The sequence below is a fragment of the Sciurus carolinensis genome, chromosome 1 (genome assembly GCF_902686445.1).
Source record: "Sciurus carolinensis chromosome 1, mSciCar1.2, whole genome shotgun sequence".
NCBI classification, from domain to species: Eukaryota; Metazoa; Chordata; class Mammalia; order Rodentia; family Sciuridae; genus Sciurus; species Sciurus carolinensis.
The window spans coordinates 18,762,230-18,834,318 of NC_062213.1; the positions used below are offsets into that span (position 1 = coordinate 18,762,230).

At 36.3% G+C, this 72,089-nt stretch overlaps 1 protein-coding gene across 1 annotated transcript; it reads left to right on the plus strand.

Annotated features, from left to right (window-relative positions):
• The first annotated feature begins 26,294 nt into the window (after positions 1-26,294).
• On the plus strand, positions 26,295-49,846 carry LOC124978833 (solute carrier family 22 member 22-like). The gene is made up of 10 exons (XM_047542720.1): positions 26,295-26,696; positions 30,796-30,899; positions 33,917-34,071; positions 34,174-34,342; positions 35,202-35,325; positions 37,812-37,927; positions 40,757-40,971; positions 44,778-44,886; positions 47,577-47,780; positions 49,777-49,846. Exons 1-10 carry the CDS (start codon positions 26,295-26,297, stop codon positions 49,844-49,846), a joined length of 1,668 nt encoding a protein of 555 aa, XP_047398676.1.
• The last annotated feature ends 22,243 nt before the right edge of the window (positions 49,847-72,089 follow it).

Here is a 72,089-nt window from a genome sequence, read left to right on the forward strand (position 1 = left end):
ATGTCTTGGGGAGGGCTTTGGGCTTTGGCAGGAGGTCGGGATTGGGAGGCCAAATGCAACTCAATTGACATATGGTTTGCATTTATGGTTCTTTGATAAGTAGGAAATTGGGATAGAAACCCCAATTTCTCTCCCTCCAAATCTGCTGCAATTTTCACATCACTATTCTATAGCAAAACATTCTAAATAAGAGCTTTCTTTGTAGTGAGTTTAAATGATTGCTGAATCATACCAAAGTGAATATTTTCTGGTTAGAAAGCAACACAAGACGAAAGGCTATGATGGTTTTCATGCATCCATATAAGTAGACAAATGTGAGTTCAGTTCTGTCTGTTCCATAAAAACATATGCTTAAATCTTAATCCCCAGGACCTGTGAATGTGACCCATTTCCAAATATAATCAAGTTAAAATGAGGTCAGATTGGATTAGGATGGTCCCTCATCCAGCAGTATAGTAACTGAGGTCTCATAAGAAAAAGGTGGAGGTTTGGACACAGAGAGGGAGAGATGGACATAGAAACTCACAGAGGGAAGAAGGTCATGTTAAGACATAGACAGAAAATGAATTGATGCCACTGCAAGCTAAGAAGTTAAAAGATTTCCAGAGTCCATTCCTCATTTTGTGAGTGCAAAGAAAACTGCTTCTCTAGAACATCCAGAGAAAAGTTGACCCAACAACACTGGGGCTTCAGAGTTCTGTTTCCCAGAACCTGAAAGAAGAAATTTCTGCTGTTTTATGTTATCTCGTTTGTGACATTTTGTTACATGAGCACTGAGAATCCAATACAGTAAACAAAATAAAACAACAGAACTACAACCAAGTGGTATCTTTTCCACCACCAAAAAAAAGTGATTTATAGAAACTTAGAAAGATACCTATAATACAGAAGGATAAACCAGTTTAAAGTAGGTGGTAATGACACACAAGACAACAAAACAAAACCAGAGAACTATGGATCTATATAACAATAGGATATTATCATTTTTCCTTTTTTCTGAGAAACCCAAACTAGAAACTGCAGGAGAGTCTCTGACTACCACAGTAACAGAGAGTTATATGAATGTCCTGAAAAACTGAGACTCTACTTATTAGTTCATTTTCTGTGTCTATAAAAGAATACTGGAGACTGGGTACTTTATATGGAAAAGAAACTTATTTTGGCTGGCAGTTCTAGAGGCTGGTAAGTCCAAGAACCTGGTGCTGACATCTGCTCAGTTTTGGTGATTAGAATGTAAATATAGGCCTACTTGAAAATATCTTGCAGAATTTGTATGTCCATGGTTTGGGGATGTAGATTATGTCATTGACTTTTGGGCTGACTGTCAGCAGAAATTTGTGTTCTTCAGTGTCCATGTTCCCAGTGGGAGCACCATGAGGGAGGTACCATATTGGTTCAGCTTATCCTTGAATTTCCTAGGACTTAGAGTAGTTCCTGGTTTTATAAATATTTCACCATTAATTATTGAACTTATAATAGAAAGAAAGTAAATAACTAATAATAGAAAGAATGTAAATAATCTTTCAGTTAGTGACTGGCAAAGCAGGATAATTATATTGTGGTATTTTAATTCACCAGTATGATTGGTTTATGGTTTTGGTTATTTGGCTGGTAGTTAATAGGTTCAGGTTCTTTTATCAGAGAGATCCCTTTTCTAATTTCTGTGTTAACCTTAGTATAGTTTTAAGTTAATTTTCCTTTTATTGATGATGCATTTGTGTGATAGCTGCAGCTGTAAATCTGTAGTAAATAAATATTTTAATTGTGAAATAACTTTAGATTCCAACAAAATTACAAAGGTATTACATAGGTCCCATTTACCTTACACCCAGTTTCCTCTAAGGTTAACATCTTACACAACCGTGGCACATTTGTCTAAACTGGGGAATTAACTGACAATGATACACTATTAAGTAAACTATAGACTATTTGGGTTTTACTGGTTTCATTGATGCCTTTCTTCTGTTCCAAGACTCAATCCAGAATGTAGCATTGCATTAATTAATGTTTTTAAATTCACCATAGTATATAAAATGTAGATGACATTACATATCATATTCCATGAAGGTGCATATTGGGAGTTGAGCTGTGTACCTCTCTGGGATGCTGGGCTGCAGTTGGGCTCCACACTGGTGAAACTGCCAGACCAGATGACCATTCGGTCCCTTCAGATTTGAATACACTTGGTTCATTGCTTCTTCTTAGTTCACTCAGTGGTGTGATGCCCACACATGGTAGGTTTCTGATGACCTGTTTGAAAATTGGGCAGCCTAAGACAAGAATAGGGGATGGTCAATCAGGTTTTGTCTGTCTTAGCCTACAGGAATCTGGGAAACAAAATTGTTTCTCTAGGAAAAAAAAAAAGTTAAGGACAAATCAAGGCTGATAGTTTGGGCTGGAGCTGAGCAGCACCTTGTGCTTTAGAAGGACACACACTCTCCCTTGATCATCACTGGAAGCCCAACTCCCAAGGGTCTTATAATTCATTATACACTTGACCCTTGAACAATGTGGAAGTTAAGACTATTAACTACTAGTAGGCTGCTGTTCACTGGAAGCCTCATCAATAACCCAGTAACACAGAGGAGCTGTGTGTATAGGTGTGTGCATGCATGCATATGTACCTATACACACCCTTATACCTATGATATGTTTTATGTATTATATAAAGTGAAAAATGCATGAGAACCTTGGGAGGTCAGTTTTTACTTTAATAGGCATTATACTGAAGGATGAACTGCTCGGTCAATGCTGAGCATTACACAGCATTTTCAGTCAACACTGATCATACTTGAGCTCCTGCAAAAGCAACGGGAGGTGGCTAGGAAATTCTTATGGTAGTACAGTATATACTACAGTTGTTATGATGCTGCTATGTTGCAATACTGCATCTTTATGTTCACTTACCTTTCTCTTGTCTAGAAATGGTGCCATCGTAGTCTGTGTTTGCATGCAGAAATTTTGAATTTTAATTTTGTAATAGTTTTGTGTACACTTAATGGCACTAAATAATAAATTATGCTATTATCTACATATGTTTTATACATTTATGACCTATCTTTTTCATAATTTTCATATATTTCTAGGTGGTGCAATTCTTCAGTGAATGTTTTCAGAGGGTTGGAATCTCAAAAAAGAAATCTGCATATTTGGATCCACATAGTTCAAACCCCTGTTGTTCAAGGGTGAAGTGTGGTATTTAACTGATAGGCTTCTTATAGTTCACTTCACACTCTGACTCTAGGTCTGCATTAATACTCTGTGTTCTTCATAACAATCACAAGAACTTTTGCAGTTCATTTTACACAGAAAAGGCACAGTTGACAATTTTAATATAGAATCCAATCTCAAAGTGGAAAGATAAGACGATATAATTCTAAAGGTCACTTGAGTGTGGTTCATTGCCTCCCTGCAAAGACCGTTCTTAACTGATAGATGCTAAAGGTGTATTTGCTCATTTAAGCTCAGTGTTTGTAGAATCCCCACAGCCTCTTCACAGATATTTATATCCTTGTTTCCCACTTTATCTTTTACACTCTCATCATTTAAAATTCGTGATATCTGTGCAACTAATTAGTTAACAGGTTTCTTTTTGTGTGAGTGTGTGGAAGACCAATGATAAAGATATGATTTGCCTAGCTTTTTTTTTTTTTTTTAAAGCTGTAGCTTGGAGAATTTCAGAAGGTTGAATCAATTTCTTGGACAAATTACATGAAGAAGGGGTTCCAGAACACATGCTCCTGGAGAAGTTTTATTTCTTCCAGATCACCTGGAACTCAAACAAAGTGAAGCTAGCAATTTTATCCGGGTTTCAACAAAACCTGATTGCTATGTTTAGCTATAAACCAGAACAATGAAGTATACAAAACTCTTTTATGACCTATTTATTCACTGGTTCAAGCCATCTGTTTGATATTATGTGTATTTTGAGAATACAATAAAAGCCAAGCAAAACTGAGGAAATTAATTCACCTTAAGAAAATAATCTCGCCAAATGGTTCCAGAATAATATTCAGCTATGGGTAAATTATGTTTTGTGTCCATAGTGGGCATAGCTTCTCTGTGATTTACTGTCCTTTCAAGGACTCTTCAGCTGATATTACCTGAAGAAACCCTGATCTATGAGCATTTTAGGTATTAGCAGCTTCTTGGCTTTTCAAAACATACACACAGAGAGAAAGACAAAGAAAATGAGGGGGTGGAATTGGCTTGTTTCAGTGTAAGTAAGAGGATCATTGATTGGAGCCAACATGTGGAAAGCAAAGCTATTATGTTTTGATTTAATGAAGGTACTCATTATTCTCCAGGGACTTTCTCTGCTGTTGTTGGAAACAAGACGTTCGCTGCCATCATAACTAATTATCATATCCAGCACAGGCTAAATCCCAGCCCTAAACAGCTGTTCAGACCACCTGGAAGTCCAGGGGTGAATCCTTTCTCTGGTTTTACATGTAGAATGTGGCTAAGATCTAGTTCCGGGGCTCTGAATAAAATCAGAGTACAGAGAAGTTCACTTGGATCCTGGGTTCACAGACAGAAAGACGAATCCAGGATCTTGTGGGGCCACGTTGCTGGTGTGGAATGTTCACTGTGACGGATTTCCCTTCTAGCATGCTTCTCACTCTCGCCTGATGAGAGTCTGATTACTAATTCCAGGTTCATCATTGGATTTTGCACTATAATTCTTTCATCATATCATATGACTCTCTTGAAATTAATCTTGACTCTGCCTCACATTACTTTCTCTTTTGTTCTCCCACCTGAAATTAACATCGATTTAACTGTTGGCCGGGGCAAAAATTCTTAGTGTCAGCATCTGCTCTTCTGTGTTCGAGAAACTTCCTCATTCTGTTTGACTCCTGATTATAGTTTTTGACTCTTTCTTGTTTAATGCCTTGGAGGCCACGGATGTCCAAGGACTCAATATCAGGGTTCTGACCCTATTGTTCTGCACCATCCATTAGCTGCCCACATGGAGAATTCTTATTGAGAGAGTCACTGGTGTGGAACCATGGGATCCCAAACCAGGGTATCAGAAGTATAATTAGCAGTGTGCCCTCAGAGTAAAGTACTGTGAAATACGATCAGGTGACAGTGACTGAACTGGATATCAAACAAGTCTGTCAGAGGAACTCAGGCAATAGAACAAGGAAAGGGCAGTGGGTGAGGGGCTGTGAGAGAAGGTGGGAATGGTGCCATAGCTTAGCTTGACTTGAACTCGTTCATTCATCCTCCTCTAAATGTAATCCTCAATGTTCTTCCTCAATGGCAAGAATTATTTTTGCAACAATTCTTCGATTAAAAATGTGTTCATATTGCTCCTTCAGAATTCTTCTGATTTTCTCAAATATTTCTTCTCTCACAACGATCCTATCCTTTGTGTTGCCTTCTGATTACAATCATCTTCTCACCCTTCTTTCTCTTGTATGCACAGGTACACATAACCCTGCATTCTAATGAATTAATCGCTGTACTGGCACATCATTTCATTAGTAATGCTCCTAGTCACAAGGTAGAAAAATATCAGATCCTGGTAGAACCCATCTATGTTAAAAAGAATTCTCTATGGGTAAAGGAGGAGGAGAAGGAGGAAGAGGAGGAGAAAAACTTCATTATTAATCAAGAGAGTAGAGTCTAAAGGGTGTCTCAGAGAACAGATCAATGAAGAAAGTACAGAAACCTGGCTCAGGGGTGCATACCTATAATCCCAGCGACTTGGGAGGTCAAGGCAAGTTTGAGGCAAGTCTGGGTAACATGTTGAGACACTTCTCAAAATAAAATAAAAAGTCTGGGATGTAGCTCGGCAGTGGAATGCCTCTGGGTTTAATTCATTTCCTGTACAAAAAAAAAAAAAAAAAAATGGAAAGACAAAAGAAAATAAGTAATGAGGTTTAGCAAAATATGGAATGTTTCAGCCAAGGTAAAAAAGTAAAAACTGGATAGTACAAAAGTTAGAATATGAAAAATAAATAAAATCTAAACATAAAGCAGTCAGGTGTGGAGTTCTGCTATTTACTAACACTCCATGTTGGTTCTTACAGGTGCAAAGTCTCATTATTTCAATACCAGCTTGGTGGACTCCCATCTTGTTGGTGGTAGGACCATACAAGTCAGTCTTCCTTCAGATATGAACATGTGTTAATAGCTGATACAGACATGATTTAGGAATCTTTTGAATTCAGAAAAAGATTCTTAGAGATTGGAGGATGTGGCTTCTAATGTTTATCTTAAGCTTTTGGAAGGACAACAATAGCAAGATTTGATATTAACTGGAATTTTAGGAGATTCCACCATTACTTCCTATAGGATATCACTCATCCTGAATAACTGTAATGCCCATGTGTACCCAATACCATACAACCATTTGGATTGTTGTTAGTGTCCTCAACAGTGATCTGTTTCAATGAGGCCCCATTTCTATTCATGTGGTTTTATTAGGCAATCTCTTCCACCAGTCCAGCTTCAGTTACCACTTTAGACTACTCCCAGTTTTCAGATAGCCTACTCTATTTCTTGAATTATACTCTTTCTGCCAGACAACTTAACTTTTGCATTAATAGGAGTTTAAAATTTATGTTCCAAAAATATATCTTTTCACATACATATTTTCTTCCTTTGTCATTAATTATTAGTAATAATCTCTTTGATTGCTCAGACAAAAGTTTGCTCATTCATTTATTGATTCAAATGAGTTATTGTTTGATATTATGATCTAGATATAAGGTGTCCCTCAAAAGCTCGTGTGTGAGACAATGCAAGAAAGTTCAGAGGTAAAATAATTGGGTTACAAGAGCCTTAATCTAATCAGTACATTAATCTGCTGATAGAGAGTAACTGGGTGGTAGCTGTGGGTAAGTAAGATGTGGCTGGAGGAGGTGGGTCATTGGGGGTGTGCTTTTGGGGTATGTGTTTTGTACCTGGTGAGCACACACTCTCTCTCTGCTTCCTGGTTGCCACATCCTGAGCTGCTTTCCTCAGTCATGCCCTTCCACCATGTTCTGCCTCATGAAGACCCAGAGCAATGGAGTAGGCCATCTCTTGACTGAGACCTCTGAAACTGTGAGTGCCAAATAAACTTTTCTTTCTCTATGTTGTTCCTTTTAGGTCTTTTGGTCATGTAGGAGAAAAAAAAAAGCTGGCTAAGTACAATTGGTTACTATGAGTTTAAACAAGGTATAACAAAACAAAATGGATATTGTGCTTAGTCCACAATTCTTACCACCTAATAGAAGCTATACTGAGATCAATGGAAAATGATAACATAATATAGATGTGATCCAGGAGGAAAAGTGCAGTGTGCTATAGCATCGGGTAGAGGAATGGGAAAGAGGGTGCCAAGCAGAGGGAATATCATATGTGAAAGTTTGAGAATAAAAACAATCTCTACAGTTTTGAGAAACTAAAGATTATTCGTTATTTGAATTATATACTGTAAGGGCACTGGGAGAGGCAAAATATTAGTCTGGAGATGAGGGCAAAGGCTAGGTAATTTTTTCACAAGAGGAAAAGGGAATATTCTCAAAATGCTAAACTTGAGGCACTAATGTAATTCCCACTCTCAAATGAGAAGATTGTGGTATTAACAGTTGGATTCCCTTGGTTAAGGTTGTACAAGTAGTGATACTTCACAAGCATGCACTCTTATTCATGGCTTTGCTCTGCCGCCCACATGTCTACTGTCTGTTGCCCTTATTCATTCTTTTTTGATGGTATGATGAGGTAAATATTTGTTCACATACTATCAACCCTTTTATGTTGGTAGAAAAATTATAGAAACAGATGGATTATGATAGAGTATTTAAAAGACATGTGACTGGAAAAGTTCACTGAGGATTCAGTATGAATGGAAAAGACCAGGGATGAATCAGAACAACGTAAAAAGCCTGCAAAGGAACCATAATCATAGAGGAGGTAAATAAAGAGAATGTGGTGTCCTGGGAGCAACTGCCCAAGAAAGAGGCAATAATCAATGCATCAAGTGCTCCAGTTAGGTAAAGAATAATGGAGAGAATTAACACTTTGATTTAGAAACATGGGTATGTTAGTCAGCATTTTATTCCTATGATAAAAGTACCTAAGAATAACTTTGATGATGAAAAAGTTTATTTTGACTCAGAGGATCCGATCCATGGTCATTGACTCCATTGCTTTGAGCTAAGGTGGGTGTTTTGGTTTATATATGGGGTGTCCCCCAAAAGCCCATGTGTAAGACAATGCAAGAAAGTTTATAGGTGAAATAATGGGATATGAAAGCCTTAACCTAATCAATGTATGAATACCCTAATGGGGATCATCTGGGGAGGCTCTTTCTCTCTCTTTCTCCCCACACCTCTTTCTCTCTGATTCTTTGTGCAGTGTCCTGACATACTTTCCTCTACCATACTCTTCTCTTATGATGTTCTGCTTCATCTCAGTTCCACAGCAACGAAACCAGCCATCTATGGACTGAGACCTTTGAACCTGTGAGCTCCCAAATAAATTTTTTGTCTTCTAATATTGCTCTTGTTGCGCATGTGATAACAGCAACAAAAATACTTACTAAAACACTGAGGAACAATATTATAGTAGAAGGGTCTTGTGGAGGAAAACGTCTTAGCTCATGATAGCTGGAAAGTAGAGAGGAACCAGGGACAGGATATAATCCAAGGGTATGCCCCCAATGGCCTACTTTCTCAAATGAACTCCCACCTTACAGTAGTCTATTTAGTTATAAATGATTTAATCCATTTGATGGTATTAATCCAGTGGTGAGGTCACAATTCTTATGATTCAATCATTACCTAAAAGCCCTGCTGCTGAATCTTACTGCATTGGAGTCATGCTTTCAACACATCAGCTGCTTTGGGATAAAATTCCAGATCCAAACTACAGCATTCCTCTCATGACCCCTAAAGTTCACGCTTAATAATTATAATTCAAAATATATTCAATTTATTTTTAAGAGCCCTCAGAGTGTTAATAGTTCCAGCATTGCTCAAAAGTCCAATTTCAAAGTCTCCTCTGTGACTTGAGGCAAACTTTTAGCTGTAAGCTCCTGTAAAAGTTTTAAAAGGCAAGTTCAAAACATTCAATATACAATGGCACAGAGTAAATATTACCAGTTGAGTCTTTTAAGCGAGTTGACACTTTTATACTCTTGATCTGCACTGGTTGTGGTCTTGCTGATTCTTGAGATGCCTTCAAAACATTTTTCCTATTGTCTCTGTGCAAAATACTTGGTTTCTCTTTAATAGTGTTTATCTCTTCAGTAACCACCTTCCTTGGTCTCAATTTTACATGCTCTTTTCTGGTCAAACTACAGGCATTCAAATCTTTCCACTCTGATCTTTGCACCCAATTCTCACAGTAAACTTGTCTAAAAACTTCCAGAAATACCCCTGCCACTGCTGCCCTGCCTTGGATTAATTAGTCCATCACCTTTAAATTCAACTTCAGACAAATCCTAAGGACATGGACAAAATGTATAAGTGCTTTTCCAGATCTTGAGATCAATAACTTATTGTCTAATTCCCAATAAGTTCCTCATTCCCATTGAAACCTCATGAGTGCAGTCTTTACTTAAATGTCCACATTTCTATCAGCATTCTTGTCTTCTTAGATTACACCAGAATCATCCATTAAGCTCTGCTTACAACATTCTAAGCCTTCTCAAGCCTGCATCTACAAATTTTTCCAAACTCCTCTCACAAATCACTTCCAAAGGCTTCCGAATCACATGTTCAGGTATAACCACAGCAATCTCACTTCTTGCTATCAATTTTATGTTTCTTCTTGGTATCAAATTTTCTTGCTGTTACCGAGATTTTTTTTTTTTTTGGTGCTGGGGATTGAACCCAGGGTCTTGTGTTTGCAAGGAAGGCACTCTACCTAACCCTTACCAACATTCTTGAGAAGAACAGATTTGTTTTGGCTCATTTGTTTCAGAGGATTCAGTTCATGATCAGTTGGCTCCAACTGGGTCTAGTTTGTAATAGACTGGTAGAGGACAACCTCTCAGTTTATGGAAAGCAGGAATCAGAGAAAAAGAGAGAGAGTAAAGGTGCCGGGATAAGATGAAGCCTTTCAGGGCATGCCTCCATTGATCTACTTCCTCCACTTACCAAGGAATCAATCCATCGAATGGATTAACACACTGATGAGATCAAAGACCTTATTATCCAATTACCTAAACGCTCTACCTACCACTCTACCTCAAAACCTTGCTGAACTGGGTACCACATGAGCTTTTCATTGACATTCCATATCCAAATCATAACAAGGGAAACAATAACTTTTAAAATAAGTACTTGTAGTTGAATAATGAAGTTAAATTAGATTGGTTTTAAGGACTTTTAAATAATAGGGGAGGAATTGAAGCCATAGAATGTAATCCAGTCTTTATAGAAATCTTATTAAAATGGATAGTATTTCACAGTATTAAACAAAATAATATTAGATGTATTAAAATTAAGGGGAAAATGATAAGACTGTCTATTTTAATTGCTAAAAAGTAAAATTCAATCACTAAAATGTAAAATTCATCAGGAAAAAAAAATCTTTTATAAACTTCATACACCCAACAATAAGCATTAAACATATAAAGCAAAATTGAGATATAAAGGAGAAAGTCAAACGGCCATAACCAGTATAGGAAACAAATATTTCCTAAAAATTAAAATTGAAAAATTTGATTTTTACAGTAAGATTTTCTAAATATTTACAAAACTTTCTTCTTGAATTTCACAGAACATTACAAAAATCGAGTCATTAGATTCCTAAAAAGCACATATTTCTCCTGCCTGAGTGACACAAACTCACTGAAAAGTAATAATCTAAAAATCCATTGAAATTTTAATAATTAGATGATAAAAAATGACTATCATAATTGAATATGAGATGTTTATGAAGGAAGTGGAAAATGTGACATAATAGGAAAGAAATGAAAAATATAATAAAAGACTCAAATGGAAGGTTTGGGCGTGTAAGGTACAACAGCGTATGAAAGGCAGATTGATTGAACTGGATTTACAGCCCCTTACACACTGCTTTGGAATTGAGCTGGACTAAAGTTGCACATCAGTTCTGGCAACACCAGAGACAGCAAGGCCTTGCTGTTGCCATTATCTTTGGTAGTTCAGCAAACTTATCACTTGAGTAACAATTTTATGTATTAAATTTCCTCTGTTTGAAATATGTCAGTGTATTGTTTCTTGCCTCTACCCTGACCCAGTGATCCTCAGATACAGATAGAATATTCTGAGAAGGAGGTGGTGGGAAAACCAACAAGAACTCTTTTTAGACTAAAATGGTTTGCCCTGTGGGTTTTGCGTCTATGTAGGCACAGACAGACTTACAAGGAATCCTGTGTTAAAAATGAGCCATGAGAGCTGCAGTCTCAAGGTATGTAGATTTTGAGGCCAGGGCCCATTATTACATGTTTATAAATAAGTCACCTTTAAGACCTTGGTATTGTAAAATCTCTTAGAGCCCTGCCACATCTTAGAAAAAGTTAAAACAACACCGCAACTCGTATTTTTCCTTCCCCAAAGAAACAGGATATAGCTTGGAATCATATACTAAGTTAACTAATGAAAAATTAAGAAAGATATGTTTCTTTTATGCTTAGATTAGTATACCAAGATTTATAGTTCTAAAATATTTTTAAAAGAATATACAAGGGTGCGCATCATTTGAAGAATATTCTATAGAATATTCTTTACCAAAAGAGAAACAAAACACAAATCTACCTTTTAATTCTATTGTTAGCTATTTGACCTGGTGGTGTCCAGGAGATACATTCAAGTCATTTAATTGTGTTTAGTTCTGTGGGATATGTTTTTGGAAACCTGTGGGAAGAAGAGATTAAAAATAAATATTCATAAGAGCAAATCTGTCCAGGCCTCTATCCAGCCCTTCACTCAAAGGATGAAGTTCTTATTTATTTTCCATGGGAGTTTATATCAATGGCCAAGTACAGACTTAGCCTACTTTAATGAAAAGTAAGTCTCAGAAATTATTCCTCAAAATAACATTCACAAGAGATTGATACCATCGAGTGAGGTAGTTAAACACAAAAAACAATAATGTGAAACAAAGCAAAAGCCCTTTAAGCTAAAATCCACCAATAAAATTTACCTCTTAGAATTTTCATTTTTACACTGTTCCTTCTATCATCTTAATATTCTTTTTCATAATGGAGTGGATTTGTAAAACTAACACATGTATAAATACTGTGTGTCATTCTTGTTATCATTTTTTTCTTTTTTTCACATGTGTAGATTCCCCTCAAACTTAATCTGTCATTTTCTCCCTATAATCATTGCAATAGTGAATTAATCCATTCTAATGGTTTCAGAGTTCACTTCCTTAACTCCATGCTTCCTTCTGCATATGGTAATATTGCCTCTGCTTGCCTGCAAATATCAGACTGAGCAAAACAGATAAAATATTGGACTTCGCTTTTCCATCCTTTTCTCTCTGCCTCCTGCCCTCCAAAATGTTTTTATTTTTTTTTTTGTGAAACCTCATTTTTGTCACTGATGTTAGTTTTCTTCTACCTTTCCAATGCAAAAACATATGTGTCTCTCTTCTTTCCTCTTTTTGTGTAGCAAAAATTCATATAACTTCTTTCTTTGAGATGTCCTTAGGATTTTTCCTCTTATTTACAACATCTACATACATTTCTGTGTTACTTAGCTTTCTGTGGATTGACCAAAATACCTGATGTAAACAACTTGGAGGAGAAAAGCTTTACTTTTGTTTAGTTTCATGGGTTTTAGTCCATGGTCAGTTGACTCCATTGTTCTGGGCCTGAGATGAGGCAGAACATCTTGGCAGAAGGTCAAGACAGAGAAAAACTCAGCTCATGGCAGCCAGGAAACAGAAAGAACAGGGGGCCAGGAACGAGATATGGTCTCCAAGGCCATATCCACATTGATTTACTTCCTCCACCCATGCTCCACAAATAGCTCATTCGTGTTATTAACCCATTAAATGGATTAATTCATCAAAAGGATGAATTGTTTGCTCAGGTCAGAGCTCTTATAATCCAGTCATCTCACCTCTGAAGTCACTGCATTGCCTTCAACATGCAAGCTTTGGAGGCACCCCAGATCCACATCACTCTCCTATTCCTATCTTTACCTTGTCTTTAGTCCCTAAGCATTCTCATTCTACCAACTGTCCCTGATGTCACTCATGCTCAAGTCATGTTTCTGATGTTTGCTAACCCGGTTTTCAAAGTAGCATCTTTCTGTTTAAAAATTCAGGGATTAATTTCCTATTGGATTAAATATAAGTCATATAATTAAGTTTGATTTTCTGTGAGTTAGTTTCGCAAGGACTATCTAACCACACTTTATGCTATTCCCCAACACTATACCCAAATTTCTATTTATGCCAATTTCCTTATGCATTTCCACATATGCTATCATTCATGCTTCTGTAAAGTCATGTTTCCTAATGCAGACTTGAACTAAATTTTTCCAGATTTCTGGATTTCTGATTACTTTAAAACTTCATCTCCAGTCCTTCCTTCTATTTGATATCTTTTAGTATTTGAGTTTGCTAAAATCTTAAAAGAATGTGGAAATTTTCTTATGGTTTAAAACTTACCATGTTTGCTATAAGTTTTATGGGTCATTTGGTTTCCCCAAGTTTTATACACTGAAAGACATGAACCACGTCTCTAGCCCAAGTTTGACAGACAATAGGATTCTTGGAATCATGATCTAAGTTATTAGTAAAATTATTATGTTTAAAAATTTGAACTTTTATAGAAAAAGTCCATTATGTAAAATTAAAAAAATACTTTATAACTTTTTGTGCTTTTTTGCCATTTTTTGCTCCAGATACTCATACAATTTTTTTAGTAAAAAAATGTATATATATATATTATATATATTTATATATATTATATTTATATATAATATATATTATTTATATATATTATTTTATATATATATTTTATATATATATATACATAATATATATATGTATCCTTTCAATACCAGGCATATAGACTATCACATTCAGTTTTAAAGGAAGGAATTACTGAAGTAATTAAGTATCATTAGTGTACTTTAATTTTTCTTTTTTTAATCTTTGTAAACATAAGTTTATAGCAAGACTAATTGCTGATAAGGAGTCTTATTTTAAGCACATAGATTTATAAAACATTTTTAAAGTATCAGTTGTCTACATTTTCATCAATATCATATTTGTTGGATAAGACATTTTGTAGTCAAGAGTTATTCACTATGAGTACTTGAACTAGTAATCTCTGATCTCTAAAGAATCAATAGGGTGTTTAGGCTATTATCAAAAAGACAAAAATTGGCAAATACTGGCATAGATAAAGAGAAGGGGACAATTTTTATAGACTATTGGTAAAAAGAAAAAAAACAAATTTTAAAGTTTCTTTTTTTTTTTCCACAAGCTCACAGTGATCTTGGAAATTAGTGTACAAACAAGGTAGCCATATTTGGACTCTGGGGGTTGCTGAAGTTTGTTCAATGATTACCTACTTCCCAAATACTGTTGCCTGTAATGTCTGACTCTTCCCATGGAAGGAGGGAACAATAAAGGACATGACGTGATCATTTCAGGCTTTGGTTCTTTAAAATATTTAGTACAAGTGACCTGAATGTGCCCAGAACTTAAATTTCTTAGCCTATGAGAATGATAAAATTATGTTTTCATACTTTACTAGTTTAATAAGGTAACTGTTCTTTATTAGTTGTACAGTGATATGGTTATACCTATACAAAACTCACTTTGCTCATAGTTCCTAAGATCTCGTGGTGTTTCCTACAAATACCATGCCCAAACTGGAGCATCTAACCAAGAGGGAGGCATTTGCTAAGGAAGTTCAGTATTTAAGTACAGAATAGGGTGTATCAATATGGTTGCATGAACTCCATTCCAAACATGAGCTGATTCATAATACATTATTGCTGTATGTCTGAAGATTTTTTTTCATGAATCCAAGAAAATTAAGCTTCTTGCATTGCTATAGAAGACAGTGATTAGAGTTTGAACATCTATGCATTGGTTTGCACAAAGAACTTCACTGCTAATCTAATTCTTTCTCTAAGATTGCAAATGCATCCACTTAATAGAAAAAAAAAAGAGGTAAAATTAGAAGCTAGAACAGAGATTGATACAGTAGAGGAATAAGGTCGAAGGGGAGGGAGAGACAGGAAAAGGGAGGAACAGTGGAAACAAATTGACAAAACTATCCTATATACATATGTGTATATTCCACAGTGATTTTCACCTTTATGTATATCTATAAAGCACTAATTTAAGAAACTACAAATAAATAGAAGAAAACTGTCTTTAACACTATCTTGCTTACCACTGACCTTTTTGCCTGTTTTAACTGTACATATCTCTGCGTATAAAAGGAGCAAGTTCGGTCCTTTCACTTTTACTTTTTAGATGCCAGCGTCTTGGATTGGGAGATGTTTATGAGACACTTCCTCCCCTTCTATTTCTGGATAGAACTTTGGCTATTTTTGATAAGAAAGAAAGCCAGCAAAATAAGACACATTTATCCTCAATTAGCTGTTCCCCTTTAGAAAAAACAGCTTCTAGATGCTTTGGATAGCACTGGCTAAATATTGACGATGGTCCTTTGAGTAACAGACATCTGATGCCGTTTTCCTTTTGCAGGGAGTGACATTTGTGTGAGTTCTACGTGAAGGCCCTGTGGGTACCTTCCTCCTACACTGTTATCTGGTAAAGTGTACTCACAATGCCTTAGATTATTTTCCTCCGTATTGGCTTTAGCTAGAAAAGGTCTACCAACTCGTATTGGTCAACTTTTTGTTACTATAACAAAATACCCAAGAAAAGGTTCATTTTGGCAGATACTTTTGAGGTTCTAGACCATTGCTTTTGGACCTGTGATTCATATTACAGCAGGAGGGCATGACAGAACAAAACAACTCACCACTTTTCTTCATTGTTTGGGTCACTGTTAGGATAAAAAAGAGGAAAGGAAGAGACTAGGATTCCATAATACCCTTCAAGGGCATGCTGCAAATGACCTAAGGGCCTCTCACAAGGTTTTACATCCTAAAGGTTCTACTAACTCCCAACAACACCACTCTAGGGACCAAGACTTTAACATGAGATATTTGGGGACAATTATCTACACTACAACATTTGGCTCTGGTCCCCAAAGGTTTGTGTTCATCTCTCAATACAAAATGCACTCATTTCATCACCAAACGTTCTCAGAGTTTTAACTATTTCAACATTGCTCCAAAATCCAAGTCTAGAGTCTCATCTGAGGCTCAAGGCAAACTTTGCTGTCAGTCCTTACAAAAATAAAAAAGAAAGCTACATACTTCCAAGATAAAATGGTGTGATAGGCACTGGTATAAATCTCTATTCCAAAAGTGAGGACAGGAGAATAGAAAAGTGATCAGCCTGAGGCAGGCTTGGAATCCAGCAAAGCAAACTGTAAATCCTACTGCACCATGTTCAGCATCCAGGCCACACTGAGGTAGCATGTGGGCTCCCAAGGGCTTGGGCAGCACACCTCTATGGCCTTGCTACTGTCTTGGGCTGGCTCTGCTCACTTCTGGCAGTTTCCCTCTGACAGCATTCCACATTCCTGGCATCTCTAACTTCCTTGGCTCTCTACTGAAGCTTTGGCTTCACTCCCACAGATCCATGCTTTTCACTACTGGGGGCCGCTTGAAAGAACTCTGACCTCACAAAGCACTGCTTAACCTCACAGGCATTTCTTTGAAATCTTGGTGGAAGCCTCCATGATCCACAACTCTTGCATCCTGCATGAATAGAAAACCAGCATCACAAGGACAACACCAAGTCCTGCCACCAGTGTAACTTATATCTGGGCTTATCTGAACTGTGGCTGTGGTGTTCTCTGAGTTCCTTACAAGCAACACGGGGAAATGAATCCTATAGTGATTCCCAGGGTGAACTTGGGAATCTAATCATTCTGCCCTAGAGTCTTTGGAACAAGTATGCATTTCTACAACTCTCAGCTTGTGAGGATGGAGGCCTCACTCATTTGTGATATGCTCTCGAAGCTCCTTCTCAGTGAAATGATGTAGAGCACAAGACTTTCGATCAGCACTAGCAACCACCCCTTCCTTGACTTCCCCCTTTTTTATGCTGCTTTTTAGTCAAACAGCAAATTTTCAAGTTTGTCTGCTCTGCTGTCTTTTGCTTCTGATTTTCACTATAAATGTAACTAAAGGCATCTATTAATACCCATGCCACTGCCCAAATGGTTCCTATCTTGATATCCCCTTTGGAAAGTAAATAAGTCCATCACTTTTAAGTCAATTTTCCAATAAGGTATCCCACAGGGCATCAGAGCATGGACACAATGGATCCAAATTCTTTGTCACAGGTATGGTTTCTTACCCAATTTCCAAAGAGTCCTTATTTTCATTTGGAGCTTAGTGAGAATGGCATTTGTTGTGTATGTTTCTACTTACATTCTGGTCATTCTGAGCATCCACCAGAATCATCTGTTAAGCTCTGTATGTGTGCAGTTATGCACACTTGGCACAATTCTCTTGGATGCACAAGTCCCTTTGCTTGCTTAGGTCTAGCTACATGTTGCCATGCTTTTATGGCATGGGGGAAATTCCCTTGTTGCTATGGTTTAGATTTGAAATGCCATGTGCTGAGGGTGTGCTTACCAGGCTATGGCATGTTGGGATGGTGGTGCAACCTTTAAGAGTGGGGTCTGGTGAAAGGAAGTAAGGTCATGAGGGGCGGAACCTTGAAGGGGATATTGGAACACTGGCTTCTGCCCTCTCTACCACTTTTAACTTCCTGGACACTATGATCCGAGCAGCTCTGCTCCATTCATACACTCCATACTGTGGTCCATGGTCTTCATCCTTGCCTAAGGTTGAAAGCAATGGGGCCTACTGACCATGAACTGAAACCTATGAAACCATGAATTAACATAAACTTTTTCTCCTTTAAGCTTATTTATCTCAGGTATTTTGTCACAGTGGTACAACACTAACAAACTCCTTCCTTAAACATGCAATGGACTCTGTAAACCTCCTTGCTTCTGCATCTTCTGTCTGCCTTGACATCTTTCTTCCTCTCATTTTTCACAGGATTGAAATTCTAGACATAGATAAACAAGTGTGTTTCCTAAGTAGATGTCTAAATAGAAAAGAGATTACATTTCATATCTTTAAGAATGGTTCTGCTGGTGCCTTTTTGCCTTTTATTTCAGGAAAAAAATTGTTGTTGTCACTTATACTGGGAATGACAAGAAAATCATCCCTCAGCAAGAATATATGCCCAAAGAGTCAAGTTCAATCCAAACCCTACTAACTCCATTCTGCTCTGAACTTTCATTTTAGGTTTGTTGTTGTAGGGCAATATATATAGAGAGGGATCCTAGACAATGAGGAAGTTTTCTCAATTGCCTGTGAGTGGATTTAACACTTTGGGATAGTGCAGTAGTTTGGACATGGTTTGTCCCCAAAGGCTCATGTTTTGAAGACTTAATCCTCACTGTGACAATGTGAGAGGTGGTACTTTTGAGAGTGAGCCTAGAAGAAGGTCCTAAAGTCACTGAGCACATGCTGTCAGAATGGACTAAGGTAGTTATTATGGGAAACTGACTTTGTTCTTGTGAGATTGAGTCTTTTTAAGAGCAATTCTGACCCCTGATTTGCTTTCTGGCTTCTGTTCAGTGATGTGATGACTTCTTTCCATGTGTTCCCACCATTTTGACATATTATTTTTATTAGGCTCTAACCAATGTCTGAACTTTCAACCTCCAGAATTATGAGCGAAAAGCATCTCTTTTTCTTTATAAGGTTAACCTGCCTCAAGAACAACAGACTAGTAGAACAGACTCAGAAAAGCAGACTGACATAGAAAATTGGTACTAAAGAGTGGGTTTGTCACTCTAACTCAAAATATGGAAGTAGTTTTAGGACTGCGTAAAGGGCAGAAGTTGAAGAATTTTGGATTAGGCTAGAAAATGTCTAGAATGTTATAAGGTGAACATGATGGGTGATTCTGGTAAGGGCTAGAAGATAGGGAAACTAGGAAACTGTTCTTAGATGGAAATGAGGACTCCATTGGAAATTGGACTAACGGTCAGTCTCATTGCACAATTGCAAGGAACTCAAAAGCATTTTGGCCATGTCCTAAGAATTTTGGAAGGCCAAACTTAAAAATAACGGACTGATTTATCTGGTGGAGTATATTTCAAAAAACAGAGCATTCAGACACTGAATATTATTAGCTGCTTTTAGTCAAATTTGCAGTGAAACTTGGGAGCAATGAATCAAAATAAAAAAAATTTTTAAAAAAAGGAAACAATAGAATGATTTGGGAAATCTGAAGTCTGGTCAGGGAAAGACCAACAAAGAATGTTAAGGGTATGGCCAAGAAACCACTTGCTAAAGAGATTAGCATGAATAGAAGGGAGCCGGTTGTTTTGAAACAGAACAGTAAGAAAAAGGCGTAGAGGGCATTTCAGAAATCTTTGAGACTTCTCCTGCTATCACAAACCCGCAGGCCTAAAGTGTGAATTTGTTGCAGGGACTGAGCAGGGGTACTTTCCTCAAGCTCACTGCCAAGGGCTGCACTGAGATTCCATCTTTCCAAAACAGTGCTCTGAGGATACTACGATAACAGGAATTTAGTAGTTGCGTTTTCTAAATGCAGTGACTGTGGATGCTGAACGGGTCACTAAAAACAGAATAAAGCTTGACATCTCTGCCTTCATTTTTTATGTGTCTCCTTTATTACCTTAAACTTTGGATCAGGTCCCCACTCAGCTCTGCATGTAGGTATGTTAATCTTTTAAGGACTATTCATCTAAAAACTAGTAATACAAGATTTTTGCTCTAAATTTACCTACCCATATCCTCCCCTTGAAGACTGAGGCAAGATTTGCAGGATCCTGTTTCAGGCTTCTGGAGTGGCACCCACAAGTCTCCAGTCATTGTCCCTTCCAGGGTTACAGGTCTGATAGACAAGCATCCTGAGCAGCAATTGCCCTCTCAATTGATAAAGCCTTCTCTGGGTCTGCCTTGTGGAACCCAAACTGAGAGAATGAGCAGCCAGACAAAAATCTGGCCAAGACTGCTTACTCACGCATTCCTCTTGCCTGCTGTTCCAAAGCTCCTCTGTCTGAACCCAAAGCTCCCGTCCAGCACCCTGAAGACAGGTCTGAGGATCTGGATGTCACTGTACCTTTGGAATATAGCCATGTTGATTCAAATTTGTTTATCTGTTTTTCACTATTATCTTTTCGGTTTGTGTTTTGAGGGGCGAGTGGATGGACCTAGTTAATTGGACCCCTGAAATCAGACCTCTAGCCTAGCACATCAATAATACCAAAACTATGGCTCAGGCCAGGTCCTGAGTGGCTTGTGTCAGTGGCATGTTGGGGAACACCTGTAAGGAACTGGGTTTGCAGACATGTAGAACTCAAGAGTTATGGGTTATGACTGCTTCCACCAAGCCTTCAGAGAAAAGCCTGGGAGGCTAGACAGAAATTTGCCAGAGGGTTGAAACCCTTGTAGAGAGGCCCCAATAGTTTGATGCCTAGTGGAGTCTTAAGAGTATAGCGGCAGCAAGGAATTCCAAAAAGTACAGCTACCAACAATATGAAATTCACTCCCAGGAAAGCCACTGAGTTCTTGAGCAGCCCAAGAGAAGAGTTACATGTTGGTGACCAAAAAAGCCATAGGGCAGGGACTCCTAAGGCCCTGGGGACCCATGTGTTGCCATAGTGCACACAAGATGCTTGCCTCAGAACTTTAGATTTTAATATCTGCATTGCTGGGGTTTGGTCTTGCTCTGGGCAGACTATATCTTTTCATTTGCCTATTTCTCTCTCTTAGAATAGTAATGTTACCCCGTGCCTGTCCCACCAGTGTCAATTGGAAGTGTGTGCCCTGATTTTTTGTTTCAAAGGGACTCACAGCTGAAAGAGTTTGACTGGAGTCTCAGATGAGACTGGACTTTTGAGTGATGCTGGAATGGAATGAGTCAAGATTTCAGAACTGCATGGATAGAATAAAAGCATTTTACCTTGTGAGACAAACAGAAGTTTTAGGCTGTGGGCAGAATGCTATTGTTTGGATGTGGTTTGTCTCACAAGGGTTCATTTGTTGAAGGCTGGGTCCTCAGTGTAGCTATAACCAGGTCCTAAAGGCTGCTCTTACTAAAGTAGCCTCTTTACTTGTGTCTGCAGATGTCGGACTGTTAGGTACTGGTTAGATTTGAGCAATGGGTCATGGAGTTTAAGAAAATACATAGTACAGAGCAAATCAGTCAATCAACAGCCCTACCTCAGTGACACCACAATAGCTATTTCAGGTCCTTGCCTGATCTCAGTCCTATAAACTATCCCTCTTACAACAGGAGGGAGATAGATAAGTTTAGAGGCATATATAAGAAATGTTTGCTCAGAAGGGTCTAATTGCTAAGACCCTACACAACCAACAGAGATAGAGATTCCCAAACCTAAAAAAGCTGATTGATTAAAACCAGAGCCCACCAACCATAAATTCCACAAAACCAGTTCCTATTAGGACCTGTCAGCCAGGCGAAGAGGACCAGGAGTTGCTCTTAGGTTGCTAGCCAATGTAGTCTGTCAATCCAGAGCCGAGAGTGTTGCCCTACAGTGGGACCTTCTCATACTTCACCTCCTACCCCAATAAAAACTGGGGCGCACAGAAGTGAATCATCACTCCTCTCTCCACTCTTCTCTCAGAGATGAGCCCCCTCCCTCTGTAGAGTTCCTTTTAACCTTGACGTGTTACTACATTTCGTGTCTTGCTTGAAATCTTCTAGGTAAGAACAAAAGAGTTGAGAAACACAAGTCATCTTAACAGCTGTAACAGGATGGGAAGCTAACTAAAAGCAGGACAAAAAGCTTGACACCTCTGCCTTCATTTTGTGTCTGTCCCCCTTATTACTTTAGCCCTCGTGTCAGATTCCTGTTCAACTTTGCATGAAGTCACGTTAATCATTTAGCTAATTAAGTCCCAAGCTTTTTGTTTTGAAAAAAAACAATCAATACCCAACTATTACTTCAAGGTTACCATAATTGGCATATTTATCACTTAATTTAGGTTTTTGTAGATGTTCCACATCCAGACAGTGGGACAAAATGGGTTTAAGAAGCATTCATGGAAAGCTTGTAGTTCTCCTCTTTCAAGGCCAAAGATGCCAAGATAGGAGTAGCTAAGGTGTTTTCAAGATTTTCAGGGCTATAATTACAGATTTTCAACTTCCAGCTTTTGCAAGACCTTGTTCCAGAACCCTCAGAGTATCACCTGGAAGTTCCTAGTCATTGCACAAAATCTGCCAGGAACAAAGGATCCTTACAGGCAGATGACCCGTGATGAGGCTCCCCACCACATGTAGAATAGAATTGTCCCCACAATCATTTAGACGTCTCTGGAGACACCTTTCAGGACCAGAAATGAGTTTAAGATCAACCAGACCCCAGTTTGACCAAGAGTGTTTAATTGTGCATACTCCTTGGCCTCTGTCCAATTCTTTCCTTAAAACTCTATCAATGATCTGATTGTGATGTGTGTGTTGCCATTTGCTATGGGATCTTCATCAGAGCTGAGTCAATGCCAATACCATGCCCTTAAACCTCCAGAACTACCAGCTAAATAAACCTTTTTCCAAAAAATAATCTAATCAGGTATTTTATTATCGCAATATAAAGCTAACTACTAGAGCTAGTTGAAACAATTTAATCCACAGATTTGGGCTTCACTTATCACTTCTTTGGGAGAAGAGAAATCCCTCACAATAATTCATTAATATTTTAAATGACTAAATATATGGGGTTAATTCATTTAAGTGGAAGTGAACAAGTATAACCTAAGTTAAAGAGAGAAGAAAAGATACCAGAGTTCTATTTATATTTCATAAAATTGGTGTTAATTTAGATTACTTGAATGGTTAAATACATCACGTGTCTCTATATTTTTTGCTCTGTAACTCTGTCACTTGTCTTGATTTTGAGCTTCATCATGCTCCTTACACTGGCCCGCAGACATTAGTGATGTAGTACATACATAGCTGGGGCAATTCTTGTTCTCTTCTGGTCTTGCTCTTCCAACTTATCTTCATGGTCATGAGTTCATGTTTGAGTTACCTGACTGGAGCATGATATCCTACTTTCTCCCAATGTTCACTTTGGTGAAAATGTTAAATTTTTTTCTAACTTGAATATTGAAATAGCATCAATTAAACTGAACTTACTGTTTTCTAGTATAATTGTGTGATTATACAATTTTGGGTTGAGTAGTAACCAAATGTCAACTTTTCTAAAGTTTTTTTTTATGTTGTACAAAAGTTCTTATTAAAAGTTTTAGCTTTTCAGGTAGAGGTGATGAAGCCTAGGTGAGAGAAGCAGGGGTGAGAGTCAAGGTTACAACCTGAGCTCTGTGTATATAAAAAAACAGAGTATTTAAATGAGAGGGAGGAGGTGGGGTATGAAAGATGGTGGAATAAGACAGACATCATTACCATACGTACGTGTATGATTACACGAATGGTCTGAATCTACATTGTGCACAACCATAGAAACGAAATGATGTACCACATTTGTGTACAATGAATCAAAATGCAGTCTGTAAAGAATTAAAAGCTAAATTAAAAAAATAATTAAAAAAAAAAACAGTACTTGAGAAATCGCTTGACTTTGTTCTATTTCACATTCCAAAGTCTTAGCTTCAAGCAGATAATTAAAAACAGTTCAGTGAAGTGAAACTCAGTTTCAGCGACTTGAACTTTCAGTGGGTAGACTTGGGTGCCAGAGGTAAAGTATTAACTTCATGAAAATTGTTCTGGGCATTCACTCTTCGGCTGAGACACAGGATCTTTCTCTGTGTGTGCTTCTGTGTGTTCAACAGAGACCACATGCAGGTAAGCATCTGTCTTCTTTCCTGTCAGACCAGTATAAGGAGTTGATGGCCACCATAAGAAGAGTGAGTTGTGTCCTCAAAGCAAAAACAAGAGTTTGATATAGAGAAAGATAGGAGGAGGTTGGATGTGACCTTTGGGTCCTTGGTATTTATGGAGTAAAAAGCAGTTAATGGGAATATGAAAACACTGGTTTTAGCACCTTATACTGCTAGCTTTTGGGCTGTTTAGTCCCAAGTGTCAATTTCTGGTTGAATGTGAGTGTCTTTTTTCTGCATATCTGTATTTTTAAATTTTTTATTTTTTAAATTGTAACTTGATTATTATAATTGTATATATTTATGGGGAACAAACCGATGCTATAATTTATGAATACAATGTGGAATGATTAAATCAATGTGATTAACACACTGGTCATCTCAAATACTTACAAGTTTCAGCTACCTCAGTAGACTGCATAAATTCATATGGCACAGAAGAGAGAAAAAGTACATATTTTAAGGTCATCTAACTGTTTTATCCCTTGATGGCCTTTGGACTATCCCATTAGTCCAGAACACGATATTCATGGTTCTTCTCAGTCATGATCCTGGTAAAGGCAACCCTTGGCAGAGCTCAAACGCTATGACTTCTTTATGAGAGTCCTGTCCTTCTACCTCATCACCAGACAGCCCTCTGCAACTCTGCAGAGGGGACAGCTCCCATGAACTGGTGAACTAATGAGCCCCTCACTCTTCAGGAAGCACTTTTATTTCAGACATCAAATCAGAGCATGTATGTGTGTTTTTGTTTGCATGTATGTAATTTCTGTCATAGTTATATGCTTATCGTTTACGCACACATGTGTCAAGAAGGCCAGAACAAATATTTTGTTCATTGAAATTATTCCTGAGGATGGATGCTTAGTAATTTCCATATCTGGGCTATTGTGAATCATTCTGCAATGAACATGGGAGAACAGGTATCTCGTTGACATGCTATTTCATGTCCTTTGCATGTATTCTAAGAAGTGGGACAGCTGGATTGTATGGTGGTCTTAGATGTACCCTTTTGAGGAATCTCCATATTATTTTTCCTACTAACTGTAGTACTTTGAGCACCTGTCAACAGTGTTCCAGGGCTTCTCTTTCTCTACCTCTTCACCAGTACCTAATACTTGTCTTTTTATCAATAATCACCCTAGCAGGTGTGAAGCGATATATCATACAGTTCTCATTTTAATTTCTCTGATGATTGGCAATGTTGAACATTTAAAAATATGGCTGGTCATATAAATAAAGAATGTCACACACACAAATACAATACAAATTTAATAATTCAATATTCTATTGTATTGGCCAATTCAAATGAAACTAGAGGATATGATTCCATGTGAAATAAACCAGACATGGAAAGGTAAATACTGTAAGCTGTGACACATATTTGCAAACTGTTTTAGTAAGCTTTTTCACTGGTGTGACTAAGAGACCTTAGAGGAGGAAAAGTTTATTTTGGGACTCAAAGTTTCAGAGGTCTTAGTTCATAGACAGTTCTGTTCTTTGCGGCTTGAGGTGAGGCAGAACATCATGGTAGAAGAGTGTGGTAGAGAGATCCAGCTCACATGATGATAAGAAGCAGAGAGAGACTTCATCTTAAGGTACAAAATGTGTGCTCCAAAAGCACGCCCCCAGTGACCCACTTCCTCCAGCCATACCCTACGGGCCTTTAGTTATCACTCAATTAATCCCTATCAGGGGATTAATTCACTGCTTGGGTTAAGATTTTCATAACCCATAACACAAACTAAAAATGTTGAATTCATAGAACCAAAATGGAGTTTAATATTCACCAGGCACTGGGGTGTGGTTGGTAAGTGGGAAGATATTTGTTAAAGGATACAAATGCAGTTATAAGATGAAGGAGTTCTAAGGATTTGAGATTCAGCATTTTATGCTTATAGATGTGTTAATTTATTTGAACATGATAATCATTATACAATCATCACATTGTGTACCTTGAATTTGTACAATCTTTGTCAATTAATACTTAAAAAAAACTATGTCCTGAGGACTGAGCAGGATTCAATTCATTATATTGCATGTTAACTATAATTTCTAAAAATGGTATAAATTCAATGGAATTGCATGTTCAGGGACATATCTTATGGGAAATTTCTGTCATTATGAAATAGAACATGTTGCCTTCAGCGCAGTGAAAATAGTGCAACTTGTTTATGGAACTTTTTTAAGCAGATAGGGAAAGTAAACTCGTTTAAAAATTAATTCCTGAATGCTTCAATTTTCTGATTTAAAAAGATATTTTATTAATCAGTTAACTCAAGATTGTTTTAAATTATTGTTTCTATCCTGAAAAATCTTTTATTCTTCAACTGCTACTCCCAGGTTTAAACCATGGCCTTTGACGAACTTCTACAATATGTAGGCAGCGAAGGGAAGTTTCAGGTTTTGACAATTATCTTTTTCATGCTTTTAAATATCCTGACGCAACCGCACGATTCCATTGAGAACTTTACAGCAGCCATCCCAGCTCACCACTGTCATGTCCACCTTCTTGACAATCCCACATTCAAAACCAATATCACCATAAACCTGACAACTGAAGCTCTTCTGAGGGTCTCCATCCCAGTGGGCCCAAACCAGAAGCCTGAGCAATGTCGTCGCTTCCTCCAGACTCAGTGGCAACTCTTAGATCCCAACATTTCAGCCATCAATCATACTGATCCTGAGACAGAGCCATGCCTGGATGGGTGGATATATGACCAAAGTGTTTTCACCTCTACCATCATTACTAAGGTAATACGTTAATAATGGGGACAGGGGGTGAATTCCGTGTGGAGGAATGACAGTTTTCAATTGGCATCAATTATCCAAGAATAGGAAAGGGAAGGAGAAACTTACACAAAGGTGTGTGTGTGTGTGTGTGTGTGTGTGTGTCCATTTTCTCCAGACAGATGAGGTTTCAAAGTCAAGGTCTGTAGTGTTATACCTTTGACATATGCTTTATGGATATTCATTTTTATATTTCCAAAAGCAAGATGGATCACTATTTGTATACGTTTAAAAGAGTGAATTCTCAGAAATCAGATGGTCTAGGTGATCATCTGAGATCTGCCACTCACAGCTACTTTCTGTTTTATTTTACTAATGTTTAATACAAGATGATTTAACCTTTTGGTTTTTTAGGGCAATCTCAAGTTATTAGTGTTATCTTAGCATAATTATTAAAACACAGTTTCCTACACAATGTAATGACTATTTCAGACTAGTAAGGATGATAGGACCATATCTGAAATCTGGCATATAGACATCTTCAACAGAATTTAGCTAGGAGTGTTCTAAATTGTTGTCTTATATATATTTAAAATGGGCACTTGAAACATGATACGTACTGTATATTATACAAAGTATAACCAATTCCTTCTTCAATGAAAGCAGAAACAAGAGAAACTATGTTAAGAGAGGCTACTTTCCTTTGCTGTTATCACATGCCCAATCGATGATAGATAAGGAAAATACTCGTTTCCAGATCATTTCCAACCTTGGCTTATTGCAAGTACTTACAAAGTTCCTTCCGATGTGAACCCAATTATTATTAAATGTTAACTCAGAAAAATGGAACATTTCTAATGAATTGAGTAGAAATGTTTATTTAGGTATTTTGTGATCGAAGAAAATGCAATTAATTTATAACCCATTTTATCAGAAGAAGAAATTCCATAGCACTCTCTCCATCTGGGGAATTTACTGAAAATTAGGAACACAAATTTCAAAAATTTTAGCTTTTTTCATCTGGTTTTCATGGTCATCTACTATTCTAGTTTTGTCTTCTCTTTTTAGATACTGAGATGCTGAATTAAGGGTAAGTCTCAAGTCTTAGCTTAAATAATTCTGTATATTTTATACACTTTGAAACTAACAATTAATAGGATAGCCATATGTTTGATATATCCTATTAAAACATTTCCTCCCATTATGTTTTTAAGTACAATTTTGAAATAAAACCATTTTCTTCTTTATGCTAATAAGTTTGTAATAAAAGTTTTGCATTGATTTATAGAAATCTTAAAAATATGTGATCTTCTGAAAGACAGTTATTGTGGATAGAATAACTGCAGGTTTGGTTGTTCACTGTAAGCAAATTCTATGTTAGTTTTGTATTCTTATGTAATATTAAAATTAGCTTGGTGCTATTTGCCATAAATAGTTTATATTTAAGTAGAAAAATGTGTAAATAATACTTTGATATAACTCCTGTAAACTATTTATTCTATAAAGAGTAAAGAGATGAACTGTTGAGAAAGTTAGTTTTCTAAGGTCACAGAGTGAACCAGGAGACTGTGGTTCCAGTACTTTCTCTACTTCTGGTCTGTGCTTACATTCGTTTGCTTTTGATAAGGTATGAACTTGCATTTAATGAAGGCTTGAGATCCTAGTTTAACCAGGGGATATCAGCTATTAACTTAACAAACGTTAAGTATATACTCGGGTGTAATAGGACTTTTGCACCGTTCCAGGTAGCAACAGACCAATTACCCTTCTATCCAGTGGAGCATTCCTTGATACCTTGCTTCAAGATCTTTCATCATATGGCCTCGTGCTATATTCTAATTCATGTAATTTCCTCTCCTTACTACACTGCCTTTTGCTTACAGTTGACTTTATTGTCTACTACACAACTCCACCACCAATAGTGTGATCTTTCCTTTCACCTGTAAATCTACTTGGCACGTTTTCTCCTCTAAAACGCTCCCTCTCTCTAGCTCCATGTATGCCAACTCAGGTCTCTCTTTAAAGAGTTTTCCTTTGTACGAGCATTCATTGATCTCTGACATATCCTTTTTTGGGCTGCGTATTCTTTCGCCAGCAGTTACCACCTTTTGTGTCACAGTAGAACTTTCACAGTATGTTCAATTAAGTTGTAGTATCTGGAAATTACTATTATTTTACTCAGTTTGCCAAGCTTTTGGGTTTCCATTTTTAAGCAGAGGATACTTAACATTCTATGACACTATCACCTTTTTTTGCAATTCAGTTACTTTCATGGCATTTTTCTCCTTATTGGTATGTTCTCAGTGAATTAAATAAGTTCATCTTTTTGAGCTTTTCTCTTATTTCACTCATAAGACAAATTGGCTCAAGGAGTCCTGGACAACACCAAGATCTCAGAGATGGAGGGTGTGAGAGGCTGTACCACCATCCAGATTGTGGATGCTACTGACTCTTGCTATCCTTTGAGCAGGGTATATCGACCCACACGGTTTCGTCACTGTCTCTGGAAGCATCAACGCTGTCACTACAGTGTCCTAGTTTTGAAAACATATTTTATTTTTGTTCATTCCATTCCATTTTTTTTCTAACCTTGAAGACTTTTGATTCACTAGACTTCTCAGTCAATATGTCAGATGTACTTATATTATATAAAACTTTTATCAATTCTTCCTGCTGTTTCTGGATCTCATGGACAGTCACAAAGCCTTCTCTGACCTTTTCTGTTATCAGTTCCTGTACTTCCGCGACACAGTGCCTCAGCAGTGCGTCACCAGAATCACCTGTAAAGAGCTTCTTTAAGAAACCTTGTGTCTCTGTGAGATGTACTTCTCTGAAGTTGTTGACTTAGGTTTCCATTGCATCCTCCTCTGAGTGTGGAGAAGGTTGGATGGATGGATGGAAATATTGTAGAAGACTTGTTAGAAATGCAGTTTGTCTAAACTTTCTTCTTCTCTTGTGTTCTTTCCCATTTGTCTTTCTAATTCCTTTGCCCTTCGGCTTATTGGTTGGTTAGTTTGTTTCTAATTGTGCAGAGTACAAAAATCACTCTTGAATCACCTTCTCTTTATACCAGACTATGCATTATAATGACAAAGAAAACCCATTTTCCTCATGGTTGTACAAATAAAAATAATTTTATTTCAAATATGGTTTTTGCTTTGTAGTCACAGTACTAACTAAATCCAATAGCTAATAATTCAAAGGAGAAAACTCTTGCTACTCTCTAAATGGCGAGGGAAGGCCAACTTGTACTATGAATTAAAAGGATAATGAATTTAGCATTCGCTGAAAATTGTTATGTTGATATACTTCTCATGTACATATTGCATTCTGCTTTTGTCACTGAGATTTTAAACTTTATTGCAATACAAATATTGTCTACAGTATTGAGCAACAATAGGTCCACAGATTCTAGTCTAGAGGCTAGAATATAACTATTGTCAATATTAAAGAGTAATTTTTATAATTTTTCACACCAACCAATTTACTCACCAGTTGTGTTTATGACCTCCTCTTAACTGCCATTTTTTAAAATAATTTTTTATTTTTACAGACAGCATTTGGATTCACTGTATACAAATGGGGTACGCCATTTCATTTCTATGGTTGTACACGATGTAGATTCATACCATTCATGTAATCATGCATGTACATAGGGTATTGATGTCTGTTCATTCCACTATCTTTCATACCCCACCTCCTCCCCTCATTTCCCTCTACATAATCTAAAGTTGGTCCAATCTTCTCTCACCTCCACCCTCCCACCCCCATTATATATCATAATTCACTTATCAGGGAAAACATTTAACCTTTAGTTTTTTGGGATTGGCTTATTTCACTTAGCATGGTATTCTCCAATTCCATTCATTTCTCTGCAAATGCCATAATATTCTTCTTCTTTATGGCTGAATAGTATTCCATTGTGTATATATACCACAGTTTCTTTATCCATTCATCTGTTGAAGGGCATCTAGGTTGGTTCCACAAGCTGGCTATTGTGAATTGAGCTGCTCTAAATATGTGCTACTATGTGGCTGCATTACTTTAGTATGCTCATTTTAAGTCCTTTGACTACCATTTTTAATTCTTGACGTGACACCATTTTCTATTCAATGTTTTCCAGTGGGACTTGGTGTGCGATTATCAGTCATTCAAATACTTCACACAAGCCTTCGCCCAGTCAGGGCACTTGGTGGGCTGTGCTCTCAGTGGCATTGTTTCTGACAGGTGAGAGTTCTCTTCTGAATAAGGTCCGTTTTGTAAACCTTCACACACACTCGAAAAGACTCTGTGCACATGTTTACTGATAATTATATATTCAAAGAATATAAGTATTCAAAGGACAGAAACCAAATGATAAATGGATATGACTCAAGGATATAAAAAATGCTGGAAGACTGAAGTCACTAGTCCAAGCCAACAGGAGTGAAACTGGTCCATAGAGAACTGAAAGTTCCCAGGATGGAGGTAGCATTTAAAAAAAAAAAAAAACCCAAAAAACAAAAAACAGGGAGCAAAAATGTTCAAGAAATGTAGAATGAAAAACATGATCGGCAAATAAAGCTCACAAAAGGTAAACAAGTAGCCAGTAAGTGGGTTAAGGAACTGAGAAGATATTTCACAGAAGAAGATATTGATCAACAAATATATGAGAAAATATTCAACATCTCTAGTAATTAGAGAACTACAAATCAAAACTATTCTAGGATTTCATCTCACTTCAGTCAGAATGGCAATTGTCAAGGGTACAAGCAACAATAAGTGTTGGTGAGGATGTGGGGAAAGGGTACACTCAAACATTGCTGGTAAGACTGAAAATTGGTGCAACCACTCAGGAAAGCAGTGTGGAGATTCCTTAGAAAACTTGGAATGGAACCACCATTTGACCCAGCTATCCCACTCCTTGGTTTATACCTAAGGGACATAAAGTCGGCATACTACAGTAATGCAGTCACATCAATGTTTATAGCAGCTCAATTCACAGTTGCTAAACTGTGGAACCAACTTAGATGCCTTTCAGTAGATGAATGGATAAAGAAACTGTGGTATATATACACAATGGAATATTACTCAGCCTTAAAGGAGAATAAAATTGTGACATTTTCAGGTAAATGGATAGAGTTGGAGAATATCATGCTAAATGAAATAAGCCAATCCCCAAAAACCAAAGGCTATCTCCTCTGACATGTGAATATTGATCCATAATGGAGAAGGAGAAGGCAAGGGAAGAATGGAGGAACTTTGGATTGCATAGAGGGGAGGGAGAGAGGGGAAGGGAGAGTAAATGAGGGTGAGAAAGATGGTGGAATGAGATGGACATCATTACGCTAGGTACATGTATGATCACACAAATGGTATGACTACGTCAGGTACAACCAGAGAAATGAAAAGTTGTGCTCAATTCATGTACAATGAATCGAAATGCATTCTGCTGTCATGTATAACTAATTAGAACAAATTAAAAAATTGAAAAATAAAAGGAATGAGAAAAAATGGTAACATTGATAGATAAAGTTAAGTAGCGAAGTTTTTTGTGAGCACTGAATTCTCATTTTCTCCTTAAATTTGGAAGTGAGGACAACCAGAAACATTTGATAACTCAAAACACTGATTGCATGCATGCTATCTTTCAAAATGTATGTGGTATTCTTAAAGTAGTCATTGAGGAAGATTCATTTGTGGGCAGACTGTATAATTTTTATGAAAAGAGAGAAAAATTATAGTACTTTGGTGATTATACAGAAATCTATGGAGAAAAGTTCTAGATTAGAGAAAAGGCTAAGGGAAGGATCCAGGTTAATAATAAGGCAGATTTAAAACAAAAGATTAAGATCAGTAATCTTAATAAGGAAGAAAACAATCCAGTTAATTTGCATAAATATCTATCCAAGGGGAGAATTAGAATATAGAGGGCCATTAAAACTTTGAGGGTACTGACTTTGATGGAAACAGGACCAGAAATAGACAAATTATCTAATCTGAGTTCTAGTATATCTGAAATAAACAAATATGCAAATTAACAATAACCTTCACAGATATTAATATTATACAGAGAGTGGACAAGATATCAGATCTATAAACAATCACCTGAACAGTGGGATAAGTGTTGCAATATAAATGCGAAAGGACTAGGATTTACTGTAAAGCAAGTGAGAAGCCCACACTATCTTCATAGGCTTCTGACACTTGTCACTCTTGTCTGTAAAATGGAGATGATAAATTTCAAATATTTATAGTTTCCCTATCCTTTGCGTGAGTTACATGGGTAGTACTTGTAAAGAACTTACAGTGGAGATTACACTTACAATTCTAGGAAAAAAATCTATTACTATTGCTTTTATCAATGATGAAGAGAATAGGGTACGTTTACTTCAGGGGATTGAGAAGAGATCATAACCGGTGAGAAGATTGACTTGCCTGTGTGGCAACGTGTTATGCTGCTCTCAGGACAGATACAGTGGAAACTTATCTTACTGAAGGATGAAGTTTTGAAATATGCTCATGCATTCTAGCTTGTATTACAAGGTCGGGAATGGAGCTCAGTGGCCGAGGGCTGGCCTGGCATGTGTGAAGCCTTGGGTTTGATTTCCACCACCACATGAACAAAAAAAATCATAATGACTTTTTCTTTTGTGACATTTTTTGTGTGTAAAATTCTTCTGTGAGTCATATTTTTGAAACCCGCATGATATTTTTTAAAGACTACTAAACAGTCTTTTCTTTTCCCCCCCAAAGTTAGTTTGTTGATTTTTGAGTGAAGAACTAGAATTACTTGTATGCCTTGTTTTAAAGACATAAATATATAAAGCATACTTGAAAAGTAGAATCCACATAGCTTCCTAAGACACTCCTAGAATTAAGACTTTTTAGGCGTAGATCAATGGGGATTGATATTTTAAATCTAGGGCTCATTCCACAGCAGTGAGTGAAACAGAATATCACGTGGTACATCTGCACCTTTATACCTTTTCTGTCTTTAAAAAACAAATCCCTTTTAATTATTTTGGTAAACATTATGTAAATTCTGCTGTATTAGTGGCATGTGATTAGTGACTTGACTCTAATATTTAGGTTAAAAAAAAAAACAACTCAGTTTACTGGTCATTTCTAGAGTGACCATTATGAGGGTGACACTATGGTTATAGTTACTTAGAAAACTAGAAACTCAGTTCTGGTGTTCTCCTGGAATGTGCTGATGACATGTACCCATGGGCTGTATTCTTCCTTAACTACTGCTACCCTAGGTTTGGACGGAAGCCTTTGCTGGTCTTCTGTTGCCTGACCTACGGAATCCTGAGCACCTGCTGTGCCTTCGCGCCCGTCTTCATCATTTATGGTATTCTGAGGTTCCTAACATCTGTCTGCCTGAGTGCTATTCTAAATAACTCTTTAGTATTCAGTAAGTAAGTCTGCCTTGATCTGTGCACGTGTGTTATGACATTTTTGCAGTCCTCTTTCCCAAATGGTGTTTGAGACCTTACTTGTTTTTTCTTTCATTTAGTTTTAGAAGGGAGCTCACCAAAATGGAAACTAGTGGTTACCACACTCTTTTCATTATCTGGGACTGCTGGCCAGATATTACTTGCAGGCCTGGCTTACTTTTTCCGGGATTGGCAAATGCTCCAGTTGGCCATTGCCTTGCCCTGCCTCATTCTTTCTCTCTTTGTCTGGTACGTGAACTTTGGTATATACTAAGCCATTTGCTTAAATGATTAGGATACATAAAGCTTTATCTCTACTGAGAAATATAGTACCATTTATTGCTCTCAGGATCATTTTTAAGTGTAATACTCCCCCAAAATACTATTTAAAATTAAAAAGAGAAAACTCAACTATAAGAGAATGAACCCTTCAGTAAATTTATAAAACTAGGTGAATTGGCGGCTTAATATTTTTGCTTTCCCTATCATGTTTTGGCTTGGTTGCTGAGATCCTTCTCAGATCAGTCACAGATCATCCCTACACCAGAGAGACAGTGGTAGTGTGAGAAGACAGATCCTTTTTTGATTTCTGTTTAGGGGAGTGACAAAATTTCCCAAGCACTTATTTTGAGGTTCATAAATTGTAATCAATCTTCTCAGAGATAAAATACTAGAGATTTTATATTTACTAGAGATCATTTAATAGTGATCAAATAAAGTTTTGATAATATTCAAAACTTTCACGAACATCGGAAAGTTCACACTTAAAAATTGAGAAACTCAGAGTCACATATGGAGGTGGCAGTAATTTCTGAAATAAAAATATGAAACAGAGAAAGAAAAGAACATTTATATTTTGAATCAGGGAATCTTTACAGCTTACTCAGAATCCAAAAAACAAACAAACAAACAACAAACAAAAATGCAAACATTTTTCTTCCTGTTGCTGCAGTATAGTCATTGAAAATAGGGAGTTGACTAACTCCAGAGGTATCCTTTCTGAACAGTGTTCTGGGAAGATTAGCACTGTCCATGAATGGACAAGCATCTCTCTGGACTGGAATGTGACATCTCCTTGCAAAATCTCCACCTGTCTCCTTTCAAACAGTGGGATCTCAGAGTCAATCCGCTGGCTCATGGCAACCGGAAAAACAGAACAAGCATTGAAAGAGCTCCAGAGAATTGCCCGTATAAATGGAAAGAAAGAGGTGGCAAAAAGTTTGACTGCCGAGGTAAGGAAAACCTGGGGAACACTTCTTTTATCACACTTCTCTCCTCCACCAACTGAGGAAAAAAAAATATTGATATACATAGTCAAGAAATGTAAGAAGTCAGGACAGACCTCGAATTCGACTACTACTACCCTTTGTGTAGACCCAGTATTTGTGGATTTCCAAAATTACTTTAATATTATATTGGGAATTGAAAAAGAATTGACTAGGGGCAAGTGCACAAGTATTCATCACTGAGGTAAGGGAAGAGTTGCAGATGTGTCCCTATTCTTTCTTTCTGATTCTCTGCAGTCAGTATCCATCATTATCATTCTTCTGACAGGACATCTCTGATGATGGGTTGATCCAAAGCCTATTACAATTCAGCTTTGCTGACACTCCCAGAGGAAGTAATATTCGAATTATCCAGGTATCCCCTGAAGGGATTCAGGTCCCTTTAAAAGATATGGACTGAAATCTCAGCAAATTGATTCCAAAAACAGTATTTTAATTAGAGTTTATTGCCATGATCCATATTTTCCAGGTGGAAAATATGTTTTTGTGTGTTTTCTACTCTCATATCTGCACTAAGTTAGGCTTTTTTAATGCATACGGTGAGTTTGGGTTCTCATGATAAATTTATGTGAATGGTTGATCAATTGTAATCATTTCACTCAATTAGGAGAAAAGAAAAGACCAAGAGGATTAATAGGTTCCTGGGGATAATACAGAATATAAAATTTGAATTGGAAAGCCATCCATTATGATGTATTAGACATATAAGACTCAAATATGCTTGAGAGATGATGGCTGATACATGGAGAGTGAATAAAAAGCTGGATAAGTTCTAATTCCTAGGTCCTTGATTCATTTTGAGTTGAGTTTTGTACAGGATGAGAGACAGGGGTTTAATTTCATTTTGCTGCATGTGGATTTCCAGTTTTCCCAGCACCATTTGTTGAAGAGACTTTCTCCATTATATGTTTTTGGCTCCTTTGTCTAGTATGAGATAACAGTATTTATGTAGGTTTGTCTGTGTCTTTTATTCTGTACTATTGGTCTACCTGTCTATTTTGGTACCAATACCATGCTGGTTTTGTTACTATTGCTCTGTAGTATTGTTGAAGGACTGATATTGTGATACCTCCTGCTTCACTCTTCCTGCTAAGGATTGCTTTGGTTATTCAAGTTCTCTTATTGTTCCAAATGAATTTCATGATTGCTTTCTCTATTTCTATGATGTAAGTCATTGGAATTTTAATTGGAATTGCATTGAATCTGTATAGTGCTTTTGGTAGTATGGCCATTTTGACAATATTAATTATAAAGAAGAATAAAATTATGGCATTTGCAGGTAAATGAATGGAGTTGCAGAATATCATTCTAAGTGAGATAAGCCAATCCCCAAAACCAAAGGCTGAATGTTTTCTCTGATAAGTGAATGATGATACATAACGGGAGAAAAAGGGGGTAGAGAAGAATGGAGGAAGGATGGATTTTATAGAGGGAAATGGCTGAAGAGGGGTGGGGGGGAAGGAAAAATAATGGACTGAGACAGACATCATTACCCTATGTACATGTATGATTACACAAACCGTGTGACTCTACTTGGTGAACTATCGGAGAAATGAAAAGTTGTACTCCATTTGCATATAATGAATCAAAAAAATCTCCCTATATTGGATATTTTCATGAATTCAATATTTCTGATAAGTCTTAATAAAAAGCTATATATGAATATCCCTGTTCTTGATTATACTATAATGTTTTGAATCTTAAAAGAGGTACATATAACTACTTAGCTAAAAATGTTTACAAATACAATATAAAATTAGTATATTAATATAAATGGTATTTCTTTAATATGTGAAATCAAATTATAGTACATGTAAAATGAATTAAAATCTTGAATATATAAAAATCTCCAGTAGAATAATAGAAAAAGTTAGTTGAAACATTCCCCAGTAGTTCACCAGGGAGAAGATTCACCACCATGGACTACAAATTACTTTATGGAATTAATGTAAATGCAGGTTTCTTAAGGAGAATTTAATGGTGGTTTTATGATAATCAGGGTTTAGTTATGAGCATCATTTAGCTAATTAGGGCTCTGTCAAAAGGGTACACTAACGATACTTACAAGCAATAAATAATCTTACAATTATTAGATGCATCAGAAAAGGTTTTCCACAACATTTTCTATCACTTGGAAAGCAGTTTTATAAAATATATAGAGATTTGATTTTAAATGTTTATTTAAATACTGATCTTTTTTCAGTGATTTAAATCACTGTATCATTTGTGAGCTGCTTTAAATTTCAGGCATGTCAATATGGTTTTGTGAGATAATCATTCTTTCTTTGGTTCCACAGTACAGAGGTGGCAGCATCAGGGAGCAGAAGGAACAATTTTGGAAATAAAAGACCTTTTTCCTGACTCTAAATAGCCTGCTTTTTGCTCTCTCTTCTCTCTCTCTCTTTCTCTCTCTCTCTCTGTGCATGTGTAAGGTTTTGATATCTAATATGAAGGAAGAATTGAATACCACAAGAGAGCCTTCCGGAATAAAAGACGTTGTGTTTAATCCTGTAGTATTCAAGACAGTGTTTTTCATTGGCATTTTAGGGTAAGTGGTTTGCTTTTTCATCTTTGAACACACCTTCAACAGTTTGAGCATCATGCTGAGCAATTTGGGGAATGCCTACTTTAAGGGTGCACATAATCCCTCCTTTATTTAAAGCAACAGAAACAGAAATACAGAGAGAAATAGGACACGGTAAAGCAATCCAAATGGCATCCAGTTTGTGGAAACGAGCCTATGGGATAGTGGAGATTTATAGACACTGGAGAAATCAACAGATGAAAAGATGTTCAACATCTCTAGTAATAAGAGAAATGCAAATCAAAACTACCCTAAGGTTCCATCTCACCCCAATTAGAATGTCTATTATCAAGAGCACAAGTAACAATAGGTGTTGGCGAGGATGTGGGGAAAAAGGTACACTCATAGATTGTTGGTGGGGTTGCAAATTAGTGCAGCCACTCTGGAAAGCAGTGTGGAGATTCCTTAGAAAACTTGGAATGGAACCATCAGTTGACCCAGCCATTCCACTCCTTGACCTATATCCAAAGAACTTAAAATCAGCACACTACAGTGATGCAGCCACATCAATGTTTATAGCTGCTCAATTCACAATAGCTAGATTGTGGAACCAACCTAGATGCCCTTCAATTGATGAATGGATAAGAAACTGTGGTATATATAGACAATGGAATATTACTCAGCCATGAAGAAGAATAAAATTATGGCATTTGCAGGTAAATGGATACAGTTGGAGAATATCATGCTAAATGAGATAAGCCAATTCCCCAAAATCAAAGGCTGAATGATCTCTCTGATAAGCGGGTGATAATACATAACGGGGGGTGGGAGGGAGGCAAGAATGGAAGAAGGATGGATTACATAGAGGAAAAAGGGGGGTAGGGAGGGGGAGGGGGAAAGGAAAAATAACAGAATGATACAAGCATCCTTACCCTATATACATGTGTGATTACACAAATGGTCCGACTCTACTTCGTGTAGAACCATAGAAACAAGTTGTACCCCATTTGTGTACAATGAATCAAAATAAGTAAATTAAAAAAAAAAGGAAAAGGCAGATGGGATCTCAGCAAAGTTCTACTGAATGAGAGGAAGGAGAAAGCTGGTGTTCAGATGAATTGTGCCTTCTTATTTTACTGCAAGGTTCTATATTCCTAAGGTTAACAACACAGTATTTTGAATTATATAAATACAAATTCCATTTCAAGTATTGCCAAAGACTGATTTTGGACCCTATCCCTCTTGGGTGTGCAGTGGTTTTGAATGTGCATTCTTTTATTACACTGTGTAGTTACATGAGAAAATCTGTGTAAAGTGTTGTACTGGAAGTGGTTGATGCATTTTTCCTAAAGGAATAAAGGTTAAAATTGACAGCTTGAACATACGATATGTAGGACTAGCCCAAATGTGAAGATGAGCAAAATGAGAACAAGAGAAGTTACATGACTTTCACAAACACAGGATTGTTACTGTAAACACTTGTGCTGGATCTGGCAGCCCATGGATTGAGTCCATGATTTTATATATGGGTACCATCATTAGAAATGGCTATGTGTTCCCAACACTTATTATCTAATAAATATACACATAAGTATGAATAAACACCCCTCCTTGGCTATTTTAGATCTTCTAGTATCTAAATGAAGTAAATAGGTCAAAATGGCCTGGATCAACATGATATTATTCAAAAGTGTTAAAAATTGAAATGTGAAAGGAAAATTATTCTAAACTCTTAAAAAATTTTACCATCATTTTCTAGTGCTGTTTAAAAATAATTATGGTCTCCTAAAAATGATAGGCAATTAGAGATAGTTACATTCTATCTTTATAGTAGCCATTTTAAGAATTGGCAAAAAGTACATATTAGGTTAAAAATTACTACAGAGATTATTTTAAATTATCCTTTTATCCTCATGCTCTGGGAAATAACTCTTCTCTGGGTTGTTCTCTCAGTTGTTCACTTAGATGTATGGATGCATACTAGGCACAAGTCAATGTGATAAGACTCAAATCATAAAGAGAGAAATCTCTGTCTTATCTAGGAAAAATTTATAAAATAGATTTAGAAAGCTGAACTCCAAAATATTTTATAATCATAAAAATCATATTCTTATAGAATATAAATTTGATATAAAGCATAAAATTATATAGACATACATAATGTAGACATTACTTATGTATATTATTCTACTCTACTGATTTTAGTGAACTATAGTGTTTTGACTTTTTTTTTGCTTTTATTGGTACATTACACATAATAGTTGGGTTCATTTTGACATAAATCATACAAGCATGGAATTTAACTTACCACAATTTAGTAATTTCAAATAAATAGTCACTAATGTTTTCTTCAAAATTACAGAAAATTGATTTTTAGGTCTTGCTAAAATTTTTTTCAAATTCCAAAAACATAAGTCAACATTTTTTTAAAGACATGCAAAAATCTAGATAAATATGATGATCTTCTATGAAAAGATGAAATAAATCATTTTCTATTTCTCTTTGGGACTAAAATATTTTTAGTTTTCATTTTGGATCTTGAAATACTCATCTCCAGAACTTAGACCAATTATAGTAGTAGACCAAATGCATTTTGTTTTTGGTAAATTTAGTTATTTCATTCCTTGCTTGATTCATTGTGACTTTGCTTCATTACTCATTTTTTTCAAGTCTTTCTAAATAAATTCCATTACATTATAAATCCTTCCATTGCATTGCATACTTGAAATATTTTGGTTTTAATCATGTTTGAAGAAAATACAGATTCTGAACACACAAGTGCACACACACACACACATAATAAAGTGTATTTATTTCTGAGTATATTGAATGCTTCTGTGCTTTTTCTCCCAGGTGTTCAGCAACATTCAGTTACTATGGCCTCCTGCTGGATGTTGATAATTTGGGGAAAAACATATTTCTGACCCAGTTTCTACTAGGAATATCAGACATACCCAGCAAATTACTTTCTTATTTTATATTAAAGAATATTAATCGTCGTCCTTCAAGCAGTTTTTCACTCTTTATGTGTGGAGGTTTTATTCTGCTCACTATATTTGTGTCTAAAGGTGAGACTTTTTCAGTGTTTAGAATCTCTTTAGGGATGCATGTCTTTAAACAGGGAATTTCCAAATAAAAAACAATTCACCCTTGTCTAATGCCAAGAAGAGCATTGGAGTCTAATTTTAAAATCTAGGTGCTTTGAGTGTCATGTATTGCTTAATAAATAGAAGTCCACCTTTATGGCTTTCTTGAAATAGGAGTTATCATTATACCAGCTTTTACCAGGCATATATGTTTCTGATGAAGTCATGCCTGGGAACCCTGATAGTAGCAATATGTGCTTGGTCCCACAGCATCATGTAATTTGTGCTAATGACAAGTCGTTACTTCTAAGACCACTCTAGATGGCATTCAAATTTAGTCAGATAAGTAGGAGTACATAATGTACTTATCCTACAGATAAGTAGGAGTTTACTTGATGAAGAAATACAGGAAGGGAATACAGATGCAGGTAGTTGTGGAGAAATACAGAAAGCAGGAAGAGAAATATGTGTCAAAGGTATTTTGGAAACATTCAGTCATTGTGTTACTTGATTATAAATTTTGAGGAGGTAGGCGACAGATTCAAGAATATATCACTTATCTTTTGTTAATAATATGCCATTGAAGTTCTTCACCAATCAGAACTGTAGGTTTCTGTTTGGACAGAAACAGATCCTGCTGTATATTTATAGAGTTCAATGTATTTATATAAAGAAGGTAAAGCTAGAGTCACAGGCCGTGGTTAATCGTAAATGGGAGGAAATTAAGGACTGAAGAAGGGCAGTATCTTTAGGAACAACAACAACAACAACAACAAAAACAGGGTATAGAGTCAAGACATATTCTGGAGATAAATTCCCAAATCTTGGGAATTCACTGGAAATAAAGGATGAGAAAAAAAATCAGTCAGTCAAGATGATTTTCATGTTTCTGACAAAGGTACCTAGTGAAACTGCATTTTAAAAATGGAAGGAAGGACATAATTTGGCAAAAGTTAGAAGTTGGAGTTTATCTTTTTTTTTAATTCATTGTACACAAATGGAGTATAACTATCATTTCTTTGGTTGTACACGAAGTAGAGTCATACCATTTGCGGATTCATACATTCACAGAGGGTAATGATGTTTGTCTCATTCTATTATCTTTCCTTCCCCTGCCCTCTTCCCACCCTTCATTTCCCTCTACACAATCCATCCTTCCTTCCTCCATTCTTCCCTTATGACCCACCATGCCCGTTATGCATCATCATCCACTTATCAGAGAAAACATTTGGCCTTTGGTTTTGTGGGCTTGGCTTATTTCACTTAACATGATATTCCCCAACTCCATCCATTTACCTGCAAATGTCATAATTTTAATTCTTCTTTATGGCCAAATATCGTTTCAATGTGTATACATACCACAGTTTCTTACCCAAAGGATTTAAAATCAGCATACTACAGTGACACAGCCACATCAATGTTCACAGCAGCTCAATTCACAATAGCTAGATTGTGGAACCAACCTAGATGCCCTTCAGCAGATGAATGGATGGAGTTTATCATTGTTAACATGCTTTGTCTGTGCTAACAATTTCAGTTTAAGTGATTGTCATACAAAACGACGTAAACAGAGAAAGGAAATTGTTTTTTATGCTCAAGGCAGTGGGGGCTATAGATTTGTGTTCTAAGTACCCATAAGTAAATTCTGAGTATACTGTCTTATTTCTGTTATCATTGTTATTTCTATACCTCCACCTCCATTAACTATCATCCCTATAGAGCAAACTCTCACCCCACCACTCTCCAGCTCTGCTTATTTCCTAACTAGTCCCACCAGTGCTCTCTCTGTAGTGCAGGCTAGGTATCTGAAACGTCTAGAGATCCTGCTGTGCCCCCCTTGAACTTCTCTGTAGCCAGTCTCTTCTTTATGTGGACATTTTATAAACTATTCTCTTAATAGAGTCCCTGTGAGCTAGTGTTTTGCACTTTAGTTCACTCTTTAAAAAACTGTAGGTATGCGGGAGTAATTCTCTTTCTCAGAAAAGACCGTCCAGTTGCTTTTCTACCCTAGTTTACAAAGTCCCACTTACTCTCTGGTCTTGACTTTTCATGCCACTTCCTCCAGAAAGCCTTTCTCCCAGCCCAGTTTTGAGTTGAGCATCTTTCTTGTGCCCCACACATTTTGAAACTTCTCACCGTTGACCGTCCTGTACCATCACCTCTGTAGTTTTTCTTTTTTTCCCTCTACTTGAATATAAACTCCTTTGGGACTGGGTTTTATCCTATTAAATAACATTACCAGAATCTACTGTTTTTCTTGCATGCATTATGAATAAATGACCTAATTAAGGATGGGTGGGTGTATACATAGATGGTCTTAAGAAGTAGCTGGTTATTGAAGGTGTCATCTAAGTTGAGTTACTACAGATAAGTAGGGGTTTACTTGGTGAAGAAGGACAGAAAGTTTGCACCAGAAAGAGTGTAAGAACAGTTAACATGAAGTCCACTCTTTTGAGAAAGTTTTAAGTGCACACTATCTTATTGCAAGCTTTGGAAACACCTTGTTGGGCAGGTTGCTGGAACTTCCTCAGCTTTGTCACTGCAAACTGATGACCCTGGAGCAGCTCCCTGTACCCACCTGCCCATTCCCTAGCAGCCGTCATTCTGTTGTTGACTTCTATACTTGTAACAATTTTTGATTTCTAATATATGAGGAATCACACAGAACTTGTCTTTCTTCACTGATTCATTTCACTTAGCATGATGTCTTCCAAGTCCATCCACAATGTCCCAAAAGGGAGAATTTCCTTCTTTTATTTTAAGGCTGAATACCACTTCATTATATTCATATACTATATATACATATTTTTCGTTTGGTATCTGTATCTAGATATTTGGGTTGTTTCCATATTAGGGCTGTTGTAAATAATGCTGCAATGGACCTAGGAGGGCAGATAGCTCTTCAAGGTTTTCATTTTGATTCTTTTGAATATATCCTCAGATATGAGATTATTGGATCTTGTGATATTTCTTTTTTTTTAATAAAACCTATACATTATTTTCCATAGCTGCAGTACCATTTTTCATTCCTTCAACAGAGCACAGAGGTTTCTTTTTCCCAATATCCTCACCCAAAATTATCTTTTTCGTTTTAAGAATTGCCATCTTAATCGGTGGGAGGCAATGTCTCACTGGGGTTTGCAGTTCACTCATGACCGGTAATATTAATCATGTCTACATATACCTGTTGACCATTTGTACGTCTCCTTTGGAGAAATGTCTATTGAATTCCTTTGCCCACTTTTAAAACACGTTATTTGATTTCTTTTTTTTTTTTTTTTTTTTTGGTAATTCAGTTTTAGGAGTTTTTTACATATTTTGAAAATTAACTCCTCAGATATATGATTTGCAGTTATTATCTTCTGTCCTGTGGGTTACCTTTTCACTGCTGAATTTTCCTTTGCTGTGCAGCAGTTTTTCTTTTTAACGTGAGAGACTTTGCCTCATGTTTTCTTCCAGCACTTGTACAGTTTCAGGTTTAAGTCTTCAATTCAGTTTAGTAAGCTTTGTATATAATGTGAGAGAGTATGATCTCTGCAATTCCTCTTTCTTATGCTGTCTTACCATCTGTTTTCCAGCTGATTTGTTCAATGAAAGCCAAAGTCTTGAGCTTAGATGGCAGATGGTACAAGCAGACCAAAGTATTCTCCCCCAGTCCTTTAAAGCAAAGTTTGATTCCAGATAATTGCCTAGTGGTAAATATTTATGAAATATTTGTAAAAAAAATGAATGAAAAAGTAAATAAATGTTGACACAACCCAATATTTTCCCCCAAATATTGTTCACAGAGATGCACGTTCTGCGCCTCATTCTTTTCCTGTTGGGGAAATCATCTGTTTCAATCTATATGTCCATAATGATAATCTTTACCAATGAGCTCTCACCAACAGTACTGAGGTAAGAAAGGAAATTGCAAACATTCCATCTTGAGAATCTTTGTTGAATACTGCTGGAAGCTTCTAGAAAATTTAAATGAGTAAGTACAATTCATTTAAAAAGTTACTTCAGTGAATTTTTAGAAGAGAATAATTGACTGACTACCCTTGGCACATATTTTATTAGATCAAATGATTCTGCAACATTTTGCCAACTCTCTCCAAATTACCATATATACAAAACTAGTTATACAGAGTTTTCAAAGTAGAGTCATGATTGTCTTCCCAACCTAACCCCTGTAGGGTTAGAATAATAACCTACCTGAGCCTATTTCACAACTTCTTTGGTGGCTCCAAGAGCATCTTTGTGCAAATTAGAAAAAAGGTGCACCTTTCTAACGTCACTTTCATCTGCAAAAACAAAATACTGCATAGTAATAAATGGGCAAAAGTATAACACTGGACCTAGTATTGCACACATCCTTAACTATGGACCTGTGTCTGCCATGAGTAGAACTTCCTGTTCAAAACAGGCTTTTCCATACAGACTCCTAACCATTATGCTTATTTGCCAAGCCCAATACTTACCTTAATATTACTCACTAGTGTGTTCTCAATCCTTGAAGGAAAATACTTCCTAAATTATTTTTGGGGGTGGGCGGAATACTGGGGATTGAAATCAGGGGTACTTGATTACTGAGCTCCATCCCTAGCCCTATTTTATATTTTATTTAGAGACTGGGTCTCACTGAATTGCTTAGTGCCTGGCTTTTGCTAAGGCTGGCTTTGAACTGCCTCAGTCTCCTGAACAGCATGTGCCACCGCTTCCTAAATTATTTCTAACTTTAATATAGAACCTTGAATCCTTTTCATAATCTAATATATTTAAAATGAAATAGCAGAATTTCAGACAATATGGCAAAGAAAACATGGAAAATAGCTATTTCAGCTATTTCTTTGGAAAACATTTTAAAACATTGCTTGTTCAATTATTTATTTATTTTACTGCAGATCTTTGGTTTAATTTTTCTATTAATGCCACATATTTCATTTAACCAGGGAAGACTCTTCTTTTACAGTTACAGAGTACTACATGCTTTTTGAAAACTCTTTATTATAAATTACCATTTCATGCATTTCTATCCATCTGAAAAAAAATATCGTCTGCAAAAATGTGTTCTTACATATCTTAAGAAATTCTATTTCCTTAGACCAGAGAACATACCATGTTTCTCCTTTTTTGTAGAGGACTTACTGAAATTCTTAGCATGATATATACTATCAGTCATCAGACAAAATATGATGACAAGCATAAATCATTTGGTTTGCACAAAAATTAACTTTTGAAACAACATACTTTGGTATGATGTAACATACAGAAAGCTGTACATACTTAACATATTTGACTTTATGCGTTTGGGGATAATTATACTTCCATACATTGATGATCATCATAAAGACCACAAACATATCCATCACATTCCCAAATTTCCTCCTGCTTTTTGTTATCATTATTATTGCATCTGGCAATAACATGTAGCGTTAAGTATACAGTACAGTATTTTTGACTGTAGTCAGTGGGCTGTACAGTAGGTGTGTAGAACTGAATTATCTTGTGTGACTGAAACCTTGTACCTGTTAGCCATCATCTTGTCACCTACCTGGGCATGCTCCTGAGTGTCCTGATGGTCTTGTCCAATTTTCTTTATCTTTTCAAGAACTCAGTTTCATCCTTTATAAAATAAAGCCCATAAAATATGCACACTTATCGGAATAGAGATTTTTGTGGATATCCTAAGAAAATATATGTGAAATGGCTACTTTACCCAGTTTTCTGTAAAGAAATAAAATGTTAATATAAATTGAACTAGCAGTTGTTGAAATCATTGAGAAAATTCCTTTAATTTTTAAAAAGGTTATTTCCTGCAATGAATTATCCTTCAAAATTATCAATATCTATAAGAAAAATTTCCATCATTCAAATATTTTTATAAAATACCTAATGTTTCTTTCAATATTCATATAGAAATTTACAATGAACATTCATATATATTATGTAGGGTGGCTGGATTTAGTTGAGAAAGGAAAGAAAAAGAAAGAAGAGATAGAGAAAGAATGAAAGAAAGGGAAAGAAAAAGAATGAAAGAAAGAAGAAAGAAAGGAAGGAAGGAAAGAAAGAAAGACTACTGGACAACTAATTAAATTTAAATTTCAGATAGGTAACATATTCTTGAGCACAAATGAACACATCAGTAAGTAAATATTTCTCGATTCCTGCTTATAGCAAAACATTATTGTTATTTTTCTGAAATTTGGATGTAACTTATCTTGTTTTTTATCAGGTAACCCCATTTTGTACTTTATAACCTTTGAATTAGTGCATGTTTTCTTCATTTTACAGCTGAACCATCTCCAAATCACATATAAGATGTATTCTGTACAAAACATAGAAATGTAACTTTAAATTACTTAAAGGGTGACTGAAAAAAAAAAAAACCCAGTCATGTCAAAAATGGAAAAAAATGCTTTAGAAGGATCAGTTAGCAAGAATTGAGGACGTGCACACACGCATTGACTGCAGGGAAAACCCACTTTGGCTCTGGGTGGTTTAAGTAAGCTTCACTGAAAAATGATATACATGAGCTAGAATTTGAAAATGGGACTGCGTTCACAGATTCAAACTTTTTCAGACAATATTTTCTTTCTTTGAAGGTCGACAATGCAGGGCATTCTCTTTTTCCTTGCCAGAGCAGCAGCGACACTTTCTGCGTTAGTACTTTCAACTAGGATCTATTTTGTCCATCTTCCAGCGATTCTCTATGCAGTCTTTCCTATGGCAGTGTCAGTATTTGTCTACTTTCTGCCAGAGTCCTTTAATCTTCCACTTATTGACACCATCGAGGACATGGAGAAAAGGTAAGCTCCTCTGTAGTCCCTTGTGTGAAGCTAGACTGTATAATTATGACATGATTTGACAGAATATTGAAGACTACTATGCATTCCAGTGCATAAGACAAAAGAATAGAACATTTCATTTACTTTTGCTAATTTCCTGTGTGGGGATACATGGAGACATTTTATAAGCTATACACCTGTGATTTGCACTTACAATAATTTTATCTTCACTGTGCAAATATGTAATATTATTGTACAGAGATGAGATATTATCTAATATTCTTATATAATTTTACTATTTACAAAGTGCTTTCATAAGCATCAGGTCATATAATCTTTGATTTAAAATTTATTGTTCCTATACTACATGTGAGAAAATTGAAGATTTAAAGGATTAAATAAAACGTAATAGGCAAAGCTCATAGGTTAGTAGGAACACTTGACTGAGTTTATACGAACAACTCCATTTTAAAATAAATAATAAATTTGGGGGTGAAGATTGATACTGGTATTATCCCCTTAAATATTTTTCTATTACCACTTAAATAATTCATAACATTGAACTCACAAAAATACATATATTTCTTCTTAGTTCCCCAATGAAAAACCTCAAGTTTCTAGTCTCAAACTTTGATAATCCAGATCCAGATATATGGTGAGAAGCATGTATATGCAAAAAATGTAAACAGGACATGAATTCAGTAACAAACCTTGCAAAAATTCATATTTTATCCATCCATTGCCCATGCAAATATCTCAAGTTTTTCCTTCAGATAAACTATATAGCATCTAAAGACAGTCTATGGATGGAAAGTATGTTATCATCTCCAAATTATCAATATGTTTCCAGAAAAGTTTACTTCTTGTTCTGTTTAGGACACTGATAAAAGATTCATGTATTTCTTTCCTACCTTATGTTCTAACATTTGAAGTCCTGTGATGTGGGGATCTCTCAGCCATGTCCCCTGTGGGTGAGAAAAGGGTTAACTGCCAGAGCATGATGTTGGCTATAAATCAATCAATTACCCATAAATGTATCTAATCAATAAAAACATAATAGCCAATACTCCTTTTAAATGAGAGGGGGCGTGATGGGTCTGACCATACCAGTTCTGGTCTCTAACAACATGGAGTAGCCCAACTCTCCTTTATTTATAATCATACAGGTAAAGCGGGTCAAGACTGGGAGGAGCTCCTTCTGTGATGAACAGGATGGGGTGGAGTTAGGGGAGTCATTTTCTCAGGGGAACTCTCACAGAGCTAGACAGGGTACCGCTCCCACACAGTGCCACATACTTCCTGGCAATCTGGGACATTCCTCTGTGGTATCCAGTTCCTAAAAACCAGACCTCTGTGTCACATGGCTCAACCTAGTCTGAATCTACTAAATAAGGATGACTCCCCACACTATGGCTAACCTTAGAAGGCTCTTGTAACTTCGTCATTGGAAAGTAGTTTGGTTTTGTCTAAATTAAACTAGAAAGAACCCTAATTTACCAAAATGCTCTAAAGAAGCTGGTGTTCCAAGCAACCCGTTAGGGAAATGCTGAGATAATGGCTAAAGTTTGCTAAGGGGAGACTTGTCTTCAACCAGAGTCACTTCAGCAGTCCCAGGTTTTGATCAGTTTTCTCTTGAAGACGGAATCAGTGCTTCATGATCTGTCATATGTAATTTCATGGAACAGGTGATCTTCATTGAGTGGAAATAATACTTCCCTGATATGCTGAAGGTAAAATAGTATAGAATTAGAAATGAAAAGTTCTTGGATTTTAATTCCAAATCTGCTTTTAAGTGTGCAAACTGGGTAGATTACAAGAGGCCTCAGAGTCTCTTATTGGTCATCTCTAAAACAATCATGCTAATTTAGTGCTGCTTGCTCAAAGGATGGTAAGAAGTAATCATGAATATGTAAGAGAGGCACAAACTTTAATGAAATACAAACCAAAGTTTATTTTTTGTTTCTGCAAGATCCATTATGGCCACTCATCTGTTTTTATTTTGTTTCTTTGTTTACAGGTACAAGTTTAGAAACAAGGACACCCAAACCAAACAAAGAAAAGACCTCTTGGCAACCAGTGAGTGCTAAGGAGACCAAACACATCCAGAGTGGAAGAGATTCATATATTTTCAGATAATACCAAGCAACGTTTTGATTGTTTTGTTCCTTTCTGTAACTGTGACCTTTGATGGACATTCACTAATATAGTTATAAAATATTGAATCATAAAAATAATCCTTCAGCGAACAAAGCATAATGTAGATCTGAAACTTAAGGCATCACTAAATGTTGAAGATAAGGTTCCTCCCATTAAAAAATGGAAAATAAATTGGTGCAATAGAAAATTTGTCTTAGAATTAAATGGAAAAGGAACTGAAATTGGACATTAAAGACAAAGTGTCTAAAGAAAACTTTTGATTCAACATCCATGGTTTTCATGATATATATTATATATACATATATATATACATATATACATACACACAGATATGTACACATGCATATATATGTAAATATTGAGAGTTGAGAATAACTATAGAAAAATTATTGAATATGATGAATAACAATCATTTAGATGATTCAGGTGCTGCTGTGAGTAATTAAAGGGTAAGTGTCTTATTAAAGACACACATATAATAAGTCCAGCATTTCAGTTTTTAGACACAAAATGTAAATATAGTAGGACTACAGTTGAGCAATATCATAATAATCATAAATTGAGCTAATCTTCCCATTTTCATAGTGAACAACAGGTAACATGGGAGTCACATCAGTGAGACTGATGAAAAGCACAGGATGAATATGCCCCTTTCCCATCTAATATTTCTGAATAAAGACTGGATTTGAAAAGCTGTATCAAACCAGACATATAAGGTTTAGTATTTTTCCACATTTCAGAAATGCCTGGGCATGTTAACTCCTTCATGAGTTATCCTTGCCTGCCCAGGCTGACTATAGACCTGCCTCATAACTTGCCTGAATTAGCTCCCCCTGGCCTAACAGGAAACTAATGATGGACATGGACCTTAGAAGAGGAAGTGATGTGAAAGCAAATGTTTTCCTGAGTTCAGAAGGTATAAGAAAGGTTAGAGGCTGTTTTTGCCCTTCAAGACAGGAAATTGACATCTATAAACCATTTCCTGTTGTCCACAAGTTCTTAGCAATAAAGCTAGTGATACCCATTCCTTTAAACTAATGAAAGAATTGGGGGAAAGAGCATACTATTCATTTGTTAATATGTGGAGGTAACCCTTTTTACAAAATCCATTATCTAAGCATACTATTTTTGAGATTCACTCACATTATTGCTAAATAGTAACTTATTGTGTGAATATACACAATGATGTACATTTGAATTGTTTCCAGTGTTTGACTCTTAAGAATAAAGGTGATAGAAACATTATTATAAAATTAGTTTTGGGATTTACACATTAATCTTTCTTGGTATATACTTAGTATTTTTAAGTCATAATAAATTTATGTTTTGCTTTATTTAAACTATCAGTCTTTGCAAGTCAAGTGGTTTTAATAAATATACACATAATATCATAAGATGTTGCTGACAAATTTATTGTGCTTCAACCAAAGAACAGTACATTAAGATGGAAGAACTTATACAAGGAACAGTAGGAAGTGGAGTGTTTAGATGTCCTCAAGGTATAGTATAAACAGGAGGACTTATGTTAGAAGGTTTCCTTTTATGCTTTACTATGGTTTGAATGTTTTCAAAACATAGTAGACCAGTGTTGACCCATGAGTCATACTCTGTTGAAATTGAACTCAAGTGGAATTGAATTTTCATTTTAAATGAGATGGAACCTTCAAGAGATGGCACACACTCGAGGCATCCTAAGGGTGGGTTTGGTCTCCTTTTCTTTTTGACCTTTTCTTTTCTGCCATGTGATGATGCATCAAGAAAGCCCTCACTAGAGGCTGGCAACTTGATATTGAATTTCTCAGTCTCCAGAATTTTGAGCCAATAAATTTCTGTGTTTAAATAACCCTGTCTGTTGTATTCTATTATGACAGCACCAGCAGATTAAGACATGGTCTTGTTTCTGTGTTTACAAATTACCCCGGGAAAGATTTTGTACAAGGCGTTATTACATACAATATCTTGCTTCTTTTGGAGGTTAGGCTCCAAAAGAAAGGGTCAGTTGAATTGCTGTTTTCAAGAAATAAGCTTAACTCTACAGCAGCTCAAGCAAGGGACCATTGGATGGCTGATCAGATCTGCCCTATGATGGTCTGTCTGACACAGAAGCTTCCCGGGAGTTACTTTTGGTTATACTTACAGTAGAGCATTGCCACCTGGTTCTTTAACTTGCTAAATGATGATGAAATGGTTGATGACATGAAGGGATTGCATTTTTAGGGATCTGAAGGTAGTGGTATCACTTTCTGTTATTTCCTCAGTATATGGTAATTGCTTTCAGTTTAGTATTTTGACCATGGTGTATGTTATACACTGAATTGTGTCTTCTCTAAACTCATATGTCGAGGCCCTAGTGCTCAGTATCTAGAATGCTACTGTGTTTGGAGAAAGGCTTTGAGAAGTTAATTATATTAAAATGAGAGCCAGGATGTAACTTAGTGGTAGACTATGTGCTTAGCATATACAAAGTTCTGGATTTGAACCCCAGCACTATAAAAAAAAGTTAAAATAAAAGATAAATAATTTTTTTAAAAAACTGAATTAAAGTAAGAAAAAAACTGAAACTATCCCTATTTGCTGATGACATGATTCTATATTTAGAAGACTCTAAAACTTCACCACGAAGTTTCTGGAACTCATAAACAAATTCAGCAAAGTAGCAGGGTATAAAATTAACACCAATAAATTTGATTGCATTCCTATACATCAGTGATGAATCTGCTAAAGCAAAATTAGGAAACCTATCCCACTGACAATAGCACCCCCCTAAAAGGAAAACCTTGGGAATCCATTTAACGAAAGAGGTAAGAAAAACTTCTACAATGAAAACTACAGAACACTAAAGGAAGAAATTGAAGAAGATCTTAGAAGATGGAAAGAACACCCATGTTCTTGGATAGGCAAAATTAATAATGTCAAAGTGGCTGAAAGTGCTATGCAGATTTAATATGATTCCTATTGAAATTCCAATGACATTCTTAATAGAAATAGAAAAAATGTCATAAAATTCATTTGGAAAAATAAGAGACCCAGAATAGCCAACACAATCCTTAGCAAGAAAGGTGAAGCAGGAGGTATCACAGTACCAAATCTTAAATTATAGTACAGAGCTATAGTAACAAAAACAGTATGGTATTGGCACCAAAACAGACATGAAGACCAATGAACAAAATGGAAGGCAGAGACAAACCCACATAAATACAGTTATCGTATACTAGACAAAGGCACCATTTATACATTGGAGAAAAGAGAGCTACTTCAACAAATAGTGCTGGGAAAACTGTAAATCAGTATGTAATAGAATGAAATTTAACTTCTATCACTCACTCTGCACAAAACTCAACTCAAAGTAGATCAAGGACCTAGGCATTAGACAGAGACCCTGTCCCTACTGGAAGAGAATATAGGCTCAACTCTCCATTGTATCAGTTTAGGAACTGACTTCCTGAACAAGATTTCTAAAGTGCAAGAAGCAAAATCAAGAACCAATAAATGGGATGGTATCAAACTAAAAAACTTCTTCACAGCAAAGAGAAAAAAGATAAAAACAACTGTACCTACTACACAGTGACATGGATGAATGGAAATACATCAAGTGCAGGAAAATAAATCTAATGAAAGGAAGACATACTGAATGGCTTCATTTATATGAAGTTCAAGAACAACAAAAGTAAGCTTGAGGATTAAAATTACCTCAATGGTTGATGAGGGGGAAGAGAGTGTTGGATTTATAGCAGGTGCACAAGAAAACTTTCTAGGATGTTTGAGGCATTGATTACCTTTTTATATTTATTTCAGATTTTGGCTAGGATAATCACATTTTTCAGAACTTGTCAAACTTTTTACTTAAAATCTGTCCATTTTATTTCATTTTATTTTCCTCCACCAGCAAAGTTGGTTTAAACCCGTTAAAGCCTCAGTTCTGGAAATGAGAATTTGCACCGTTTACTTAGTTTCTTTCTACTTTAGTTACCTCTTCCAAAAAATTACATAATAATCACCTATCTCAAAGAGTTACTATGCAAATAAAACATGTCATATTATAAAAATAGTGCTGAGCACAATATAAAATCTATACATTTCTATTTTTTACCTTTATATTAGCATTACTTTTATTTACTGTAGTAAATGTAATGTTTAAAGCACTAATAATGGATTAACCTTAGTTTTAGTGTGTGTTCCTATAGAGGATATTTTGCTTGGAAAGGACCTAAATAATTATCTGTTCATAATCACTAATTTTATACACATTCAAAACATCCTAGTTTGAGTTCAGCTAGGGTCTTGATGATGTAAAGTAGGTGGGGGTTTACCACTAGTCAAACTGCCAGGTAAAGTTCTTCCTAACAACCTCAGAATTGGAAGCCTTCACAGAAAGCCAGTCCTTTAAGAGGTTTTGAATATTTGCATTTTGGGGATGAGGGTCAAGATTCAAATCTGTATTATTTTAATAAGCCTCATAAGGAAGTGTTTCCCAAATTCTTTCCCCATACCATGTAGCCACTGTTCTAGTCCTAACTTGCAAGAGTCATAGGAGAAATTTTCTACTAAAACAGGATTTTGCTAAGCCAGACCCAGGGAGGACCCTTGTGATGTTTCTCCCAAACTAAGGGATTTGAGTGAAATTTTACATCCTGAAGTTTGAGTCACCCCTTTGTCACATTCTGACTCTGCATTTATAATAAAATCCATATGGATCACACCTCCTAGGGAAGGGCAGACACACAATCAGTTGAACTATGTTACTGTGGGTCCTTTACCCAGCATAGCAATTCCATAGCACACAAAGGGTGTCTCTATGAGGTTAAACGAATTTATTAGAGCTCCTTCAACAATGAAGAAACATAAGTCATGAATAATGTGTCTTCTCAGGATTTTTTGTAATGAGCTCCTTGTCATGAGTATGTATAGTGCATCTACGATTTAAAAATTAGTAGGTGCCTAACACTTTGAATCAGTGTTCAAACATACACATTTCCTACAACCACAGAATTATTGTCATTCCCTTTCTGTGACACTGGCTAAGAAAAGTTCATTTCCCATTATAATATTTCTTAAAATTCTCTACTAAACTTCAGATAAGTTGCTGCTATGAATTGCTAAATGTTCATGTGCTTTGAAGATAATGGAAGTCCTTTATTTTCTAAGAAATAAAATTTCTCTCTGACTGTGGGTAGTTGTAACAGATACAAGAATTTCTGCAATGTATCTCAAGGCATCAAGAACCATTCTCTTAGAAATCTCAGTTTAGTGTTAATGCTTCTAAAATCACTATCAGATATACCCTTTAATTTCACTTGGATTTGCAAAGAAAATGAGATGAAAGAGAACACAATTCCTAACATAACATAGTCATGTTCTTAAATCATTCAGAGGATAGATACTTATATTAGATTTTTAAAAGTCCATTGCCTGGGTAATCCTGAAATATGGCAGAAATAGAGATGGTACTCCAATAAACTAATATATAATCTCTTTGAATCAATTCTTGTTTTATACCCAGTGCACTTAAATGTTTCCTCTTCATAGCCTGAGTCCCCAGTGCTCATATACCTCAGTCAAAATTCAAACACTTACCCTACCCTTTAAACTCTAAAGGGCATACCAGCTTCCCTTAACACAGATACATACATTCAAGTTTTTCTTTATTGGTAAAAATTGAGGAAACATCTTCCTTCATATCATCCTTAATCTTCAACATCAACCTCTTCATTTGTATTCTTGATTTTAACATTTCTTGAATTATTAAAGGCTTTCATATTGTTTACTGTTTCTTTGTCTCAGTCTGTAAATTCTTTATCACACACACACACACACACACACACACACACACACACATATCTTGAACTTGGATCCCTGGATACTGTTTTGAATTTTCTGATAATTTTCACTGATGGTTTTCTAACACCGAAAGGCACACCAAACATGCAGTCCAAACATGCACTTAAACACCTGTGGCACTGCTGCAAGCAACTGTTGCCCAGAGGCTCCTCAACACCTCACAGATCACTTTGATCAGGACAGTTCCAAGTTACATCAACTCAACTGACGTGATCAGTGATTGTATTTCAACCTTCACTCTCAAGTGCGCTTCACTCTAGATGATAAATTTAATGGCACCTAACCAAAAACATCTTGAATTCAATCTGTTCCAAAACTCAATTTTCCACTCATCCTCCAAGCCTGCTTCTTTCGTCTACCCAGCTCAATGAATGGTGTCTTCATCTACCACTTGCCATGTGGCTAAGAGGTCCTCTCTGACTTCCTCCTGGAGCTCTTTCTCATGGAGCTGATGACACAGTTTTGCTGATTTTGTCTTCCTTGTTTCATCTGAGATCTCTCTAATGTTCCACTGGTGGGAAACAAGACCACTACTTGTATTCTTAGAAAGAACCTAGGTTAAATCTTGTTTTAGCATCTAGCAATTACATTTAATATTGTTTTTCTGTACTTCTTATCTACAAAGTGAAATCCTCTATGGCAGAACCTGCATTTTATTCATCGATTTTTTTGGAGCACTGCCCTACCAAAAATTTGTGGCTTCATAAACAATGAATAAATGTTTCCTAAAGGGAAATAGATTTCTTTCTATGTTTCCATATCATGTATGTGTAACATAAACACATTAAATAAAAAAATCCTTCATTATTATATATGTTTTATATTGAATATGGAAAATAACAATAGACTATGTAAATTATTATATAATATAATCTGTTACATTCTATAATATAGTTAACAAATTTTAATATATAGAATTATTTAAATTAGATATATATGAAACTACTGTTTTATTGGCAATTGATACTAAAATGCTAAATCCTACTGCCAACCTACAGTGAATTTCATCTGTACATGAAACACTAAACAATTTTTCTATAACATTATAAGCCTCTACCTTTCTTTCCCAAAACTGCCATTTTTAAAGTGAGGGATAAAGATGGCAAATAATGTAGAGCATTAAAAGTACAAAGGGTATCGAAAGCTGTTGTCTGAGCAACCTCACTGCAGAAGAAAGATGGTTGGTTGGGAAGCCCACAGCTTCGGGTGGAGGCCAAGAAATAAATATGACACTCGCTAAATTTTGTAAGTCAAACATCAGACCCAAAGAGGAAGAAAATCATGTGTCTGTAGAGAGAGAATATTTTAAGAATACATTATTGTTGCCTTTAAAATATCTTGAGTATAATTTTTTTTCATTTATGAACCATACTTAGAATAAAATAGGTATCACAAAGAGCAAAAATGGAATGATATCATACTCCTCTTATACTCAATCCAAAAGAAATGAGAGAGACAGTATTTTGTTCTAAAGAAGATTTTTGTGGAGAACAGAAATTGCCTGTGGTATTTTCAGTTCCAAAATAAAAACTTCCTGTGCTTCACCTTTTCTTCAAACCCCTGGAAACACTGATTTATCATCTATTCCTATAGTTTTGCCATGATTCACTTTTAACTATGACGTTTACAACACCTTATCATTTTATATTAGTATTTATTTGCTTATTACTTTTTTCCCTTCTAGAAACTGTGTTTAATGACAGCAGGGGTTTATCTGTGTTGTACATGTCTGTTATCCAGTGTTTACAAGAAAAACAGATGAAGAGTTGCCAAATAAATACTTGTAGAAGGTTGCAAATTTGAACCATAAGCAATATTTTGAAAAAATATCACAATTTCACAATTAAAGAAATAAGCAGATTACCTAATATCACATAGTTAGTAAGTGCTGTAGCAAAGTTTAGCATGATCCCATGGTTAAAAACAGGATACAATTATCTATTATGAAATTTTGCTTTCTAATGTAAGTGGAGTTGGTCTTCTTTCCTGAAACGTGCTACCAACTACTTTTACTTAATTATAATCTTTCCATCCACCTTCTAGAAACTCTCAGATTTCTGCTAATTGGTTTCTCCACAAATCTCTATAAAACATATATTCTTTCAAAGACTGTATCTAGATTTTATTTTTATTTGTTAAATTACACATATTTTCCCTTTACCTGTACAGAAAATGTAAGTGCATTAAACTGGCATGCTCTATGTAGTTGGAGTGGTTCTGATAATGTTATCTGAAAGTCATGGAATAAAGAGAGAAGACAATCTGTAGGAAACACAGGGAAAAGATTATCCTGTGCACAATGGGATTGGCAACGATCTTTATTTTCTTGGAACTCCATTTGAGAGAGTGAGTTCTTTCATTATAGATTGCAAAACCTTCAAAGTGAAAATAATTTGAAACATATTTATTGAAAGACACTAATAGAAGAAGAAGAAAAACCCCTACACTGTAACAAGCATTCACTGACCTACATGGCCCCTGTTTAATTTCATGTTTTCCTTCACAGTATTTCCCAATTCTACTTGAGAACAAGATAAGTATAATTTCTTTGTTGAAATATTTTAGTTGAAATGGGTATGATTCTTCCTTTATATATTATAAATTATTTTCGGTTTTTCTTTTCAGTTGGGTTATGTGCAAATTCAATGTGAAAGTTGGGTCATTATTTAATATGACTCTAACTTTGTGGTAGTGGTGGGCGAATGTAAGACTAAGTGAGGTTAAATAGTTAACAAAATTTAAACCATATACAATGCAAGTTACTTCTATTAATTAACTTCTCAAAGAAAATAGTTTTCTATAAACTCACGTAGCTCCTTGTTTTAAACCTTTCTTTTATCACTACATTATTGTATTCTTTCACATGTATGTGAAAGAAAAAAAACTATAGATTCTTCAAACTGTTACATATTCAGTCTCCTTAACTTTTTATGAGGGAACCATGCCCAACTGTGATGTGAAAATAGCAGAAGAAATATGGGATTGACTCTGGCTTACACATTTGAATTATGCTATACATTTAATTCACTAACTATAGGTTACCTCGAAGTTTAGGCTGTTTCTTGGGACCATGTTTTATAGGCATCATCTTGTAATTAAAGTTATTCTGTCATCAAACTGGTCAAAAATGCTTATTGAATCTTTTCCTTCAGTAGCTACTCTTCTCTTGGTATCTTTGCCTTTTAGGATCATAGTCTGTGTTTTTCTAATCTTTCTTTCTCTGACTCAAACCTCTAGAATAAAAAGAAATTTGCAAATAAAAGATCTATAAAATTTAAGAAGAAATCATGAGAGATATTGAAGTTAATAACACTAGCACCATCATCTCTAAGACATCCCTATTTTTATTCCTTAGCTAAAAGTGCAGATTCTCTCCAGCATCTTTTCTTCCATTTAAACAGGACTGATCCAATCTCAAAGAACCTAAGGCTGAATGTTTTCTCTGATAGGAGGATGCTAATTCACAGTAAGTGGGGTGGCTAGGGAAGAATAGAGGTAACAGAGGGGAGTGAAGGGAGGGAAGGGGTATGGGGGTGAGAAGGACAGTGAAATTAAATGGACCTCATTACCCCACATCCATACATGATTACATGATTGGTGTAGCTCTATATCATGTACAACCCGAAGAATAAGTAGTTATAATCCATTCAAGTATGATATGTCAAAAAGGATTTTACTGTCATGCATAACTAATTAGAACAAAATTAAAATAAAATAAACAGGACTTCTTTCTTCCTCTCCTTTAATGATTGGTCCAACTTGTCAGACAAACTCAGCCAAGGTGACTTGATGCTCCTCTTTACAAGGAGAGGTAGAGTCATGGAGATGGAGTGGGACACCAATCCTAGGCAAAGTGAGCATTCAGAGATGCCAGTTTCCATGGGATGAGACATCTCCAGAGTACTGTGTTTTTTTCAATTTACAAGGTGAGATTCTAGAGGTAACTGGGTTCATTTGTGTCCCTCAGTAGTTGACTTGTGGATATTTGATTTAAAATTTTCTTCTGAAAGTTTTTCATTACTATTACTTTTAGATATGGAAGCAGTATTAGACTTTTTAATTTTTAAGAGAGAGAGAAAAAATTACTGTGGGAATACATAAAATTTATGGCATAATTCAGGAAAACTCCACAATGTCTCTATTCTGCTTTTACATCATGTTTGGGTAAAGTCTTAATGGATGGGATTATAATTACCTTTATATAATGGTCCAAGCTGCTGTTCCTGCATTTATAACCTTTACTGATTCTGTTCATTTTGTTCCTTTATATACATTTTTTCCAGAAATTTATGGCATTTTGGAGTCTTTCCATTTATAAAATGATTAACCAACCAGTGGCTATTATCTGAATGTTGGAGTCCCCACTCGTCAAATTCCTGTGTTGAAAACCTCCCCTGCAAGGTGAAAGTATTAGGAGATGGAGATTTGGGAAGTGATTATTCCTCATGAATGAGATTAGCAACTTTATAAAAGAGACCCAAGAGAGCTACTTGCCCTACTGACATGTGAAGACACAGTGAACCAATGGCCATGATGAACAGGCCTTCACCAGACGCCAAATCACCACCCACTGGATTTTAGACCTTCAGCCACCCAAACTTTGAGAAATAAATTCCTGTTGTTGTCAAGCCCCCATTTACAGCATTATGCTACAGCAGCACAGAGGCACTCAGATCCCAGGTGCACCCTGCTATTGTACATTTCTTCAGTTTCCTTTTATTTTAAAATCCTTTAACAATTTTCCTAAGTGCAGATTTTCATCATGTCTCATGAAATATTAATAATTCACTTATGTCCTGCTGTACACATACTATCCAAATTGCTCAACCTGTAATTTCAGTCCTTTCAAAACCCTATGATTTTATATGAAATTTTACTCTATGTATAGAATCCAACTTATTCTTTCCCCATTTTACTTTCAGTGCATCTACCTTTGAGCATTCATTGTTATTTTTACTACCTCTAGGAACATATGACACTATTTACTCTACTTGAATTATTAGTCACTATATAACCCTCAAGATAACTCCAGTATTATTTGGGATTTTGTGGCAGATAATATTGGTGCCAGGTTACTCTATGCTCTCATACCATCTGGGGGCTTCCAAGTCCTATGGGCTCTGCCCCAAGTCTTCCTCCCAGCACAGTAGCAAAGTCAGAGTGCCCTGGCAAGACTGGGAGTGCCAGGAAGTTATTGGACTTGAGGGCAGCCAAATTCATCTGTTTCACTACTTAGATGGCACAACCCTGGGCCTGTTGGCATGCTCTCCAGAAGATCCCAGAAGGAATGAAACTCAGGTTCCCTCAGTGGCATTCTGCTTATTTATACACCCTGTATTGGTTTTCTCCCTCATACCCACTTCCCTCTTCATGCACCTTTTGATTGTTTTCAACAAAAACCATGCACAGAGATCATTGTCCTAGACTCTGTCTCAAGGGCAACCCAGAGTGAATCAAATTTCCTTTCTAAGTGATGTAGCTCCATTTAATCTGCACTATTTGGCATGGACTCTCTATTCCGGGTGCATCTACATAGAATGTCCATCCACTCTCGCAGTAAGGCTACTTTTATCTCTTTCTATGTCTTTGGAGCCAGAGGCTGTGCTCTCAGTTCTAAGCACTGGGCCAGGTTCTTGTGATATATTAATAATTAATGCACGCTCCTTTAAGAAACTGAGACTCCTGGAGGAAAAGAATATATACATCAAATCTTCTGGGATTAAAGTAGATAAGAATGCATACAAAGGGTTAAGGAGATACATTAATAGAAGAAGTAAAATAGAAGAGACTGGGGCTATTTTTGTGAAAAAGTATAATTAATCTGAAGCCTGAATGATAATATAAAAGAAAAAAAAAGATTTTGAGGGAATAATGAGCATGTTAAATATTAATTAGGCTGAAAGGATTCAATTCTACTTAATTCTACTGAATTTTATTCCATTTCTGACGGTTGCCAGAAAATCATATGGAAAATGCCTTCAGATAAAAGAACTCAAAGATGAATGGACTGATATTAAACTGGAGAGATCTTTTATTTCAATCATTCAATCCATGATTGGAATGCAGATAATGAATTGAGATAAAAGGCAGCTATGGAAGCTCTTTGAGGACTGAGGCATGATTGGATTCCTGTTATAGGAAAGTAAATATCACTGCAGTGTGCAAAAATAGATCAGAGAAGAGTCTAAATGGAGAGGACAATTAGAAGATTACTGAAATCATGGGGGGAAGAGTAGTTGGTGGCTTGGCTAGTTTAATAGCAAAAGAATGGAGATCTCAATTTAGACACCCCTATAAGTTCTATGATTTATGTAAGACTTGGCAGAAATTATATTAAAAAATTAAGAGAAGAGAAAATGTATTTTAACCCCCAGATTTGGAATCCAAAGATGTAGTCTATGAAATCTGCATTTTCATAGTAAAAGTTTTGAGTAGTAAATTGTGTTGAGAACATGCATTTGATCAGGGTGTTTTTGAGGCATCCAAGTGGGTATTTATGACAGGAAGTGCCATATTTTAATTTCACCTATTTCTTATACTAGACTTCTGAATATGTGAATAAAAAAAGTGGGGACAGAAATGGTGAAAAGAAGCAAAATTATAATAAAGAATACTTTATAAATTGGAGCTGCCTTAAATCAACAAAATTTCCCAAGTAATGGAGATAAATTACAGGCACACAGTAATGTTAATGGTGGAAGAACATTTTGATAAGTATTGACAAACCGATTTAAGGGCAAAAAAATAGAATTCAAAATGAACAAATAATAAATATTTCCTCATATGTGAGCTCTTTATAAATTTCAGCTGCTAACCTAATAGGTTTTTGCATGTTGTTAATAACTTTAGCATCTCTGATAGGTAATATCTTCTTGTGTCTGTTTTTGCTGCAGAGATTTTACTATGTGTGTTTATGATCATGTGCAGGTATTTGCTAAAATGAGATTCAAACACTAGTTTACTTCCCTGCCAAGATGACCCTTCACCATGAAGGTAGACTAAAAGCTAGCATATTTCTGGGATGGTAATTGTTCAGTAAAGGTTATTTACCTTCCTATTTCTCTCCTTAAAAAATATACATGATAAACCTAACCCTAAATGCATCTTATACATAAATTCATAAATTGAAGATGTAATTTATATATAAATTTAAGACATAAATTCAATCTTACACATAAAAAATGACAGACTGCCAATTTTTCACATTGTGTCATCCCTAATCTGTAATGGTAAAGTGAAAATGTTATGATCATATAATCAACCATCTAGAAAGGTCCTCTCTCCAGCAGAGTGTTATTTATGCCCAAGTTATTGGAGTTTACAAGTTGCCACTGTATTTAATACAATTTTTTTTGCTTCCATTGGCAGACATGGTGCTACCAAGGAGTGTGGTGAATGTGGGTGACCTTGGGAAAGTTCTCCTCTAAGTTGGGAGCTGTTATAGAGGTAATCACTGATTTGATCAAAACGCTCACTAGAATTCGGAATCTTCCCAACTTTCCCACCTATTATAGGTGAATAGGTGTTATGGAGCAGTGTGAAGAATACACATTTTCTGAAAATGTCTCAATACTCAGCATTTCTAATTTATTAATTAAAATAATTAATAAAATAATTCTCTAAATACTTATTTCCAAAAGCAGAACTAGAAACAGTTGTAACAGAAAAGGTGGCATCGGCTTTCTTACTTTCGTATAAAATTTTATGTGTTGACCTTCTGTTTCTATTAATGGCTAACTGGGTTATTCATGTCAATCATCATCTGTATATATGAAACACTTATATATTCAGAATCTGATATAGATATATAAATGGATCCAGGAATACATCTAAAATGTTTGAGGGAGAAATAGTCTTTTTAGTAATTACTAGAGCAAAGGTAAAGTGGAATTTAATATGGTAAGAATGAAGAGAATGAAGAATGGAGGAACTTTGGATTACACAGAGGGAAATGAGAGGGAGGAGGGGGCAGGGGTATGGAAGATGGTCAACTGAGACAGACATCATTACCCTATGTACATGTATGATTACACAAATGGTATGAATCTAGTAGTGCACAACTACAGAAACAAAATGATGTACCCCATTTGTGTACAATGATTTGAAATGCAATCTGTAAAAAAAAAAAAAAAGAAAAAAGAAAAAGAAAAAGAAGAAGAAAAAATAAAAAGGCTAAAAAACAGAATGAAGAGAATTTTAAAAGTCAGATCATGCAGATTTTCACAATTCTGAATATAGTTTTATAAGAAAAAGCAGTGTGAAGTCATTAAAAGGTTTTAAGAGAAGATGATAGCAAATTAATAGCCAATAAATTAAGCAAAAATTAAAGACATCATTGTACTATAGGTGCCCAACTAAAATAAAATGTTTCAAAAAGAAAAGTTAAATAATATCCTCATGGTACTGGTTCAGTCAATCCTATTTGTATTACAAGCAATTTGTTGCATTAAACCTGAAAGAATACATTTCTAACTGAATATCAAATAACCAGCCTGTGCCCAGATAAGGAAAATAACAGTGAAACGAAATCTTTCCATTTAGAGGAGTAAGAGTTATATTTTTTTCTCATATGTGTTTATTCCTTCATTTGTATTCAAACATACATTTTTTGGGATGATTTCTTTACTTCTCTTTACAATGTAAAAAAAGCTAGAAGACATATAGCTTCCAATTTAACAATGGATACTGCATAATCTGTAAAGTCACATTCTCTTGAATGCATCAGAGAGCAAAGGCCATAGTAAATTCAGCTAATCCAACAGCTAGAGAAAAATCGGGACCACTGAGGAAGAATAGGACAGGACCACTTGCTTGTCTGGAGCAGCTGCCTGGTTTTGGATGACCTTTCAGATTATAGGAAGAATTGGGCTAACTTTTAAAATAGAGTGGTAATGGCTGATTGTGGTCGAGGGTAAGAGGATAGAAAATCTGAGTCTCAGAGATCTGAGAGGGATTCCTGCTCACTTGGAGATTCCTTTTCAAGAACTTCACTGAATATCTATGAGACGAATTGTAGCAAAGTTCAGAGAGCCAGAGAAGCTTCCTTTTAAGATAGGCTTGGAAGAGGGAAAACAGCTGCTGTCCTGAGGCCCAAAGGTGGCACATTTCCTGTATCACCCTATCTTAAATTGATGAGGACAGAGTAGCTGACCCAGTCAGCCTAGGACGAGGGTCTTCACCTTCACATCCAGGATCCAAAGTTAATGGAAAGGATCCCTGGGAAGACCTCCAAGGGAGCTTCAGTGTTCTGCCACTAATTCGCTGCTTCTCAGCTCCAAGTCGCCCTTCCTTGCCCTGAGTGATACTGGAAACTTTTGCTTTGATTTTTCCTTGAAGAAATACTGGGGGAGAAAGGGATGTCTCTTTCTGGTTCTGGTGGGCTTTGCTTCTTTTCCTTATGGTGGGGAGGGGCTGGTGTGTTGGACTCGCTGTGCAGCTCATCTGGGTGAGTTTCAGTGTGGCCAAGTAGGCTTCCTCCCCAGGCAGGCAGGGCAATGTCACCCCCACCAGCAGCTTCCTCACTCCTGCAGAAGCTCCAGGCACCTTCCCAATGAGCCTGATGGTGCCCTCCCTTCTGCTACTTTCTTCCCAGGCAAGTTCTTTTGAACTCTGCTGGTGTCCCAGCCAGTTCTCTGCAGGTTCAACAACACACCCTCTGGCTGACAGCTTGACAGATTTTCTGTGAAATTTCTTGCCTACCAGCTTCAGCTCAGAAGAGAAGGGAAGGGAAAGGAAGGGGGATTCTCTTCATACCATGGTTCTCTGCCACCTCCAGTCTCCAGTGTTCCAGTGGGAGGTTTCTACCTTGTCTGTCTGACCATCATTTTCAACCCAAAGGCTTCAGCCCACCAACTGCAGATCAACTTTCACCAAGTTCAGTTCAGCAAATGTACACTGGAAACCTGCACTCTCCAGTGAAGTCTCAGTCCCAGCTTTAGGAAAGGTTATCCCCTCCAAAGTTAACGTCTTCCGGGGTGTTCTCTCTTGGGAATAGACTATTCTTTAGTGTTCCCTTGTGATTAGTTCATGATCTGCTCACATTATTCTTTCATTTTTATCTTCTGACTGGATCTTAACTGATGGCAGATTTGGTACCAGAAGTGGTCCCAAGAGACAGACTCAAAAAAATGAAATTTGGGATTGACTTGAGGCTGCACTAGAACTGTGCATAAGGAAAAAACTAGGTCACTTGTTAATTTCCTACCACTCAACTCTCAATGGACCAAATTACTCCTACCTTGGCACCGAAACTTTCTTTAAAAAAACGTTTTGACAGTAGAGGGCATTGGAGGAATACCGTGAGAGGATGGGACTTTTGTCCTAGTTCTGAACTGCTAGCTTGCTTTCTGCTGCTGGGAGCTGGGCTAGCTTGCATGACACCAAGGAGGGCTGTCAGTTAATTCCAACAGCACTCTCTCTGTCACAGCCCAACTGGTTTTCTGGGTGACTCAGAAGTACCACTGTCAGACAGTTTCCCAGCAAGATCACTACCCCAGCTAGCTTCCTTGTGGAATTTTAGCCTGTCCTCTCCCACACAATGGGATTCCACAGATGCCCCATATAATTTCTTTGATGCAAGTCCAGTGGTTTTTCCCCAAAGCAGTATCTCAGTAAATTCCACAGGATTCCCCCATCCAGGATCCTGGAAAGCTTAACAGCAAATGCTGGGTTCCTGTTGAAGTTCACAGGCAGACAACTGCCTTCCCCATGTTCAGCAGGGCCTATGTAATCAGCCTCCTGGTCCTAAGAGCTCCCCACTCAACTTCCAGAAAGTGTAATGCATCCTCTGTCTTCTCAGCACACTGGTTCCCAGTGGCTTTCTGTTGGTTCCTGCTTGTGCCCTAGTTAGCTTCCCAGAAAGTTCAAAGCAACCACCACAGGCAGACTCACAGCAAATTTCTTCAGCACTCTAGGAAGTGGTTTTCTGCCCTTGAAATGTGGTCTTCTAGTACTCTATTGGGGGAATTCCTACATGTCATTCCTAGTTCACATTTCCTTAACCACAAGCACCCCAGCACCAACTGTAGAGAATCTCCAACCTGGGAATAACGCGGGCACGTCTCCCTATCCAGTGGGCTGTAATCACACCTTCTTTAACAGGGACAGAATCCCAGCCTTGGGATGAGCCTGTGCTTCCATGTTTGTTTTTCTCATGGGTAGTCCTCTTTAACCCAAGGCTATTCTCTCTTCTTTTTTTTTAAGGATTTTCCACCTTTTTTTTTTAGATGTTGATGGACCTTCATTTTATTATTTATGTGTGGTGCTGAGAATTGAACCCAGTGCTTCACACGTGCTAGGCAAGTGCTCTACCACTGAGCCACAACCCTTGCTCCCCAAGGCTATGCTTTAGCTGTCTATTTAATCTCTACATACCTGCACTTAATCATTTTATGTGTTAAAAATTCCGTGTACGTGTTAACCTGAGGTCTTTGTCTACACTGGACTTGACTAACACATTCAAAAAAGAACAACGCCTAACATGGATGTTGAACCAGAGAAACACAGAATGCTTCTCCACCCTGCCTCCTGAACCAGCAGGTATGAAAGAGGAGATTCCAGTGGTCTAGGGCTGGCTGGAGGGACTTGAAAAGCACAGGTGGAGACGCAGGGTAAGGCACAACTCCAAAGGCAAGAACTCCTGCTGGAGAAAAGCAGACACTGAGAAGAGTCACATGTCTTCCTCAACACTGAACAAGGCGAAAGTGCTGGTCACGGGATAACCATAGCAACAGGAACATTTAAATCGGGAACCACTGCTGTGTTGATGAGTCTGTTGACATTCTTCTACACTGTTGTGTGTGCAACAGCTGAAGTGTGCTCAGGCCCAGGTACAAGCAGTTTTTATCTCAGTCTCTACTAAACACAGGCAATCAGTAGACTCCTGAAGAAAGAATAAAGGAAGTTAAAGAGAGGTCAATAGAAATCGCCCAAAGTGAAATATGAAGACAATTAAGATGGGGATTAAAAAAAAAAAAAAAAAAAAAAAAAAAGCAAAGCATTGAGCCTGGGTGTTGGAAAACATCAAACTGTTTATCGCGCACGACATTGATAATCTGGACGAAGAAAGAGAACTATTTGAAAAGAGAATCACAGAGAATTTCCCAAATTAATGAAATACCACAATATCAATCTAACAAGCTCAGAGAATGCCAAGCAGGAAAAATATTCAAATCCAAACAAACCTTCACTCCCAAAAGATAGCAAGGAAATAAGTAGACACTTAAATGAATTATGAACTAAGGTAAAAACTAGGTGAACATCTCATCAGAAGCTATGCTAGTTCCAGAAGAGCCAGATTCAGATTCAATCTTTAAAATTCTGTGCACAAAACCTCTGTTGACCCAACCTATGTTCCTTCCTTCCTTCCTTCCTTCCTTCCTTCCTTCCTTCCTTCCTTCCTTCCTTCCTTCCTTCCTTCCTTCCCCTCTTCCTCCCTTTCCCTCTTCCTCCCTTTCTCTCTTCCTTCCCCTCTTCCTCATTTCCTCCCTCTTTCTTTTTAGTTAACAAATAAAAATTGTGTATACTTAGGATATTCACGATGTTTTCATGTATGTGTACATTGTGGAATGGTTATTCTAAGAAATTAACATATCGACCCCCTTCTATATTTACTAATTTTTGTGATGAGAATATTTAGAATACATTTTCATAGTATTCTTTAAGTATGCTGTATAGTGTTGTCATCTATAGTTATCATATTGTGAATAATGTGACCAGGAACACAAGAGTGTTTATCTCCTCTTCCACATGCAGATAGATTCCATTATCTTGGATACATATTGTAGTATTGTATTGAAGTTCTATTTTTAATTTTCTGAGCAACTTCTATACTGTTTTCCATGTGACTATACTAGTTTACATTCTTACATACTATACAAGAGTTCCCTTTCCTCCTCATCCTCACCAACATTTATCATCTTTTTTTTAAAAATAATAGCCATCCTAATAGGAGTGGGGTGAAGTAGTTCACTATGTTTTTATTTTTGTTTTGTGGTGTTAGGTATCCACCCAGGACTTTTTCACTGCTAAGCAACACTCTGCCACTGAGTTATGTACCAGCCATCATTATGGTTTTGATTTGCATATTTCTGATAACAACCCATATGAATGCTTTGTCTTATGGTCATTTGTATGTCTTCTTTTCAAAAATATTTCTTCAATTCCTTTGTCCTTTTAAATTGGGTTATGTGTTTTCTTCCTATTAAGTTGGTTGAGCTCCTTTTATATTTGGGATATTAACTCCTATCAAATTAAGGTTTGCAAAAGATTTTTCCCAATGTTTTTGTTACTGTTGATTTCTTGGCTGTATTGAAGTTTTTAAGTTTGATGCAACCCTGTTTGTCTATTTTTAATTTTATTTTGCTTATGTTTTGGGGGTCATATTCAAGAAGCCATTTTCCAGAGAGAATTTTTCTGTTTTACTCTAGTGGTTTTACACTTTTAGGTCTTGTATTTAAATCTTTAATACAATTTGGGCTTATTTTTGTGCATGAGTGAGATAAGAATTCAATTTCATTCTTCTGCGTATGAATAGCTAATCATTCCAACACCATTTATTGAGGAAACTGCCCTTTCCTCATTGTGTGGGATTGGCACCTTTGTCAAAGTTCAGTTGGATGTCATTGGGTGGGTTCATTTCTGGTGTCTCCATTCTGTTCCATTGGTCTATGCATCTGTTAGGTCAGCACCAGGCTGGTTAGGTTACCTTTGTAGTAGCTAGCATGATGCCCCTGGCTTTGTTATTTTTGCTTAAAATTTCTTTAACTAGCTTCTACATATGAGAGAAAACATTCTACTCTTGATTTTCTAAGTCTAGTTTATTTCACTTGGCGTGATGTTCTTTAGTTCTGTCCATTTGCTGGCAAATTTTATCTTCTTCATGGCTGAGTAAAATTCCATTGTGTACATATACCACATTGTCTTTGTCCATTCGTCTGTTGAAGGGCACCTGTTCTGCTTGCATAATTTAGCTATTGGGAATTATACTGCTGTAAATATTGATGTGCCTGTATCATTATAGTATGCTGATTTTAGATCTTCTAGATAAATACCAAAGAGTGGGATACCTGGGTCATATGGTGGTTCCATTCCTAGTGTTTTGAGGAATCTCCATATTGTTTTCCAGAATGGTTATACTAATTTGCAGTTCCATCAACAATGAAGGAGTATATTGTTTTCTATTATTTGTATTCTTGATAATTGCATTATGACCCAATATAGTTTCAATTTGCATTTCCCTGATTGCTAAAAATGTTGGACATATTTTCATACATTTTTTGGCCATGTGTATTTTTTCTTTGAGAAGTGTCTGTTTAGTTCTTTTGCCCATTTATTAATTAGGTTATTTGTATTTTTAGTGTTACAATTTTGAGTTCTCTATATACTCTGAATATTTATTCCCTGTTGAAGGAGCAGCTGGCAAAGACCTCCCATCCTGAAGGCTTGCTTTTCATGCTCTTAATTGTCTCCTTTGCTATACAGAGCTTTTTAATTTGATGTCTTCCCACTTATTGATTCTTGTTTAGGAGTCCTGTTAAGGAATCTGGTGCCTAGTCAACTTTAGAGTGTTGAGACTATGTTTTCTTCTAGCAGTTGCAACGTTTCTGGTCTAATTCCTAGATCTTTAATCTAATTTGAGTTGAATTTTGTGCAGTGTGAAAGATATGGATCTAGTTCCATTTTTTTTTCACATATGGACCAAAATAAGGACAAAAGGGGGAGAGAATTCCATGAAAATAGAAGGGAGATGAGAGGAGCAGAGGAAGGGTATTGAGGGGAAGGGAGGAGAGATGAGAAAAGAAATCGACAGTGGAATGGAATTGACCAAATTTTGCTATGTACATACATGAATATACCACAGTGAATTTCACCTTTATGTATACCTATAAAACACTAATTTTAAAAAAACTAAAAACCAATAGAAGAAAGACTGGTGAGTAGATGAAGGGGAACAAGAGGAGAGGAAAGGGGAAGGGGAAGTATTGGGAACTGAAATGGAGAAAAGTATATTTGTGCTTGTGTGATTATATCGAAGTGACTTTAATATTATGGATAACTATAATGTACTAACTAAAACATGAAGAAATTCTTCAACTATTCAGGATTTGTTGTATTTCCTTGGGGATTTTAGAATTGTTTATTCTATTTATTTCTGTGAAAATGCCATTGAAATTTTGGTAGGGATTTCATTGAATCTGTAGATCTTTTGGGTGCTATGATTTTAACATGATGAATTTTTCAAGACCATGAACTCAGGATATTTTTTCATTTATTTGTGTTTTCTTCAGTCTTTTCATCACTGTTTTAGAGTTTGCAACTTTCACTTCTTCTAGACCAGATTTTATGAGCAAAAATATTTTTCAAAAATGAAAAAGCATAAATAATTTTCCAAATTTCAAAAACGAAGTTTATGGAAATCATTACCAACAGATGCACTGTATAATAAATGTTAAAGCAAATTATTATTTTGAAAGAATATGCTACCTAACAGACATCTGGATCTACACGAATAAATGAAGAATGTTTCAAAGGACATAAATAGAATAGGAAATATCTTCCCTTATTTAACTGCTATTAAAATGATTATTTATAAAAATATCATCATTTTTCTATTATATCATGTATAAAAATAATCTGTGACTTCTGTCCCTGAGTGCTGATGCCCATCAAGACATGGGCCTCTCTGGCCTAACTCTGTTGTCCTGAGGATTCTTGAAAGGTAGATGGGACACTTCTGATGAAACCATGATGCGGGGGTATGAGTTACTAGCACACATAACAAGAGACCCTTGCCTGGAATCTTGGATGAGGGCATGAGGAAGGGTCAGCTTGAGAGAACAAGCCCAAAATATAAACAACTGAAGTCAACAGGCTAGCCCTTAAAAATGTTACAACCAAAGCAAAGTGCAAAAGAATAAAAAGGAAAGCAAAGATGTGAATGAATCCATGGAGTGTATCAAATAGAACTTACACATGTTTCCAAATGAGGAGAGTAGAGCAACAATCAACAAGTAAGAAAAGAAATTGCAGTTGTTTATTAAAACAAGACAGTGGACAGGAAGGAAGATAATTGAAAAGATGAACAACAAAGAGAAAAGTAATGTGTATTCATTGCAGAAAACCTGGCTGTGGGGTTGCAAAGTGTCTTTTGAAATCAAGATAAAGGGATTAGAATATATTATGAGTGTAGATCCACCAAGAAAAAAAAATGTCCAAGGCTCGAGGAGACCCAGTTCTTGAATTTCCTTTTGAAAAATATCTTGACTGGGGAATGGACCACTTGTCTTGATCTTTGCTGATAGTCCCAAAGGATTCCATGCTAATGGTGGTTACTGC

Coding starts and splice junctions, on each gene's coding strand:
- LOC124978833 (XM_047542720.1), top strand. CDS start 26,295: ATGGCCTTTGACGAACTTCTACAATATGTAGGCAGCGAAGGGAAGTTT. Junction 40,972..44,777: donor CACTATATTTGTGTCTAAAG/GTGAGACTTTTT, acceptor TATTGTTCACAG/AGATGCACGTTCTGCGCCTC. Junction 47,781..49,776: donor ATCGAGGACATGGAGAAAAG/GTAAGCTCCTCT, acceptor CTTTGTTTACAG/GTACAAGTTTAGAAACAAGG.